This window comes from Nicotiana tabacum, chromosome 10, assembly GCF_000715075.1.
Source record: "Nicotiana tabacum cultivar K326 chromosome 10, ASM71507v2, whole genome shotgun sequence".
NCBI classification, from domain to species: Eukaryota; Viridiplantae; Streptophyta; class Magnoliopsida; order Solanales; family Solanaceae; genus Nicotiana; species Nicotiana tabacum.
Genome location: NC_134089.1, coordinates 71,969,844 through 72,041,932, shown reverse-complemented (window position 1 = coordinate 72,041,932; position 72,089 = coordinate 71,969,844). Strand labels below are relative to the sequence as shown.

The following is a 72,089-nucleotide window of genomic DNA, read 5'->3' as shown; positions in this document are numbered from 1 at the left end:
ACAAGAATGGTTGACTAAAATCAAATCAGCATAGATCAATTTTTTCAATTAGTACAAGTAAATCAGAATGTATTTTTCAGCTTGTATATTTAGATGTTTGGGATCCCTATAAGAAATCTACATATGATAGGAAGTACTACTTTATCACTATTGTTGATGACTTTAGTAGGTATACTTGGGTCTGTTTGATATAATCAAAGATTGAAGTCTATGTTGTTCTGAAGAATTTCATTTCTGTAATAAAAATGACCTTCGCCCTACCCCCCCCCCCCCCGTATTTGTTGCTAGGGATTTCTCTACTGGAGTGGTTGATTTTATGCTATATTTATTTTATCTATATTATTAATTATTCATAAACTCTATCTGGTTGGCATGACTTTGTAATTGTTCGATTGTTCACCAAATCCCATCACATTGGCATGACTTTGTGTATTTGTTTATTTTTAATTGTTAAATTTTCATAAATTCTACCTAATTGGTATGACTTTGTGCTTGTTCAACTGTTCATCAAACACTATCAGATTGACATGACTTTATCTGCAATCAACCTAGTTGTTAAATTGTTCGTCAAAGTCTGCCTGGTTGGCAATTTATATGTGTTGTTAAACAAAGTATTTTTCGAAATTGTAATTCCAACTCCAATAAAACTACTTTAAATTTGCTCCAAATGATATCAAATGTGGATTCAGGGGCGGCATCAAGTCGGAAGAGTGTCGAAGAAAGATAAAGATCTGCACTTTCCTTTTACGACATATGAGGGAGGGCGTCTTGTTCCTAAAAAGCCTTTCCAATTGCCTCCGCCCCTATCTCTTAAAGCTACAGCATCCCATCGATCCCCGAATCGGCTCCACTTTTCACAGTCAAAGTCAAATATTTGTTGGTGGAAAGATCGGCATGCCTTCTAGTTGTAGTTGACTTTAAGTGCACCTGAACTACCCATAGTCGTCTATTTACGGGCTTGCACTCAATAGTCAATCTAAATCTAAGCGATGGAAGCCTCACTATCTTGTATGATTTTGCCATACGTTATCACTAAAATTATGGTTAGGATTTTTAGATTTGGAGTGTTAACACCGAGTGTCGCGCGGACCTTCATTCTTGAAAAATTTAAAACAAAACCTCCAAATCCTAACACAAATGATCTCCAATCACCAATTTAGTTAAATATCATCAAATCAAGAAGATCCATTTTATCTTCTTCAACATTTTCTAAGGACCACATGAAGTTTTAAGATTTCTAAAGCAAATCATTAAATTAGTGTTTGAACGAAATTTTTTAGTACTAATTATCAACATTCAAATAATTTTGACAATAGTCAATCATTAAACTTCCAGTTTTCACTCTCAAACATGAATTTCAAGCTTCCAATATTGAAGAACTATAGTATTTTTGGTAAGCAAAAACCTATTTTTACAACAAAGTAAAAGAATATGAGCAATATTTAAAGACCAGTCCCTTAGGGGACAACCGGTGCAATTTTGCCATTTTTTCAAGCCAAACAGAGAAGAAATGGATTCATTTGTTTTAGGAGAGTTTTCATAAATGACTATTGTTTGGAGGCTTATTGCAAGGTGTAGTTATAGTTTAGCTAATTACATTTCGTAGCTACTAATTGCTTGCCATAGGAGGTATATCACTGAATTAAATTTGAATGTATTCGTTCGTATATATTTTATATTGTATTTAATTTTACTATATTGAATTCAGTTGTATTCAAACAACAAAAAATCAAGAAAAAGGGTGTATGCCATTATATTCAATTCGACTTTATACACTGTATTCAATTCAGCTATATTCATTCTTAACTATTTTACATTATATTCAAATTCGACTATATTCAAATAACAAAAAATACAAAAATACAGTGTTATTCGGTTGTATTCAATTCACTGTATTCATTCGAAGCTACTTTTACATTGTATTCAATTCACTTTATTTAATTCAACTGTATTCAACAACCAAAATTCAAAAAATACAGGGATCCGACAAAAAAATCACCTTCGGATTACATAAATACATGCAAAAATATATAAAAATAAACTGTATTTGCATTCAGAAATACAAAATACACTCAAATTTGAGTGTATCTGTACAGAATACAATGTATTTATATCATTATATGTGACTCAATAGCAAAGAAAAAAAAGAAAGTTAGCAGAAGATAATGCCTTTCGACCAAGTAAAATACTGTATACATTGTACTAACACTAAAAAGGGAGACGAACAAAAATTCGGCCAGATCTGAGAAAGAGGCTTCGAGGCTTTTCATCACCAGAGACAAACAAAAATCCGGCCAGATCTAATAGTACACTTATTCGAAAATTTGACTAGGTTTGAGAGACCCTTCAATGTAGCCAAACATAGGCCAATGATGGCTGTTCACCGGAGAGGATGAAGCTTTGCTGGTGAAGCAGCAGCGACGAACAAGACCGGCGGATCAGTAGCGATAATTGTGTGTAAATCTTAACATTAGAATAATGAGTATTTTTTGCAAATTGATTATGAACTTCACTAAGTTTTCAATCAGCGATAGTGTAACCCGAAAATAAAAAATACTTTATTCATAAAGTTAACAACTCATTGTCTAGTGATTTTTAAACTACTGAAAGCCTACCCCATTCACAATGTTAAAATTGTGATCGGTAATAACCTATTATTACATGTAATTTCTTAATTAATTAGATTACATTATATGTTAACTTAAAGTTATCTACAAATTGTCAATGTCATAGATTAATGCCAAGTGAATTAAAAGTTTGAATTTTTTGGCACAACCTTCATATATACAAAACCTATTTGAAGAAAATTTAAGGAGTTTTAGAAGAGAAACAACTTCAGAAAAGGAAAAACAATTCAAAAAATTCATTGAAGAAAAGAAATAGAGGCAAAAGGAATTAAGAACATATAGAAAAATATATTTATAAGAATGATAAATCTATATATAAAAGGAAAAGTCCCAAAAATGTTATAACAAATCTTCTCAACCTCAAAATATGAAAACAAATAACACGTCACTAAATACAAATTACACTAAAATCAACAAAGAGAATGATTACTCTCTTTAGGGTTAGGAGTCTTTGGCCTTTGTTAAAGAAATATAACGATTAATGTTAGCAATATAATTAACTCAAAAGTGAGAAACTAATATTACAGAAAATGCAATTTCAACTATTCGAGGTACATATCAATCGTACAGGTTTGTTTTCAATAATTAAAAAATACTATTATTTCAATCATCTTATCCATGAAATAATATGAATAAATAAAGATGAGAATGAAGCTAGGCAAAAAAACTTAGAGCAAATAGAGTTACAAATGGATACTCCTATCTCAATAGATTAAAGAATTCTAAAAGGTCGTATATATATTATATTGAAATATTGTGTCTAAGCTATAAAATAAAAGTTTATATTCCTGAAAATGATAAATGTTGATCCTATGTACTTAACTCAATAAAAGAAGAAACTGCTGCATAAAAATTCTCAATAATTCGTCAATGTATTCAGTTAAAAAGTTGTTCTAATTTTATAATTTCATCACTTAAAATTCAAAAATTATCATTCTTCCTTAGCAATTTCAGCGGATAACATTCTTAAAATCCTAATTTAATAAGTTCATTAAAAATCAAATTAAGTTGATGAATGCATTAACCAACAAGGGAACTAATTAAACCTTAGTGCCCTTGGAGAGCAAATTAAAAATTGAGATATCAACTGACGGTTTTTTATAAAGATATTTTATAAATATATTGCACTTAAGTTTTCTTCTTGTTCTCTTATTCTTTATTCCTTTTAAACCTAAGACAATTTTTACTTTCCCTAATAGGGATATTAACTAATTTCTTTTTTCCTTTTTAAACAACGACAATCGCTCTTTGTTAGGAATATAGTTATTGAAGGAGTTTCCACTTATTCTCTTCTTTTTCATTTTTTTGTCATATGGCAATTTTGTTTTTTGTTCTTTTGTTGTAAAAATTAAACTGTCTTTATATTTACAATTTTATCCAACCAAAAATGTAGTTATGAACTTCTCTATGAGAGAGAGATAAATATAAAAATAAATATAGATATATATAGATTTATATAGGATTTGCATAATTCTAGAAAAAAAGTTCTTAAAAAACATTGAGTAAGAATATAATTGAGTAGGAATACTTTCGGATGATGTATGTCCTTCTAGATTTCGTATGACTTTTGTGGACTTTAATTTGTGCTCTAGAATACTGTATGTCAAGATATTATTTTGTTAAGAAATATAATTGTACTCCGAATATTGAAAAATATAGATATACGATAAAAAAAAGTTTGTATGACTTTTGTGGACTTTAATTTGTGCTCTAGAATACTGTATGTCAAGATATTATTTTGTTAAGAAATATAATTGTACTCCGAATATTGAAAAATATAGATATACGATAAAAAAAGTTTTTTTGAATAAATATCTTAATTGACTTCATAGTCTTAATATGAGGATTTGTAAATATAGTTTGTGGTAACATACTTTAAATAAGGAAAGAATATTTATGAATTAAAATTTTAATTGATTTAAAAGTCCTAAATTATAGGACCTTTTTTTACATAGTTCAAATAAGGTAGGATTTAGTAATCACGATTTTAGTTGTTTTCAATGTCTTAAATATTTGAAAAAATTATTAAATGACTATTTTGTCCGGTGAAAACTCTATGTTTAAAGGGTAAAAAATAATATTTAGTTAAAGGCGTTCGTGCTTTAATATAGTACTAGTCTTATGTTGCGCGTGTATCTCATCTCGATGAGTAAGTTTTTAAAAACAATCACATAAATATTATATTAAAAAATTATGTTAGAGTTGTAAAATAAAAGTAATGATTTTTTTTAATCCATTTCAAAGTTCTAAATATTAGTGAAAGTATATACATGAAGTAAAAATCATAACTAATTTTAAACTCGAAAATATTAGGAATTTCTAATAATTTAAAAAAAACAAATAAGAAACAATATTTTAATTGTATCAAATTTGACAATTTTATTAATTTCTTTGATACTCGATATTGAAACGGTCTAAAAGTGTAACGACTCGACCGGTCGTTTTGAGCTTTTGCACTTTGCTCGCCACTTCTCGGGCATGACTTGCACCGTGTGATGTATTATGACCTATGTAAATCGTTGGTTTTGGTTTTCAGGATAATCGGAATGAATTTGGAAGAACAGTTCTCAGTTTGAAGCTTGAAATTTGAAATTTGAAAAAAAAAAAAAGTTTGACCAAGATTTGACTTGTTGGTATATGATCTCGGATCGGAATTTTTATGATTTGGTTAGCTCAGTTAGGTGATTTGGGACTTAGGAGCGTGATCGGAATACATTTTGGAAGTCCGTGAAAGGTTTATGCTTGAATTGACGAAATTGAGATTTTGGCGTTTTCCGGTTGATAGGTGAGATTTTGATATAGGGGCCGGAATGGAATTCCGGAAGTTGCAGTAGCTTCGTTGTGTCATTTGTGACGTGTGCAAAATTTTAGGTCATTCGGACGTGGTTTGATCGGGTTTTTTATCAAAAGCGTAACTTGGAAGATTTTGGAATTCTTAGGCTTGAATTCGATGTAAATTTGGTGTTTTAATGTTGTTTTGAGCGTTCCGAAGGTTAGAACAAGTTTCAATAATGTTAGGGGATGTGTTGGCATATTTGGTTAAGGTCCCGAGGGCCTCAGGTAAGTTTCGGGTGGTCAATCGGGCCATTTCATGTTTCTAAAAGTTGTAGAAAACTGCTGAAGGATTTCAGGAAATTTGACCTTCGCGTTCGCGAGTAGGTCCTCGCGTTCGCGAAGGGTTAGCTGGTGAGGCTGAGGAATTAGCCTTCGCGTTCACGATGAAGGCTTCGTGTTCACGAAGGGCTAGAGTCTTGTTCATCGCGTTCGCGAGGTCTATGCCACGTTCGCGTAGAGTAATTTGATCAGCTGGGCTTGAGGCATTTTATTCATCACGTTCGCGAGTGGTGTAACGCGATCGCGAAGGTTTAGTCCAAAGAAGCATCGTGTTCGCGATGGGCAGGTCGCAATCGCGAAGCAGAAATTCTAGTCAAGGTTATTTTGTGCTTCGCTAACGCTAAGCTTTGACCGCGTTCGCGAAGAAGGAAATTTTACCTAGGGCAGAATGTTTAAAAATGAGCTTCGCGAGCTTTGGTCTATTTTCTCCATTGTTGAACTATTTTTGGAGCTTTTGAGAAAGATTGAAGAGGGAATCGAAGGGTAACACTTGGAGGTAAGATTTTTGAACTCTATACTCGATCCTATGTTGATTCATACTTGTTTAATCATAAAATATGTGGAAATTAAAGCCTAAAATTGGGGAATTAGGGCTTGCAATTGGAGACCTAGAAATGGGATTTGAGGGGTCATTTGAGGTCCGATTTTGATGTTCTTGGTATGTATAGACTCGTGAGAGGATGATGATTCTATTGATGTAATTTTTATCGGATTCCAAGATGTGGGCCCGGGGGCCGAGTTTGAGCAATTTCGAGATTTTTAATGTAAATTGGATATTTTCGAGTGGGCTTTGTTCCCTTAGCATATTTTAATAGTTATGTACTGATTGTGGCTAGATTTGGAACATCCGGAGGTCGATTCGTGAGGCCGAAGGCATTGCGGGCTAGAGTTTGGGACGGATCGAGGTAAGTAATGATTGTAAATACTGTCCTGAGGGTTTGAAACCCCGGACTTCACATCGTTATGCTATTTTGAGGTGACACACACGCTAGATGACAAGCGCGGAGTCGTGTACCGTTGGGGATTGTGATTTGGTCCGTCTTGTACGACTGTTAAGTCACGTATTTGATTTGAAATCTTATGATATTCCATATTTTAGAGATTGATATTATATTTTGGGTTGTATGCCATGTTTGAGGCCTTGTGTCGACCTGTTGAGACCCTTAGGGGCATTTTTACTATTATTCCTCACTCTATTTGTTTTGAAAACATATTCTCAGTCATGTTTTACCTGTTTATTGTTTAAATTTGGTTTTATCACTTTACTTCTGAAAATGTGAAAACTGTTTGGGCTGAGTTCCCTGTTTTACTGATGGTCCTAGTGATTGTGAGGTTGATGACTGAGATAGACTGAGGGTCTAATTGTGAGGTTAATGACTGAGAGAGCCCGAGGTCCTGGTTGTGAGGATTATATATTTATGGATCGGGCTGCGCTTGGGCTGTAGGAGCCCCTCCGGAGTCTGAATACCCCCAGTGAGCATAGTCGACTATATATATGGATCGGGCTGCACGCCGTAGTGATATATGGATCGGGTTGCGCACCGCAGCGGTTACTATATGGTACCTATTGAGTGTGAGTGCTGAGTGTGAGCGTTGATTGGTAAGAGTTGAGTCACGAGCGACTGAGAGGCTTTCCCGAGGGGCGATAGATATATACATGTACATGAGTGATGCTTTGTCTGATGGACATATTTATGAACTTATTGATTTTCACTCCTCTTTAAAGTGAGTTTCTATCAACTATGTTGATTTATTTACTGCTTTCACTCAACTTTATACTGAGCCTCTGTCGAAAATGTTGAACAAATGTTTTTAAATGACTTTTATTTAAGCTGGGGTTTATAAGATATTCAGAATTTAATCACCGATTTGGCTTTGTTATTTCCACGATTTTCATGTTTAAGGTGTTTATGATTCTTTTTTTGCCCGAGGGGCTGTTTACGAACTATATTTTGCCCGAGGGGCCGATTATGATTTTCATCTCTTTTATTATAAATGGTATTTAACCCCCCTCCCCTACTGAAACTGTTGGAAGGTATCTTCAAATGATTTTTACCAAAAGCTGGATTTTAAATGAGACGATTGACTCGTATTCTGATTTGAAAGCCTGTTATGCTTATGGAGTTTATCATAAATATGGATTCATCATTTTCTACTGCTCAATCTTTATTTACTCTTATTACTTACTGGGTTGGAGTACTCACATTACACCCTACACCTCGTATGCAGATTCAGGTATTTTAGAACCCGATAGGGGGTGTTGATTGCTCAGACGCGGAGTTATCAGAGTTAGCAAGGTGGCTGCACGACATTCGCAGCACTGCTTCTTTCCTCTCATTTTCATTACTGTACTTAGTACATTTTTGACTATTTTTTTGTATTCAGATCTTGGTAGATGCTCATGGCTAGTGACACCCCGATGCCGGGCTTGTATGTTATTTTCGCACTATTCATTCAGACTTATATTATGTAACATTTATTAAATTAAAGGCTTAAAATGACTCTTAATGATTAAAGGGTTAAAATGGGTGTTGTGTCGGTTGGCCTTGTCTTCACGAGAGGCGCCATCACGACCAGGTCTGAGTTTTGGGTCGTGATAAGTTGGTATCAGAGCCTAGGTTACATAGGTCTCACAAGTCATGAACATGTTTAGTAGAGTCTCGCGGATCGGTACGGAGACATCTGTACTTATCCTCGGGAGGCTGCAGAACCTTTAGGAAAAACTTCACATTCTTGAATTCTTATCGTGCATCCTTGATTCAGCTTTAAAAGTAACTCTTGGAATTCCTTCTACGCATTCGTATTCGCACATGAGCACTTGGTATCAGATATGCATCGATGGTTTGTGATTCCCTAATCGAGGGGCGAGATGTGATCTTTGTCTGTTGATGTTGGGACAGTCTGAAGGACTCGAGGCCGGATTTTGCCTATAGCTTGAGCACCGAGGTGCTGATTGTGTGAGCAAGTGTTTTTAAACTTATACGTTCAATAGTGCCCTATTGGTAGAAATAATGATTGGATAGTTACGTGATGAGTGTGAAGTGACTGCGAGATGTATTCATATGATTTGGAAGCAACGAGAAGGGTCTGCTAGAGGATAGAAGAACCATAAGGTGCTTGATTTCCATCTTGATTCGAGGTTTAGCCCCGAGTTATGGGCGAGTGAAGAATCTTTTCATGTTTCCTAGTTGGGAGTGAAGTAAATTACATGTTGCGGTATGAGTTCAGACTCAGGAGAACTAAGTGACTGTGTAATGTTTATGACGGTGGAAGGTATACAGAAATGTTAGTTGGAGGCAAAGCAGGTGGGTTATCTCCTGCGGAGTGTTCTGAGGTTGTGTGATCCTTATGTTGTCTGCTAGGAGATCTCATTTACAAGTGTAATATATGTGTTGCAATTTAAATTTGGGTCGCTTAAGAGAGTGGGGTTCAACTGTTACGAGAGTGAATGCGAGATTTGCATAAAATTTAAAGTACCAGGTGGTCAGTGTTCCACGAGTGTATGAAGGGTTGAGTTTAATCTCCCTATGGTATTATGGCAAGAATAGAGTATATGTATTATGAGTTCTTGAGTGTGTTTTGATCTATGGCTTCGAGCCAAGTGGGGGAGTCTACTATTGATTAGTTGATTGCATGGTTATGTGCTATGTTGATTCCAGTTTGAAGCGTACTGGTGAATCAGTTATGGCCTACGGAGATTGAGACCGAGGATGGCATGAGTAAAGAAATTTTTTTTACAAAGGTTATGTCATGCTTCATAGGTGTATGAGAATCACATAATGTCTTGAGTTGTTGTTGGTAACGGATGCTCAGTGCATAAAGCAGGAAGTGGCTTGGTTGTTCTAGGATGAGGTTACGCTCTGCTGTGTCGGAATGCTATTGAGGCACGGGTGGTTCTATCAGTTTGATCAGGCTAATTGCAGTTTGAATAGAGTAAATGACTCTCAAGAATGGTTCTAATGTGTTCAAGATTCTACATGTAACAATTGCGTATTTTAAAGTTGTATATGTGGTTAGAAACTGAATTTTCAATGGAAGATTCAAGACTTGTGGTAATTTCTATATTAACTATGGGATTCTATGTATCAGTAGCAGGAAGGTAAAGGTAACGGATTTAGATTCGCAAGAAGTCTCTTCAGAGTAAAGCATTTTGAACGTGGTGCTCATGGGAATATCTGAGAAAGTATTCAGCGGCTTATGAGCCTTAGACGGTGTGGCTTTATGCTTGGGTCCCGTGTGGTAAGTTTGGGTTGAGGAATTATGATGTTATAGCAAGAAGGAGTATCAAGTTGAAGGTAAATCAGAAGAAAACTCGGATAGATGGGATAGCTTGGTAGTAGGCCGAGTCAGTATGGTAAGGATATGATTAGTTCTTTGGATGCTTACGAGATAATGAGTTTCTACAAGTGTTTCGCGGCAATTCTCTTGGGTTTTAGTGACCTGCATAACTCAGTTGAGTTAGAAGGATTTAGTCCTGACGATTTAGTATTGTGCAAATGGAACTCGGAGAGTTCTAGATGGTTTCCACCACAGTTAGAGAGGTATATTTTTCCTATTGGCATGAAGAGCATGGGATGTATAGTGATTTTCTCCCAGCTGAGGTCCAATAGAAAAGTTCTTGGTTAGTTGAGTACGTAGTTATGTGTGGCTCGGAATGAATATGAAGTTCTCATGTTTACCTTAGGACGGTATAGTATATGCGGTGTGTTGTGTAAGACTTAGATTTGCATGTGTAAGGTCACAAATCAGTTCTGAAAGGAAGGTGACAATTCTTAGGTAGCACGGACAGTTTCAGATAATTAGAGAAATGAGCTTCAGATGATTTGGGAAATGATCTTCAGATGATTAAGGAAATGGTAATGCTAATTGAGTTTAGTTGACGATGGTATATATTTCAGGAAAAAAAAAAGCAATGTTATTAAGTTGATGGTACTTTGGTAGTATTGCAGCACTTCTTGTTAGATCTGCTGTTGATATTTGAGTTTGCCTGGCGGCACAAAAGATTTTGGAGTATCTCTCGTGGAATGATTAAGTACTAGAGGTGTGTTATATATGCGAGCGGCGGAATTGGGATCAGATATAGTAATTCGTGTGCTTTATGGACTTGGAGACTGGAAGTTCTCACATACAGGTTAGCTCGTAGGTGTGGACGGCAAGGATATGGGTAAGTTAATCAGATGATAGTATGTGCTGTGATTCAGCCATTGTGAACCTTCGGAGGATTATTTATTTGTTGTGTGTGACTAGAGTTGTTTTGTAGTTCATTGGTAGGCCTATATAGATGTATGTTTTGCATCGAGGCGACTTTGTTGACTTCGAGTTGCTATTGGTGAGGGATGTGTTGATTCGGTTATTATTGAGCTATTAGTAATCAGGGGGATCTATGAGTTAACTTTCCGTATTGCGAGACGTTAAGGTTTGTTGGTTATAGGCACATGTGGTGCGGTGTTATTGGGTCCTCTCAGTGGAATTCGAGCAGGTAGAGTATCGAATATTGCTCGGCGGGTAGCGTATCAGTTGTGTTCCTTCGGAAATGTGTAACGTTGTATCAATTTCCTCGCGGTGGTTATGATGATTGCTTTGGTTTTAGACATTACATTGCGCATGGTTGTCGATTTTGAGCACAGTAACTTAAGGTGTCTCATGTGGACCAGTGTTTGGATGAGGTCACGCATTAGAGCGAAGTTATGTGGAAGTATGATCCTACGGGTTAGGTTCATGTGTTCTGTTTCTACAATGTATGGCGTGTTCTCAGCCTTGTGTTGTGGTGGTACTAGTGAGCTTGCGGTACATCTCTTTCATTTGAGTCATTTTCATGATTTGTGTAAGTTCGGATTGTGGCTTATTGGTGCACGGATTGCACAAGTTGTGGCTTTAGTCTGTATTGATGTACCAATGTCACCGGAGTAGTTCTGTTGGATTAATGAGATCATCGGGATCTTTAATGACTGTAAACGGATTTGATTTCAGCATGTTGGAAGGATAATATCGACTTTCGGCGCAAAAATTTGTTATGGTCTTTGACAAAGGAGAAGTAGTTTCATGAATGGTTGATCTAAGGAAACGGTTATGGCTTACTACGTGTTTCATTTATCATTGGCGGTATATGGAAGTGTTGGAATGAAATTCTCGTTGATAAGAGTTTCCTATCGATATTCGGTTGTTGTGTGCAGCTGCTGTGATTAAAAGTTATCGCTGTAAGTGTTTGAGCTATGTGGTGTATCACGTAATTGCACCGAGGTTGCGGGTATGGGTTATTACAGCTTGTTCGATCTTAGTCAGAGTATAGATGTAAGATTTTGATCTTGTGGATGATTTCGGAAGTGGAAATGTGGTTCAAGGTTCATGGGCTAGGTTGGACTGTGGAATTTCAGTTACATTGTGTTATCGGACCTATACGAGATAGGGTGATGTAGGATCACCCCCGGGTATGTTCATGGTAAGGTCATTCAGTGATTGGTTGGCTTTTGGAACAACTATGGGCACGTTCGAAGACGAACATATGTTTAAGTGGGGGAGGATGTAACGACCCGATCGGTCATTTTGAGCTATTGCACTTTGCTTTCCATTTCTCGGGCATGACTTGCCCTGTGTGATGTATTATGACCTATGTAAATCGTTGGTTTTGATTTTCAGAGTAATCGGAATGAAGAACAGTTCTCAGTTTGAAGCTTGAAATTTGAAGAAAAAAAAAAGTTTGACCAAGATTTGACTTGTTGGTATATGATATCAGATCGAAATTTTTATGATTTTATTAGCTCCGTTAGGTGACTTGGGACTTAGGAGCGTGATCGGAATGCATTTTGAAAGTTTGTGGAAGTTTTAGGCTTGAATTGGAGAAATTGAGATTTTGGCGTTTTTCGGTTGATAGGCGAGATTTTGATATAGGGGTCGGAATGGAATTCCGAAAGTTGAAGTAGCTTCGTTGTGTCATTTGTGATGTATGTGCAAAATTTCAGGTCATTCAGACGTGGTTTGGTCGGGTTTTTGATCAAAAGCGTAACTCGAAAGATTTTGGAATTCTTCGGCTTGAATTCGATGCAAATTTGGTGTTTTTATGTTGTTTTGAGCGTTCTTAAGGTTGGAACAAGTTTCAATGATTTAGGGGATGTGTTGGCATGTTTGGTTGAGGTCTCGAGGGCCTCGGGTGAGTTTCGGGTGGTCAATCGGGCCATTTCATGTTTTTTAAAGTTGCAGAAAACTGCTGAAGGATTTCAGGATATTTGACTTTCGCGTTAGCAAAGGGTTAGCTGGTGAGGCTGAGGAATTAGCCTTCGCGTTCGCGAAGGGCCAAAGTCTTGTGCATCGCATTCGCAAGGTCCATGCCGTGTTCGCGTAGAGTAATTTGATCAGCTGGGCTTGAGGCATTTTATTCATCGCGTTAGCGATGGGCAGGTCGCGATGGCGAAGAAGAAATTCTAGTCAAGGCTATTTTGTGCTTCGCGAATGCGAGGCTTTGACCGCGTTCGTGAAGAAGGAAATTTTACCTGGGGCAGAATGTTTAAAAATGAGTTTCGCGAGCTTTGGTCTATTTTCTCCATTGTTGAACAATTTTTGGAGCTTTTGAGAAAGATTGAAGAGGGAATCGAAGGGTAACACTTGGAGGTAAGAATTTTGAACTCTATACTCGATCATATGTTGATTCCTACTTGTTTAATCATGAAATATGTGGAAATTAAAGCCTAAAATTGGGGAATTAGGGCTTGTAATTGGAGACCCGAAAATTGGGATTTGAGGAGCCATTTGAGGTCCGATTTTGATGTTCTTGGTATGTATAGACTCGTGAGAGGATGAGGATTCTATTGATGTGATTTTTATCTGATTCCGAGACATGGGACCGGGGCCGGGTTTGAGCAATTTCGAGATTTTTTATGTAAATTGGGTATTTTCGAGTGGGTTTTGTTCCCTTAGCATATTTTAATAGTTATGTACTTATTGTGGCTAGATTTGGAGCATCCGGAGGTCGATTCGTAAGGGCGAAGGCATCGCGGGCTAGAGTTTGGACCGGATCGAGGTAAGTAATGATTGTAAATACTGTCCTGAGGGTTTGAAACCCCGAATTTCACATCGTTGTGCTATTTTGAGGTGATACACACGCTAGATGACAAGCGCGGAGTCGTGCACCATTGGGGATTGTGACTTAGTCCGTCCCGTACGACTGTTAAGTCGCGTATTTGATTTGAAATCTTATGATATTCCATATTTTAGAGATTGATATTATATTTTGGGTTGTATGTCAGGTTTGGGGCCTTGCGCCGACCTGTTGAGACCCTTAGGGGTATTTTTACTATTATTCCTCACTCTATTTGTTTTGAAAACATATTCTCAGTCATGTTTTACCTGTTTATTGTTTAAATTTGGTTTTATCACTTTACTTCTGAAAATGTGAAAACTGTTTGGGTTGAGTTCCCTGTTTTACTGATGGTCCGAGTGATTGTGAGGTTAATGACTGAGATAGACCGAGGGTGTAATTGTGATGTTAATGACTGAGAGAGGTCGACGGCCTGGTTGTGAGGATTATATATTTATGGATCGGGCTGCACGCCTCAACGATATAACGCTTGGGCTGTAGGAGCCCCTCCGGAGTTAGCACACCCCAGTGAGCGCAGTCGACTATATATATGGATCGGGCTACACGCCGCAGCGATATATGAATCGGGTTGCGTGCCACAACGGTTACTATATGGTGCCTATTGAGTGTGAGTGCTGAGTGTGAGCACTGATTGGTAAGAGTTGAGTCACGAGTGACTGAGAGGCTTTCCCGAGGGGCGATAGATATATACATGTACATGAGCGATGCTTTGCCTGAGGGTCCTGTTTATGAACTTATTGATTTTCACTCCTCTTTAAAATGAGTTTCTATCGAATATGTTGATTTATTTACTGCTTTCACTCACCTTTATACTGAGCCTCTGTCGAAAATGTTGAACAAACGTTTTTAAACGACTTTCATTTAAGCTGGGGTTTATGATATGTTCAGAATTTAAACACTAATTTGGCTTTGTTATTTCCACTGAAATTTTCACATTATGAGGTGTTTATGATTCCTGTTTTGTCCGAGGGGCTGATTACGGTTTTTATCTCTTTTATTATAAATGGTATTTAACCCCCCTCCCCTACTGAAACTGTTGGAAGGTATCTTCAAATGATTTTTACCAAAAGCTGGATTTTAAATGAGACAATTGACTCGTATTCTGATTTGAAAGCATGTTGTGCTTATGGAGTTTATCATAAATGTGGATTCATCGTTTCCTACTGCTCAGTCTTTATTTAATCTTATTACTTACTGGGTTGGAGTACTCACATTACTCCCTGCACCTCGTGTGCGGATTTAGGTATTTCAGAACCCGATAGCAGGTGTTGATTGCTCAGACGCGAAGTCATCAGAGTTAGCAAGGTGACTGCACAACGTTCGTAGCACTGCTTCTTTCCTCTCATTTTCATTACTGTACTTCGTACATTTTTGACTGTTTTTATTGTATTCAGACCTTGGTAGATGCTCATGGCTAGTGACACCCTAATGTTGCTTGTATGTTATTTTCGCACTGTTCATTCAGACTTATATTATGAAACATTTGTTAAATTGAAGGCTTAAAAATGACTCTTAATTATTAAAGGGTTAAAATGGGTGTTGTGTCGGCTGGCCTTGTCTTCACGTGAGGCGCCATCACGACCAAGTCTGAGTTTTGGGTCGTAACAAAAAGCTTCTTAGTTTTGCATACTTATATGAAGGATTAAAATAAAATAACTCAATAGGCATTAGTCCAATGTTAATCAACGAAAGGATTGATATTAATGATCATAGAATAAAAAATAATACTCATGGCTAGACCTGTCAAATGGGTCGGGTCAACTCACGAATCGGCCCACATAACCCATTAAAATTGACCCGTTAATCGGCCCATGGCCCATAAAACCCTAACTGTACCAATTCATTAATATAATGTGTCTGGGCCGGGCTATAATATTTTGACCCACTGAATCGGACCGGAACCGGAACCGGTAGCTGACCCACAGGCCAACCGGCCTAGATCTCTCTCTCTCTCTCTCTCTCTCTCTCTCTCTCTCTCTCTCTCTCTCTCACACACACACACACACACACACACATATATATATATATATATTCAGACAAGTGGTTAAAAAAGAATCTAAACATTGAAGAAAGAATATAGTACCAAACACTATGAGGCATCTTGTCGAAATAGTTGAATTCCATATGGTTTAGACTATTAGTTATAGAAATAATCGAATTCCATATGTTTCTCAAGTCTTCATGTTAACAAAGTATGATTTTTCTTTCATTTTATTCTAATGGGTTTCAAGGACATGTAGTAATTTCAAGTTCGTATATATGTATAAAGTTTGAAATTTTTATTGTTTATTAGTTTTTAACTTTTTTTAATTAAATTGGATTCGGCCCATAAGGGCTCGAGTTAAGGGATTATGGGTTACGGGTCTGGGTCGGGTCAACATATTTTGATTAATCGGTCAAATCCAGACCGGCCCCTATAAGAAAGTGAATCGAACCGGCCCGGTTGAGAACTCATGGGCCAAGAGTCAACGGGTTCAGATCCGAGTCAGGTCGGCCCATTTAACAGGTCTACTCATGGCTCAAAATAATAAAGGAGTTAATAGTGCTCCTAAATCTAAATGGAGTCGAAAGTTTGACAAAATTTTATAAACAAAAGAAAAACCTCCTAAACCTAAAAGGAGTTAAGCGATCGAAACTTTCCTTGCGTTGAAATTTAATAGTCCTAATTCCTCGATTCAAATGGAGTTGAAAGTGAATATTTTATTAACAAAAAAGAAATCCTCCTAAACCTAAAGGAGTACAACGTGGTCAAAACGTTCCAAATGGTAATTGAAAGTGCCTAATTAAAAGCATTCGAATTAAATAATATAATTTTAAATTAAAGTCCTAAATATTAGAAAAATAATTATATAATTATTCCTAAATATTAGGGAAATAATTAAATTACTTGTTTAAATATTAGAAAAATAATCAAATGACTATTTTGTCCAATATGAATTTTATTTTAAAAGGGTAAAAAAGGCGAACGACATTTCGCTAAAGGCCTTCGTGCTTTTAATATAGTATTAGTTTCTATAGACGTGCATTGCCGTGTCGTCTATAGAGTTATTATCATTTAGTAGAAACTTTGTGTAAAAAGTAGTAATATTTTTAACCGCATTATATTCAAAACATATTTAGTTGAACTATAAAATAGATACTAAAGTTCTAATTGCATAAGTTTTAATTTGCTTTCATTCATCAAAACAAGAGATGAACTAATATTAAGATCTGAATCAACATAGAATAAATTATTTTTTATATTAAAATCAAATAATTAAATTATTTAGTTAACTATTTAGCAAGAGAATCCAATTCAATTATTTTTTAAATTCATCATATGAGTAAAAATTTTATTCAAGTTAAAAAAATCTTAGGATACGTAAATTTATTCCATAAAAAGAGCATTAAAACACAAAGCAAAAAATGTTAGTTTATTATTAAGAATCAAAATGCTATACAAGTATCTGAGGAAGTACGACCAAAGCTAAATCCTAATCAAGAACAAGCTTTCAAGACTATATTATAAAGAGTCGACTCTGGTATAACGAGATTATTATTTATAGATGCCTCCAGTGGAATCAAAATAATATTTCTATGTCATACATTACTTGCAAATATCAAACACGGGGCATGATATTGTTAGCAATAATAGCAAGTGGTGTACCAAATATAATTTTATTATGAGGCCAACCACTTTAGATTTGATATACCTATTCAAACAACTTAAATAACCATCACAAATATATCAAAGCAGAGTAATGGTGCTAAATTTATAAGAAAAATAAAATTGATAATATGGGATAAAGCACTTATAGCAAAGTGTCAAACGATCGAAATAATTGCCCAGAGATCTTATTAATGAATCATTTGGTGGAAAAATTAATGGTTTGGGAGGTGATTTCTGTCAAGTACTACCAGTAGTTCTAAAATTGATAAAAGTAGAGATTGTAAAAGCTAGCTTGCCAAAATTATACTTCTGGCTTCAAATGAAAAAGATTCTATTGACAAGAAATATAAAGTAAGAACAGATCCAGTATTCAGTGTCTTCTTGCTTCGTGTCGGAAACGAATAAGAGTATCCAATAAAAGATGATTTAGTTTTTCCTGAATACTTGGTTATCAATCTCAATGGTAATAGTAGCGCATTTAATAAGAGAAATATTTCTATCATTAGATTAAAACGCAATTTGTGCAAATCGCATGATATAATTAAAAAGATATCTTAGCTAGCAGAAATGAATATGTGATAAACTAAATAAAAGATTGATTGCAAAATTTTATAATAAAAATAAAATAGTTTTTCAAATTTTGACTCAGCAGAAATGATACCAATAATTACTACCAAGAAGAATACTTAAATATTTTAATACCAAATGACCTTCTACCATACATGTTTGTTGTCAAGTTTAATATTTTTTATATATGTTAGTGTCACCGTATATATAACAGATTGAGTTAAAGTTGATCTTCCATTGTATATAAGTTAATTTTGAAAAAAAAAAGTTGTCCGTCATGCTACTAGAAAATTTAGATAGCTGAATAGCTTATGTAATAGCGCACATATGGTATATAGAAGTTTTGACAATAATGTCATACGTGCAAAAATTATGATACTGGTCAATATGCTTCTAAGCATATTTTTATCCCTTAATTCAACTTCCGTCTTCCGAAACTAAGGAATATCCTTTTAAATTTGTTTGAAAATAATTTTTAGTATGTTTATGTTTTGCAAATATGACAAATAAAGCACAAGAACAAATATCCTAAATATCAGACTATATTTATCGCAATATATTTTTTTTGTACGAACAACTGTGTGTTGCACTTTCAAAAGGGATATCGAGATCGACAACAAGAATTTTGGTTAAGGTAGAGTAACTAAAGCATTAGGAGGAAACATACACAAAAAATATTGTAACACGACAAAATTGATCATTTGTGTAAGTTTTGATGATGTCCTTTTATTTTAAATTCATGTATTAATGTGGAATAATATTTTTCGGCAAATAGATGATTGTTGTATTATTGTACATAAAATTTATCTCTTTAATTAAATTTTATTGTTCCTTCATATAAATAAATGTTTAAATCATCACGTGTCATTATTAACGTGCAACGCACGTTCATAGATACTAGTATTATATTAAAAACATGAACCCCTAAAATTAAAAGTTGAATTACTAATATGCCCTTCTTATTTACGAGATATTCTACTTCTAAAAATATTTAAGAATAATATATTATCAATACCATTTAAATAAAAAAAACGTTTTGATTTAAGTGGCTTTTCTAAATAGTTGTGTTTATTCTTACTAACAACTAAGTGTTCTTTCAAAAATAGTTTTAACTGTTGTCTTTCAATAAGTCTATTGTTAAGGTGTAGAAAACTAAACAATGCAATTATTAGATTTTTTTTGAAAAACAAATTTTATTCCGACTTTGCCAATTTGTTATTCTTCTCAAATCACTTTATTAATTCTTCAATTCACTTCTTACTATTTGCTTGAGTTTTTGTCGTGAAGAAACTAAAATAGGTATTCTATCCTAAGGATTGATTTTTTAAAACCATTTCTAATGCATGAGAAAATACTATACTAAAGATTGCATCCTTAAAACACCTTGCCTATATACATTTCTTCATACTTTTATTACAATTCTCTAGCATAAGTTACTCAATTGAAGAGATTGTAATCCTTCATATTAGTTACTAATGTTCAAAATAGTTTCTAACTACATGTTCCTTTTTTCGTATTCTGTTCTCAACTGTGGCTGCCTTTTCAAATAAGAACAAAGAAACTATTAGTTGGCTTTTAAAAATGAGAGCAAAGCCTCGATGATCAGTATATACAAAACATGATTGTCCCGCATCACAGAGCCATAGAGTTCTTTGGTGAAGGTAAGCATACAAATTTATATCTTCTTGCCATTTATTTGGGTCTAAAATAACTCATTTGCCTCTTTAGAGATGATACTACGTAAAATTCTGATAATATTGTAGATGTGCCTCTACATATATAATGTGAGACCTCCATATATAAAGGTAAATTTATAGTTATTTTTTCAGATATATATATATATATATATATATATATATATATATAATGTGTTTTTATTATAATAAAAAATACTTCTCTTTGTCATTCATTGCTACAAACCTCTTTGTTCTTCGACATAACAAATGTGCATCCTTTCTCTACTGCATACATATCAACATGGAGTTTAGAGTCCTTCCTTACCTCACAATTAATAGGATTAAGGCTGTTCATATCATATGATAAATAAAGTATATGGCCAAACAATTCCAGTATTGGATCTTATTTATTACAATATTGTCACGATCCAAAAATCCACTAAGGGTCGTGATGGCACCGGACACCACTGTTAGGCAAGCTAACAATAATTTAATAGCATTTTCTCATTTTTATTTATTTTGAAATCATTTTCTTTAAACAAATAAATAGTGAATACTAAACTCTACTGAATAAATGAGGATGTCTTTACAAAATTTAACTACTGAAAATTTCCGTGATCATCCCAGAACCCGGTGTCACAAGTGCATGAGCATTTACTAGTGAATGAAACAAAATACAGTGACTGTCCGGAATACAAGTGAACAGAAATGAAAATACAATACAATACTCTGAAGGAGACTCTGCTGACTGCGGGGCATCTTGATAATACAGCTTACCTATGTAACGACCCGACCGGTCGTTTTGAGCTTTAGCGCATCGTTCAGTAGTCTGAGGCCATGAGCAGCTTTATTTCAGGTATTATGACTTGTACGCATGGTCGGAATTGAATTTCGGGACGTTCAGAGTTGATTTGGAAAGAGAATTCTCATTTCGGAAGCTTAAAATTGAAAGAATTAACTAGGATAGAATTTTTGAGTAAACGACCTCAGAATCGGGATCTGAAGGTTCCAGTAGGTTCGTATGATGATTTCGGACTTGGGCGTATGCCCGGATCGGGTTTTGGATGACCCGGAAGCGTTTTGGTGCATATTGTGGAAGTTAGCAATTTGGAAGAAATTTCATAAGTTTGGCTTGAAGTGCATTTTAGCGTTATCGATGTCCGTTTGGGATTTCGAGTCCGGGAGTAGCTCCGTATGGTGATTCTGGAGTTAGGAGCGCGATCGAAAGTGAATTTGGAAGTCCGTAGGTCATTTTGAAGTATTTGGCTAAAGATAGACATTTGAAGGTTTTTGAGAAGTTTGATCGGAAGTGGACTTTTTGATATCGGGGTTGGAATCCGATTCCGGAAGTTGGAGTAGGTCTGTAATGCCAAATGTGACTTGTGTGCAAAATTTGGGGTCAATCGGACGTGATTTGAAAGGTTTAAACATCGAAGAGTAGAAGTTTGAAATTCTAAAGTTCATAAAGCTTGGATTAGAGGTTGATTCGTGATTTTAGCGTTGTTTGATATGATTTGAGGCCTCGAGCGAGTCCGTAATGTATTTTGGAACTGGTTGGTGTGATTGGTTGCGGTCTCGAGGGCCTCGGGTGGATTCCGAATGTTTAACGGATCGAAAATGGAATTTTTGGAAGGCTGAACTTGCTGGTTGTTGTCATAACCACACCTGCGAGAATTGGGCCGCAGGTGCGGAGCCGCAGAAGCGGCCAGAGGAGCCGCAGGTGCGGAGCCGTAGAAGCGGCTAGAGGAGTCGCAGATGCGGTGTGGACCAGAAGTGAAAGGGACCGCAGATGCGGTCGAGCAGCCGCAGAAGCGGAACCGCATCTGCGGAGCAGAGGGTGCAGAAGCGGAAAATGGGAGCCTGGAGGAAACCGTGGAAGCGGTGGTGTGTCTCGCACCTACGGAACCGCAAAAGCGCTCAAGGGACCGCAGGTGCGGATATGCTGGAGGTAGTGAGGTTCTTTTAAATTGGGGGTTGTGTTCATTTCAACCCTATTTTCTTCCATTGGAGCCGATTTTGGAGCAACTATGAGGTGCCATTTTCACCACCAAACATGAGGTAAGCAAATTATTCTAGTTTTGAGTTAAATACATGATTATATACGTATTTTAGCATGTAAATTGGTAGAAACTTGGGGTTTGAAGGAAAACCTAGAAAATTGATATTCTTGGAATTTGGCCTCGATTTTGGGTATGGAATTAGGAGAAAATAATATATATGAGTTCGTGAGTTCATGGATAAACTTTATCTTCGAAAAATTTCAGAATTCGGGCACGTGGGCCCGAGGGAAATTTTGTCAACTTTTCGATCGGGGTTAGGAATTGTTATAAATTAGATTGTAATGAGTAATTGAGCATATACTAATGGACTTGCATAATTATTGGCTAGTTTTGGGAGCGTTGTGCATCAATTCGAGTCTTCGGAAGGGCGTGAAATGCCGGTTACGGATCTTCGGAGCGAGGCGAGTCTCTTTTCTAACCTTGTAAGAGGAAATTATACCTATAGGTAAAATAATTGGTTATGTGCTCCTATTTGTGGGAGCTACGTACGCACGAGGTGACGAGAGTCCGTGCATAGCTACTATTATGCTATTGTCCGGGTAGTCTAGGACCCAAAAGCATGCTATACTTGAAATATTTGTAACCTTATTGACAGTTGATTGCTTAAATCCTATAGAATTGGTAAATGGATTTCTAAAAAGAATTAAACTTCATTTTTTTCTAAATTGTTAAAAGAGAATTGGTTTTTATTTGGGTAATTATTTCCTAATGACTTCTTGATTGGTTGTCTGTGCGTGTTTAAATTATGGAACGGGCCGAACGCCTCGGCAGATTAAATAGATGCATATATGATTCGTGTTGTTCGACCCTCGGTAGTGCACATTTTAGATATTATTGGATCGGGCCGTACGACCTCGGCAGGATTTGCCCATGCTTGTATTGGTTGCCTTGAGAATGTTATGTGATAATATTTGCCTTCCCTGGCCAGACATAGTTGATAAGCATAATGAAAAGTAAACCTTGGAAATCCGTATTTATTTGAGATGTTGTTTACCTGCTATCTGGTTTTATGAGTTTATAATGTCTTTATAATAAATCCATGATTACTCGCATTAATAATATATTATCATTGGACCACTAGTAAGTGTCGAAGTCGACCTCTAGTCTCTACTTCTTCGAGATTAGACGAGATACTCATTGGGTACACGTTGTTTTCGTAATCATACTACACTTGCTATGCATTTTTGTTGCACAGGCACATGCATCTCTAGTGGCCTAGTGGGCGTAGTAGCATGGTTGATACGGAGACTTAGGTGAGCTACACTTCTCGAGTCGTCCCGCAGCCAGTAGAGTCTCTTTCAGATTACTGTACTTACTTTTTGTTCAATTTGTGTTTCGGACAGCTGTTGTATTATATTGTTTCCTAGATATAGCTCATGCATTTATGACACCGGGTTCTGGGATGGTTTTTGGATTATTCAGTATTAAATTTGTTAAAGACTTCATGGTTATTTCAGTAAATTTCATTATTTATTATTTAAAGTATTAAGAAAATGATTTCAACAAATGCTAAAAATTGGAACTTAATTGAGTATTTATGGTTGGCTTGCCTGACAGCGGTGTCTGGCGCCATCACGATCCTTAGTGGATTTTGGGTCGTGATAACATGGTATCAGAGCACTAGGTTCCCTTAGGTCTCACGAGTCATGAGCAAGTCTAGTAGATTCTCGCGGATCGATACGGAGATGTCTGTACTTATCTTCGGGAGGCTACAGTGCTATTAGGAGTACTTCCCTTCTTGATTCCTCATCGTGCGGTTTGATACCTTTAAGTCCTATGCCTTTATTTCCTTCCTACTCAATCTTACGCAAACCGGTTGTTATAAATCAAGAATTGAAGAATTGTAATGGTACTACGAATGTGATGCAGGGTGTTTCTCTCTGCGGGGTTGTTTGAGCTATTATCGTCACCTTGTGGAGGGATATTCTATTGTTTCAGCCTAGTAGCGGTACTTCTGAGGGCTATGAGGCTAGGCACAAGTTGCCATGATGCTTATGAACGATTGTTCCGCCGTATTGATATGATGGTAGGATGTTTGCCTACTTGTTGGGGTAGTGAATGACTTGAAGGGAGGTTTACTCAGAGCATGATCTAGAGATTCGGTATTTTATTCCCCGCAGGGGAAAGGCGATCGGGCTAAGAATGTTCATATTTGGGTTGATGGGGTAACGAGACTTGGTATTTTCGAGCATGGTGGAATTTTCATCTGCGATGTAGTGTCGTCGTCCTCAATTGTATGTGTTAAGTTCGTCAGTGTTATGGTCTTCTGCAATTCGCCTTGGGGTATGATATTGTAAAATAATATTGGAGAAACGATTGTTAGATATCGTAGGGTGCGGTGGCGCAGGATTGAATCGGTGTTCCTAATATTGACGGCTCGAGAAAGATGATCTTCGGAAAGGTTTAAAGTTACTTGCGATTTATGGGTTCAAGTGCTACAAAGATGGATTTATTTAAGGCAACAACTGAGCAGCAAAGGATGAGGAAGGACATGTGGGAGGTATCAGGCGGTGGCTAAAACATCTAGGAGGCCAAGTATGAGAAGCAAGGGTCGAGTAGTTGATTAGAGGGATGAGTTCCGCCAGAGTGGGAAAGTGGCGGAGTTGCATATGGGCATCGCGATAGGATGACTATACACATTAAGGAGAGCTTGGAATGACTTGGGAATTTTAGTGATTGGTGATTGGGGTCTATGGATTTAATTTGGGGTATGGGCCATTATGCGGCAGGAGATTTGATATAACAGGAAGGAGCTGCTTGAAATGAAGAAGGATACAACATAACTTTGAATTGGAAGAATGTTGCCGCACATTTAATTGATGTCCAAGAGGGATGAATGAACTTGTGCAGTTGGAGAGTGAGCTCGGACTCAGGATGGGTTATTAATGACGTAGTGATTGTACCCCGTGCAGTAACGTTGGAAGATATCGGGAAGTGATTTCCACAGGTGGGTTGTTCCCTGTGAGCAGGTGAGTGGTCGCGTGGTTGGCGACGCTTCTGTGAAGAGTTCTATTAGTTGTACAGCAAAGAAATCGGTCGTGCGAATGTGGTTGGTGATTCAGAATATAAAAAGGGGTTTTACAAGAAGATTTCGAGAATTTTGGCAGTTGATTGTGCAAGGCTATGCCAATAAGAGATAAAGAATCCTGGTGAATTCCATAGTTGTGTAATAGTGGCTTCGAGCTAAGTGAGAGAGTCCCACATCCTATGATTGGGTTGCATCGTTAACTACTTGCGAGGTTTCTGGTCATTAGCATATTGATGGGTTATTTTAGCTACGGGAAAAGGACATAAGTGGTAATTTGAGAAAAGGAATTGTTAAAGGTGTGATATGGTTGGCCTTATTGGCTCATGTTCAGACTTGGGGAAGGATTCAGGATTTATGCCTTGTATAGATGCGGGTTTCAAGGGAGGTGATTCTACCGGGTGCTTCGTCGAGAGGATATTCATGTGCTAGGAGATTCATGGAGATTGGTTATATTCGGGGCCAAGTCAGAGCGGGTGGCTCTCAACAACGGTCCTAGTGGATTCAAAGGGTAAAGTGTGGTGCCTAATAATTTCGAGTATGTAGGTACGGTTAAGAATCAAGTTTTTGTAGCAACCTATGAGAAGAGGCCCAGAATGTTCTATGATGTTTTGATTTGCGATGTAGCATGTGGGAGGTATGAAATGGTTTGTGGGATTTGAGACAACATGATCTTGTGATTCAAGGTCACTCGGGGAGAGAGTGCTGAGGGAGTGTGTTATGTGAGGAATGGAGTTATTATCATTTCTAAGGCAATTAGGGTAAATTAAAAGAGGATAGATTGGTTAGCCATAGTTGAATTGATCTATTGCTGGCAGTGATTAGTTCCTTCAGCGTGATCAAGTTATGAAAATGATTTGTGACGATACGTGTGAGGATTGTCGGCCGTTGTAATTGATGTTATTCAGAAGCATTCTACTATTATGGCATGTTGTGTGTAGGCGGATCCCGGAAGGGCTATGGTGGCTTAGTCCACTACTTAGAGATTTGTATATTTTACAGTTATAAGAATTACCTGTGTATTGCTATGGTTTTCCTGAAGTGAGTAAATTAAAAAGGTTTTATATGACAAAGTGTTAATCTATTAGTGGTCCCGGAGTTATGATGAAAAATGTGTTCTATCGTATATTGGCATGTTGGGTGCAGTGAGTAGTATGGAATTCGAAGTGAAGATCAAGGTTGTAGTTCGGTGTTTAAGGTAAGTTGGTAATTGTCTCCAGCGTCACCTGAGATCGGTGATTTGTGAAAAAGGCTTTGCATCCTGGTTAAGGATTCTTGATCGCTTTGTAGCGTTAGTGCGGCCGATGGTTTGGGTGTACAGACCTATTATCCGTTATGGAAGGTTGTGGGAGCGTGCCCTACGAGGAGGTGGTATAAGTGTGGCATGTAGTCACTTGATTGATTGAAAAGTTAAACCAAGTATGAAGATTTTAGTGATATCGTTGAATTGAGAATTGATGCCTAGAGGGCACGCAGTTTATTGAGTTACGGACTATGGAGGATTACTCCGGTTATGATGGTTGTTCTTATGTGTTATGAGAAAAAAGGGAGTTATCATGGACCTTTGAAATGTTATTATCCTAGTTCAGTGCGATCGGAATCAGCTTGAGGTTTGTGGATGGATTTCAATACGAATATGGGCCTTATATCGGGCCGAATGTGTTCATTTCAGCATAGCGCTCCTTATGGAGGAGTATTCAGACATGGGATGTTATTTCGTTGTCAGTTATTTCATGTAACAATGTATTACACCGTGTGAGTCGTGAGTTGGCTTGGTAAATTTCTTATGTATTGAGGTTCTGCGTAGAGATGATGTTATATGAGCAAGATGGCTCTCAAGATTCAGATCGTATATCGCACCTCAATTGTGCTTGAGTTTTGTAGCCTATGGCGCTATATGTCTCCCCAGGGATGGTATTATACACTTGGTCTCGTGACCGATATTCGGTATTTTGTTTTAATGAGCAATCTGGCTCGGTGTGTAACTCCTTTGTAAATTTCATGTGTGGATCAGATGGCATGCCGCCATGGGTATGTTGGTGGATCGGGTGGCATGTCACCATGGGTATGTTGCGTGGATCGGGTGGCACGCCGCAATGGGTATGTTGTGTGGATCGGATGGCATGCCTCCATGGGTATGTTGTGTGGATCGGGTGGCACGCCGCTATGGGTATGTTGTTTGGATCGGGTTGTGCGCCACAATAGTGTGATGTTGGGTACAGTTCCCCGTATCTGTTTTTATTTGTTTTGTTTCCTACTTATCTTCTGAGGAAAGCTCATATTAGCTATGTGTATGCGTCGCATGTATGATTCGCGAGCGGGGTGCTTGTTCAATTATGTTGACCGCATCGCATGTATGATTTGCGAGCGGGGTAACTGGATTTCCTTTTCAGAGTTCATTTCCTTTATGTATCATGTTCGAATTGGTAGTTCATTGGTACATTGGGGTAGCATATGAGACTTTTTGATCATGTTCGGGGTGGCTTATTGCCTGAGCAATTCGTACTGGGTGAGACGAGATCGTGGATTTAGGATCATTGCAATTTGATTATATGAAGTATATTAAGGAGCTAAGGCCATTGCTTGGTTCAGAATGAGGTGATAGTTCTTGCCAGGAGTATAGGCCCAATAAATTATTGTTTTGGCAGTGGTTATGAATTTCTACACATCTCTTTCATCGTGGCGGTATTGTAAGAGTTAGATCAAGACCTATGTATGTCATGAGGTGCAATGGGAGCATCAGAGTCATGGAATTTCGACTAAATTGATCAGAGAATGTTATTGTGGTCTTATGAGTAAAATGGTGCAAGGTCTGAATTCAGCTAAGGTATGCAGCCATGTCTTGGTACTGCGTGTGGTTAACGATTCGGTGAGCGTATGTTGGAATAGGTCTGACATAGAATTCCGGATGTTGGAATTGGGCTCTAAGGCTTATTTGCTTGAATAAAACGGAATATCTTCAGAGTTGATCGAGTTAATGTGCCCAACTGAGTTGTGGTAGCACGGGAAGGTGCATGAGACATTAAATAGTGATTTCTGACTACTTCAGTGTAGTTCTCAGCACATTCGAGGACAAACGTATGTTTAAGTGGGAGAGGATGTAACGACCCGACTGGTCGTTTTGAGCTTTAGCGCGTCGTTCAGTAGTCTGAGGCTATGAGCAGCTTCACTTCAGGTATTATGACTTGTACGCGTGGTCAGAATTGAATTTCGGGACGTTCAGAGTTGATTTGGAAAGAGAATTCTCATTTCGGAAGCTTAAAGTTGAAAGAATTAACTAGGATTGAATTTTTGAGTAAACGACCTCAGAATCGGGATCTGAAGGTTCCAGCAGGTTTGTATGATGATTTCGGACTTGGGTGTATGCCCGGATCGTGTTTTGGATGACCGGGAGCATTTTGGCACATATTGTGGAAGTTAGCAATTTGAAAGAAATTTTATAAGTTTGGCTTGAAGTGCATTTCAGTGTTATCGATGTCCGTTTGGGATTCCGAGTCCGAGAGTAGCTCCGTATGGTGATTCTGGAGTTAGGAGCGCAATCGGAAGTGAATTTGGAGGTCCATAGGTCATTTTGAAGTTACTTGGCTAAAGATAGAAATTTGAAGGTTTTTGAGAAGTTTGACCGAAAGTGGGCTTTTTTTATATCGGGGTCGGAATGCGATTTCGAAAGTTGGAGTAGGTCTGTAATGCCAAATGTGACTTGTGTGCAAAATTTGGGATCAATCGGACGTAATTTGATAGGTTTAAACATTAAAGAGTAGAAGTTTGAAATTCTAAAGTTCATAAAGCTTGGATTGGAGGTCGATTCGTGATTTTAGTATTATTTGATATGATTTGAGGCCTCGAGCAAGTCCGTAATGTGTTTTGGGACTGGTTAGTGTGATTGGGTTGGGTCTCGAGGGCCTCGGGTGGATTCCGGATGGTTAACGGATCGAAAATGGAGTTTTTGGAAGGCTGAACTTGCTGGTTGTTGTCATAACCGCACCTGCGAGAATTGGGCCGCAGGTGCGGAGCCACAGAAGCGGCCAGAGGAGCCACAGATGCGTTGTGGACCAGAAGTGAAAGGGACTGCAGATGCAGTCAAGCAGCCGCAGAAGCGGAAAAGGGGAGCCTGGAGGAAACCATAGAAGCGGTGGTGTGGCTCGCACCTGCGGAACCGCAGAAGCGGTCAAGGGACCGCAGGTGCGGATATGCTGGAGGCAAGGAGGTTCTTTTAAATCAGGGGTTGGGTTCATTTCAACCCCATTTTCTTCCATTGGAGCCGATTTTGGAGCAACTTTGAGGTGCCATTTTCACCACCAAACATGAGGTAAGTTGGTAGAAACTTGGGGTTTGAGGGAAAACCTAGAAAATTGATATTCTTGGAATTTGGCCACGATTTTGGGTATGGAATTAGGATAAAATCATATATTTGAGTTTGTGAGTTCATAGTCTTCGAAAAATTTCGGAATCCGGGCATGTGGGCCTGAGGGCAATTTTGTCAACTTTTCGATCGGGGTTAGAAATTGTTATAAATTGGATTGTAATGAGTAATTGAGCATATATTAATGGACTTGCATAATTATTGGCTAGTTTTGGGAGCGTTGTGCATCAATTCGAGTCTTCGGAAGGGCGTGGAATGTCGGTTACGGATCTTCGGAGCGAGGTGAGTCATTTCTAACCTTGTAAGAGAGAATTGTCCCCATAGGTGAAATAATTGGTTATGTGCTCCTATTTGTGGGGGCTACGTACGCACGAGGTGACGAGAGTCCGTGCGTAGCTACTATTATGCTATTTTCTGGGTAGTCTAGGACCCAAAAACATGCTATACTTGGAATATCTGTAACCTTATTGACAGTTGATTGCTTAAATCCTATTGAATTGGTAAATGGATTTCTAAAAAGAATTAAACTTCATTATTTTCTAAATTGTTAAAAGAGAATTGGTTTTTCTTTGGATAATTGTTTCCTGATGACTTCTTGATTGGTTGTCTGTGCGTGTTTAAATTATGGAACGGGTCGAACACCTCGGTAGATTAAATAGATGCATCTATGGTTCGTGTCGTTCGACCCTCGGCAGTGCACAATTTAAATATTGTTGGATCGGGCCGTACGACCTCGGCAAGATTTGTGCATGCTTGTATTGCTTGCCTTGAGAATGTTATGTGATAATATTTGCCTTCCCTGGCCAGACATAGTTGATAAGCATAATGAAAAGTAAACCTTGGAAATTCGTATTTATTTGAGATGTTGTTTACCTGCTATATGGTTTTATGAGTTTATAATTGCTTAATAATAAATCCATGATTACTCGCATCAATAATATATTATCATTGGACCACTAGTAAGTGTCGAAGTTGACCTCTAGTCTCTACTTCTTCGAGATTAGATGGGATACTCATTGGGTACACGTTGTTTTCGTACTCATACTACACTTGCTGTATATTTTTGTTGCACATGCACATGCATCTCTAGTGGCCTAGTGGGCGTAGCAGCATGGTTGATACGGAGACTTAGGTGAGCTGCACTTCTCGAGCCGTCCCGCAGCCAGCACAGTCTCTTTCAGATTACTGTACTTAATTTCTGCCCAATTTGTGTTTCGGACAGCTGTTGTATTATATTGTTTCCTAGAGATAGCTCATGCACTTGTGACACCAGGTTCTGGGATGGTTTTTGGATTATGCAGTATTAAGTTTGTTAAAGATTTCATGGTTATTTCGGTAAATTTCATTATTTATTATTTAAAGTATAAAGAAAATGATTTCAACAAATGCTAAAAATTGGAACTTAATTGAATATTTATGGTTGTCTTGCCTGACAGCGGTGTCAGGCGCCATCCCGACCCTTAGTGAATTTTGGGTCATGAACACCTAAGTCTCCGTACCAACAATGCCACTATGCCACTATCCACACATGAACCTGCGCAACAAAAATGCACAGCAAGTGTAATATGAGTACAAAAACAACGTGTACCCAGTGAGTATCTTGTCTAATCTCGAAGAAGTAGAGACGAGAGGTCGACTTCGACACTTACTAGTGGTCCAATAATAATATGTGTAAAAATGGGAGGAGATCATGGATTCTATAAAGCAATTATAAACTCATAAAGCCAGGTAGCAGGTAGACAACTTCCCAAATAATAATGAATTTCCAAAGATTTACTTTTCATCATCTTTATCAATTTATCTCCGGCCAGGAAAGGCAAATATCAGCATTTATAAATCTCCGGTAACAATACAAGCATGCGCATATCATGCCGAGGTCGTACGGCCCGATTCAATATAAATGTAAAATGTGCACTGCCGAGGGTCGAACGACGCGAACCATAGATGCATATATTACCCCGCTCGAGAATCATACATGCGACACGGTCAATATAAAGAAACAAATACCCCGCTCGCGAATCATACATGCGACGCAGGCACGCATAGATACACATATTCAAATAGCCAATTAAGAATTTATCGGGGAATGTTTATCCAAATAAAAGTCAATTCTCTTTTAGTGATTTAAGAAAAATGAAGTTTAATCCTTTTAGAAATTCATTTACCAATTCGATAGGATTTAAGCAATTCAACTATCAATAAAATTATAATTTATTCCAAATATAACATGCTTTTGGGTCCTAGACTACATCGACTTAAACATGATAGTAGCTACGCACGGACTCTTGTCACCTCGTGCGTACGCAGCCCCCACAAATAGGAGCACATAACCAATTATTTCACCTATGGGGACAATTCCCTCTTACAAGGTTAGAAAGGAGACTCACCTCGCTCCGAAGACCCATAACCGGCATTCCACGCCCTTCCGAAGACTCGAATTGATGCTAAATGCTCCAAAACTAGCCAATAATTATGCAAATCTATTAGTATATGTTCAACTACCCATTACAATCCAATTTATAATAATTTCTAACCCCGATAGAAAAGTTAACAAAATTGCCCTCGAGCCCACGTGCTCGGATTCCGAAATTTCTCCAACATAAAGTTTACCCACAACCTCACGAACTCAAATATATAATCTACTCTCAATTTCATACCCAAAATCGTGGTCAAAAGCCAAGAATATCAATTTTCTAGATTTTCCTTAAACCCACAAATTTCTACCAAATTACATGCTTAAATCCGAAACAAAATCATGTATTTAACTTATAATGAGTGGGAACAACTTACCTTGACATAGATGAAGAAAATATCTCTTCCAAAAGCTCCAAAATCGTTCAACTCGAAGTGAAAATGGGTGGAAATGAACCAAACTCGATTTTTAAAAGGAATTCACTTACACCAGTCCTTTCGCACCTGCGGTCTCTTGACCGCTTCTGCGGTCCCGCAGGTGCGGACCAAATGTCGCTTCTACGGTCCAGGGCTCCCAGCCCATTTTCACTTCTGCGCTCCTTCTTCCGCAGGGACGGTCCCACTTCTGCGGTGACCTGACCGCATCTGCGGTCCCAACCTTCACCCTTCACCACCGCATATGTGCCCCTTTGGCCGCTTCTGCGGCTCCGCACCTGCGAGACTTAGGCCGCAGGTGCGGTTACACCAGCAACCAGCAACTTCAGCTCTTCCTCCAAGTTCCAATTCGATCCGTTAACCACCCAGAATCCACTCGAGGCCCTCGGTACCCCAACCAGTCCCAAAACATATTACGGACTTGCTCGAGGCCTCAAATCATATCAAACAATGCTAAAATCATGAATCGACCTCCAATCTAAGCTTAATGAACTTTAGAATTTCAAACTCCTACATTCGATGCTGAAACATATCAAATCACATCCGATTGACTTCCAATTTTGCACACATGTCACATTTAACATTACGGACCTACTCCAAATTCCGGAATCAGATTCCGACCCCGATATCAAAAAGTCCACTTCCGGTCAAACTTCTCAAAAACCTTCAAATTTCTATCTTTAGTCAAACGACTTCAAAATGACCCATGGACCTCCGAATTCACTTCCGATCGCGCTCCCAACACCAGAATCACTATACGGAGCTATTCCCAGACTCGGAATCCCAAACGAACATTGATAACACTGAGATGCACTTCAACCCAAACCTATGAAAATTCCTCCAAAATGCTAACTTCCACAACTGGTGCCAAAACATTCTCGGGTCTTTCAAAACCCGATCCGGACATGTGCCCAAATCCAAAATCATCACACGAACCTGTTGGAACCTTCAAATCCCAATTTCAAGGGCATTTGCTCAAAAATTCAATCTTAGTCAATTCTTCTAACTTAAAGCTTCCGAAATGAGAATTCTCTTTCCAATTCAACCCCGAACTTTCCGAAATTCCATTCCGACCATGTGCACAAGTCATAATACCTGAAGTGAAGCTACTCATGACCTCAAACTGCTGAACAACGTGCTAGATCTCAAAACGACCGGTCAGGTCGTTACATTCTCTCACACTTAAACATACGTTCGTCCTCGAACGTGCTAAGAACTGTGCTGGAGTTTTCCGAAATTACTGTTTAACACCTTGAGCACTTACCCGTGCTACCACAACTCAGCTGGTCACCCTAGCTCGATCAATATGGAAATATCCTTTTTCACTTAAGCAAATAAGTCGTAGAGCCCAATTCCAACATCCGGAATCTTTTGCCATGCTTGTTTCCAACATACGCTCACCGTATCAATCACTACACGCTGCACCAAGACATGACTGCATACTTTTGCTGAATTCGCACCTTGCACCACTTTACTCACAGAACCACAATAACATTCACTGGTCAAATTAGTCAAAATTCCACGAATCTAATGCTCACATTGCACCTCATGACATACATAGGTCTTGCTCTAACTCTTATAATACCGCCACGATGGAATAGATGTGTAGAAATTCATAACCAACTGCCGAATCAACAAATCATTGGGTCTATACTCCTGAAAAGAACCATCACCTCATTCTGAACCCAAATAAGGGTCTTTACTCCTTAATATGCTTCACATAATCAGATTGCACTGATTATAAATCCAATAATCTCATCTCACCCAGTATGAACTGCTCAGGCAATAAGCCACCCCGAACAGGATCAAAAGTCTCATATGATGCCACAATGTACCAATAGGCTACTAATTCGAACGCGATACAAAAGGGAAACGAACTCTAAAAAGGAAATCCAATTACCCCACTCGCGAATCATACATGCAACTTGGGCACATAACTAATATGAGTTTTCCTTAGAAAAATAAGAAACAAAACACATAAAACAGATATAAGGAACTATACACAACATCACACTGTTGCGGCATGCGACCCGATCCAAACAACATACACATGGCAGCGTGCTATCCGATCCACATATAAAACTCATATAAGGAGATACACACCGAGCTAGATTTCTCATAACAACAAAATACCGAATACCGGTCACAAGCACGCTAAGTGCATAATACTATCCCTGAGTAGACATATAGCGCTATAAGCTACAACACTCGAGCACAACTGAGGTACGATATACGATCTGAATATCAAGAGCCATTCTGCTCATATAACATCATCGCTACGTGAAACTGCAACACATAAGAAATTCACCAAGCCATCTCACAACTCACACGGTGCAATATATCATTACATGAAATAGCTGACAACGAAATAACACCCCGACTACTCTTCCATAAGGAGCGCATTGCTAAAATGAACACATTTGGCCTGATATAGAGCCCATATTCACATTTAAATCCATCCACATGCCTCAAGCTGATTCTGATCACACTGAACTAAGCTAATAACCTTTCAAAGGTCCATAATAACTCCCCGCTTTTTTCTCTCATAATACACAAGAACAACCATCATAACCGGAGTAATCTTCCCCAATCTACAACCCATTAAATTGAGTGCCTTTCAGGCATCAATTCTCAATTTAACAATATCACTACAATCTTCATACTTGGTTTAACTCTTCAATCAATCAAGTGGCTACATGCCACACTTATACAACCTTCCCGTGGGAGTGATGACCCGGCCGATCGTCTTAATAATTAATGCCTTGATCCCCTATTAACTGCTTTCCGTAAGTTTATTTGTGCTAATGTGATTTGACGGGATACTCGGTTTTGAGTTTCGAGGAGTTTTGGGACACTTAGTACCTAAATGAGAGCTTAACTGTTGGAAAGTTGATCATAGTCGGAACAGTGCAAAGATGGCCTCGGAATGAAAATTCGATGATTCCGTTAGCTCCGTTGGGTGATTTTGGGGTTAGGAGCGTGTTCGCATTGTGTTTTGGAGGTCCATAGCTAATTTAGGCTTGAAATGCCGAAAGTTGAATTTTGGAAGTTTCCGGTTCGATAGTGAAATTTTGATACAAGGTTTGGAATGGAATTTCGAGAGTTGCAGTGGTTCCGTTATGTCATTTGGGATGTGTGTGCAAAATTTTAGGTCAGTCGAACGTGGTTTGGTAGACTTTTTGATCGAAAGCGTATTTTGAGGAAATTTGAAGTTCTTATTAAATCCTTGGTTAATTCGAGGTTTCGATGTTGTTTTAGGTGTTTTCAGGATTGGTACAAGTTTGAATAAGGTATTAGGTGATGTTTATGCTTTTGGTTGAGGTTCCGGGGCCTCGGGGTGATTTTGGATGGTTAACAAAAAGTTTGAGGAAATGTTGCAGCAACTGTATCTTTTGCTGCTTCTGGTATTTTCGCATCTGCGGTTTGGGGACCGCAGATGTGGCACCGCAGAAGCAGCTAAGCGGGCCGCAGAAGTGGCTTTGGGTCAAGTCCTCAGGAACCGCAGATGCGGTGAATGTGTCACAGAAGCGAAACCGCTCCTGCAGTAAATGCTCCACAGATGCAAAAAATTGGGTTTTAAGTGAATGTCGCAGATGCGACGTAGTTTCCGTAGAAGCGGGACCGCAGATATGGTCTCAGGGTCGCAAATGCGGGAATCGTTGGGTAGAACATATAAATAGTTGCCTTCACAAATTTGAGGGATCCTTTCACCATTTTCATCCGGGTTTGAAGCTTTTAAGAGAGATTTTTAAGGAAAACAAAGGGGATTCACTTGGAGGTAACATCGTTGACTTCATAACTCGTTTTTATGAGATTAAAGACCTAATTAGTGGTAAAACATTTGGGAAAAATGGGTAATTAGGGCTTGAGTTTAAGAGGCCTTTAAATGAGGATTTGAGGTGTCATTTGGACTCCGACTTCAGTGTTCTTGTTATATATAGACTCGTGAGAGTACGAGGTTTCTGAAAATATTAATTTCACCCAATTCCGAGATGTGAGCCCAAGGGGTATTTTGGTCATTTTACATAATTTCACGTATTAGCTTAGAATTTAATTGTAGAATTAGATACTTGAAGTGTTATTTATATTATACAATTAAATTGAATAGATTTGGGCCATTTGGAGTCGAGTACTCATGGCAAAGACGTGGTGTTGGGTTGATTTTGAGTCGGTTCGAGGTAAGTGGCTTGTCTAACCTTGTGTGGGGGACCTTCCACTTAGGATTGGTATATTTGGTAATTGAAATGCCTTGTACGTGAGGTGATAAATGCGTACTTGTGCTAATTGTTAGAAATCTGGTTTACTTTAAGTACTTACTAGTATGTTTCCTTTCATGTTTCTATTACCTGCACTATTAAGCATGTTGTTAGCTTAGGAAAGCATGTCTAAGTGACTTAATTGCTTCATTTGATTTAACTGCCTTACTTGAATTCCTTGCAGCATGCTAGGCTAGAATCACTTATTGCCTTAATATGAATTTTACTATTTCTATTTATCTTCCTGTTGCTGTTGTGTATTTATTTTGGGACTACAGATATGGGATTTCGGTAGCTCCCCCTTGTCTATTTACTTTGGGACTACGAGTTAGATTCCTAGTAGATCTCCCTGCACATTTACTTTGGGACTACGGGTTAGATTCTCGGTAGATCCCCCTGCACATTTACTTTGGGACTACAGGTTAGATTCCCGGTAGATCCCCCCTCACAGTTATATGGAACTATGGGAATGCACCCGGTAGATTCCCCCAGTACTAGGTATTTGTATTTGGGACTATGGAACGGGATTCCGGTAGATCCCCACGCACTATGAGTTGGACTACGGGACGGTATCTCGGGAAATTCACTGGATATGTAAAGATGGGACTACAGGACGGTATCCTAGGAGATCCCCGATTGTTACTATTGGTGTTGAGCTGTATTTCCTTTCCATGTTTACCTTGTTCTGTATAGTTGTTGATGTTCTGTTCACTCTGTGTTATTTTACTGTTGTACTTATTTATACTATTTCGTTCTATACTATTGATATTTATATTTTATTTAACCTCAGTAGGGCCCTGACCTTCCTCGTCACTACCCAACCGAGGTTAGGCTTGACACTTACTGAGTATCGCTGTGATGTACTCATGCCTCTTCTGTGCATGTTTTTCATGTGCAGATCTAGGTACCATTGATCAGGTCTGCTATCCTTGAGGGAGGCGACCGCTCTAGAGACTTTGAGGTATATCTGCCGCGTCCTCAGACTGAGAAGTCCCTTTTTATTCCTGCTTTTAGTATTTAGCCCTTCTGTACTTTCCTATTCTTATTAGACATTCCAGAGTTAGAGCTATGTAGTATTGATCTTAGCTTGTGATTCATGGGTTTCTGGGTCTTGAATTTATGTTTTGTATTGAGAGTTAAACATGGTGTATGCCGAACGGCACATTTAAACACTATTACTGCTTTATTTCTATTTAAAATTGTTTACTTCCGCAAATTTTGGTTTTTCTTCCGCAAATTAGGCTTACCTAGTCGTAGAGACTAGGTGCCGTCACGATGGTTCACGAAAGGCGAACCGGGGTTGTGACAAGTTGGTATCAGAGCTCTAGGTTCATAGGAGTCATGGATCACAAACCGATTTATTAGAGTCTCGCTAATCGGTACAGAGACGTTTGTACTTATCTACGAGAGGCTATGTAACTGTTAGGAAAATTCCACTTCATTTGATTTCCTTGTCATGCAATATTTTGCCATCACCATTCTAAACTTCTGTCTTCTATTCTCTCACAGATGGTGAGGACACGTGCTACCCGAGATGATCAGGCACCCGCGCCCCCTACTGCAACCGTTAGAGGCCAGAGCCAGGGTAGAGGCCGAGGACGCACACGTGGTGCAGTTAGAGCACCTGCGCGAGCTACCGCCGAGGCACCACCAGCAGATCCAGCTGGAGTTCAGGCACCTGACACGCCTACTACTACTACTACTCCAGCTCTTCAGGAGACTCTAGCACCGTTTATGAGCATGTACACCACTTTGGCTCAGGCAAGGTTCCTTCCCACCGCCCGCACTCCTGAGTAGTGAGTGCATGTTGAGCAGGTCCCTGAGATTATTCCAGTACTGCCTATAGTGCCAGTTCAGCCCGAGGACAGGGTAGCGACTTCCGAGGATGAGCAGTTGAGGCTTGAGAGATTCAAAAAGTAAAGCCCCCTGTATTTAGTGGTCTAGCATCGGAAGATGCTCTAGATTTCTTGATGAGTGTTACTGCATTCTCTGTACCATGGGTATTTCAGGATCGAGCGGGGTTTCTTTCACTACCTTCCAGCTTCGAGAAGCCGCTTATGAGTGCTGGCATACCTATGAGCTAGACAGTCAAAATGAGGCTGCTTCATTGACTTGGGCTCAGTTTTCTGATCTGTTCCTGAGGGAGTATGTTCCTTAGAGCCTTAGGGACGTATGGCGCCCACAGTTTGAGCATTTGCGCCAGAGTGCTATGACTGTTTCAGAGTATGTTGTCCGTTACACCAGTCTGGCCAGGCATGCACCAGCTTTGGTTTCTACTGTCTACGAGAGAGTTCGCTGATTTATTGAGGACCTTATTCCCAACATCAGATCTAGCATGGCTCGTGAGTTGGAGATGGATATTTCGTATCAGCAGGTGGCGAGCATTGCTAGGAGGATTGAGGGTATGCATGCTAGGGAGAAAGAGGAGAGGGAGGCCAAGAGGTCTCGAGAGTCGGGCCATTATTCTGTTGCCCGTACCCCAGCTGCAGGTCGTCATGATAGGGGTTATATGAGTCACCCTGTTCATTCAGCTCTTCTAGAAGCCAGTAGTTCTCCAGCTCCTCTAGGCCTCAAGAGCCTTATTATGCACCTCCGGTTTCTAGCGCACCTCCGGCGCGGGGTATTTTTAGAGGTCAGTCCAGCAGACTTGGCCCTAACTTGTCATAGCCACCACGTCCTCCTAGAGCTTGTTTTGAGTGTGGTGACACACGTCATATGGTGAGGGATTGTCCCAGACTTGGGAGGGGTGCACCTCTACAGACTTCTCAGCCACAGCGTGCCCCGCAGAGTTCTCAAACTATGGTTACAGCTCCAGTTGCTACCCCACCTGCTCAGCCAGCTAGAGGTGGAGGTCGGGGAGGTAGAAGTTGCCCTAGAGGGGGAGGCTAGGCCAGATACTATGCCCTTCCTGCCCGTACCGAGGTTGTTGCCTCTGATTCTATCATCACAGGTATTATATTGGTTTGCCACAGAGATGCATCGGTTCTATTCGATCTAGGCTCTACTTACTCTTATGTGTCTTCTTATTTTGCTCCGCATTTGGGTATACCTCGGGATTCTTTGAGTTCCCCTGTTTATATTTCTACTCTTGTGGGAGATTCTCTTGTTATGGACCGCATTTATCAGTCGTGTTTAGTTGCTCTTAGTAGTTTTGAGACCAGAGCCGATCTATTATTACTCAGCATGGTTGATTTTGATATTATCTAAGGCATGGACTGGTTGTCTCCTCATTTTGCTATTCTTGATTGTCACGCCAAAACTATGATGTTGGCTATGCTAGGTGTACCGCGTGTTGAGTGGAGGGGTACTTTAGATCACACTCCTAGTGGAGTTATTTCTTTTCTTAAAGCTCAGTGTATGGTTGAGAAGGGGTGTGACGTGTATTTAGCTTATGTGAGAGATGTCAGTATTGATACCCCTTTAGTTGATTCAGTTCCAGTAGTACGGGATTTTCCCGATGTGTTTCCAACTGACCTTCCAGGCATGCCGCCTAATAGAGATACTGATTTTGTCATTGATCTGTTGTCGGGCACTCAGCCCATTTCTATCCCTCCGTATTGTATGGCTCCTCCTGAGTTGAAGGAGTTGAAGGATCAGTTACAGGAATTGTTTGATAAGGGTTTTATTTGGCCCAGTGTATCACCTTGGGTGCTCCTGTCTTGTTTGTGAAGAAAAAGGATGGTTTTATGCGTATGTGTATTGATTATCGCCAGTTGAACAAGGTTACAGTGAAGATCCGTTATCTTTTGCCTCGTATTGATGTTCTGTTTGACCAGCTTCAAGGTGCACGGGTATTTTCTAAGATTGACTTGCGCTTAGGGTACCATAAGTTGAAAATTCGGGAGCTAGATATCCCGAAAACAGCTTTTAGGACTCGGTATGGCCATTACGAGTTCTTTGTTATGTCATTTGGGCTGACCAATGCCCCAGCATCCTTTATGCATTTGATGCATAGTGTGTTTCGGTCGTATCTGGACTCATTTATCATTGTCTTTATTGATGATATTCTGGTGTATTCCCGGAGTCGGGAAGATCATGAGCAGCACCTGAGGACTATGCTTCAGACTCTGAGAGAGAAGAAGTTATATGCTAAATTCTCGAAATATGAGTTTTGGTTGGATTCAGTGGCATTCCTAGGCCACGTGGTATCAAGTGAGGGTATTCAGGTGGATCCGAAGAAGATAGAGCCGTGCAGAGTTGGCCCAGACCATCCTCAGCTACAGAGATCCGCAGTTTCCTTGGGTTGGGGGGTTACTACCGTCATTTTGTGGAGGGGTTTTCATCAATTGCAGCCCCTATGACCAGGTTGACCCAAAAGGGTTCTCCGTTTCAATGGACGAAGGAGTGTGAGGCGAGCTTTTAAAAGCTCAAGACAACTTTGATCATAACCCCAATTTTGATACTGCCGACAGGTTCAGGGTCTTATACGATCTATTGTGATGCCTCGAGGGTTGGCCTCGGAGCGGTGTTGATGCAGGACGGTAGGGTGATTGTCTACGCGTCCAGACAGTTAAAGATACATGAGAAGAACTACCCTGTTCATGACCTTGAATTAGCTGCCATTATTCACGCCCTGAAGATTTGGCGCCATTATTTATATGGGGTTCCCTGTGAGATTTATACTGACCATCGGAGCTTGCAGCACTTGTTCAAGCAAAAGGATCTAAATTTGCGCCAGAGGAGGTGGTTAGAGTTGCTGAAGGACTATGACATCACTATTTTGTATCACCCGAGCAAGGCCAATGTGGTGGCCGATGCTTTGAGTCGCCGGGCAGAGAGTTTGGGGAGAGGATCACCATGGACTTTGTAGTTGGGCTCCCACGGACTTTGAGAAAGTTTGATACTATTTCGGTGATTGTGGATCGGCTGACCAAGTCCGCTCATTTTATTTCTGTGTGCACTACTTATTCCTCAAAGAGGCTGGCGGAGATCTATATCTGGGAGATTGTTCGTTTGCATGGTATTCCGGTTTCCATCATTTCAGATAGAGGTACCCAGTTTACATCACGGTTCTGGAGATCCATTCAGCATGAGTTAGGTACTCGGGTAGAGTTGAGTACAGCATTTCACCCACAGATGGACGGACAGTCCGAGCGCACTATTCAGATTCTTGAGAATATGCTCTGTGCGTGTGTGATTGAGTTCGGTGGGTTTTGGGATCAGTTTTTGCCGTTGGCGGAGTTTGCTTACAATAAAAACTATCAGTCTAGCATTCAGATGGCACCGTATGAAGCTTTATATGGTAGGCGGTGCAGATCTCCGGTAGGTTGGTTTGAGCCGGGTGAGGCCAGATTGTTGGGTACAGACCTGGTTCAGGATGCTTTGGAGAAGGTTAAGGTGATTTAGGATAGACTCCGCACAACCCAGTCCAGATAGAAGAGTTATGCGGACTAGAAGGTTCGCGATGTGTACTATATGGTTGGAGAGCGGGTTCTGCTTCGAGTTTCACCTATGAAGGGTGTTATGAGATTCGGGAAGAAAGGGAAGTTGAGTCTGAGATTTATTGGCCCTTTTGAGATATTGAGATGTGTTGGGGAGGTTGCTTATGAGCGTGCCTTACCTCCCAGCTTGGTAGGAGTTCATCCGGCATTTTATGTTTCGATGCTCCGGAGGTATCACGGCGATCCATCGCACGTGTTGGATTTCAGTTCAGTCCAGTTAGACAATGATCTATCTTATGTTGAGGAGCCAGTGGCAATATTGGACAGGCAGGTCAAAAAACTGAGGTCAAAGAACATTGCATTGATGAAGGTTTAATGGCGGGGCCAGCCAGTCGAGGAGGCAACCTGGGAGACCGAGCAGGATATGCACAGCCATTACCCTCATCTTTTAACTACTTTAGGTATGTCTCTATGCTCGTTCGAGGACGAATGCATGTTTAAGGGTAGGAGGATGTGATTACCCGGCCGGTCGTCTTAAGAATTAATGCCCTGATCCCCTATTAACTATTTTCCCCAAGTTTATTTCTGCTAATGTGATTTGACGGGATGCTCGGTTTTGAGTTTCGGGGAGTTTTGGGACACTTAGTCCCTAAATGAGAGCTTAAGTCTTGGAAAGTTGACCGTAGTCAGAAAAGTGCGAAGACGGCCTCGGAATGGAAATCTAATAGCTCTGTTAGCTCTGTTGGGTGATTTTGGGGTTAGGAGCGTGTTCGGATTGTGTTTTGGAGGTCCGTAGCTAATTTAGGTTTGAAATGCCGAAAGTTGAATTTTGAAAGTTTTCGGTTTGATAGTGAGATTTTGATCCAAGGGTCGGAATGGAATTCCGAGAGTTGCAGTAGTTCCGTTATGTCATTTGGGATGCGTGTGCAAAATTTCAGGTCATTCAGACGTGTTTTGGTAGACTTTTTGATTGAAAGCGTATTTTGAGGAAATTTGGAGTTCTTAGGCTTAAATCCTTGGTTAATTCGAGGTTTCGATGTTGTTTTAGGTGTTTTTAGGATTGATACAAGTTTTAATAAAGTATTAGGTGATGTTTGTGCTTTTGGTTGAGGTCCTGGGGGCCTCGGGGTGATTTCGGATGGTTAACGAGAAGTTTGAGGAAATGTTGCAACAGCTGTATCTTTTGCTACTTCTGGTATTTTTGCATCTGCGATTTGGGGACCGCAGATGCGGCACCACAGAAGCGGCTAAGCGGGCCGCAGAAGCGGCTTTGGGTCAAGTCCTCAGGAACCGCAGATGCGGTGAATGTCTCGCAGAAGCGAAACCGCTCTTGCGGTAAATGCTCCACGGATGCGAAAAATTGGGTTTTAAGTGAATGTCGCAGATGCGACGTAGTTTCTGCAGAAGCGGGACCGCAGCCGCAAATGCGGGAATCGCTGGGCAGAACATATAAATAGTTGCCTTCGCGAATTTGAGGGATCCTTTCACCATTTTCATCCAGTTTTGAAGCTTTTAAGAGAGATTTTTGAGGAAAACAAAGGGGAATCACTTGGAAGTAACATCCTTGACTTCATAACTCATTTATATGTGATTAAAGACCTAATTAGTGGTGAGAAATTTGGGAAAAATGGGTAATTAGGGCTTGAGTTTAAGAGGCCTTTAAATGAAGATTTGAGGGGTCATTTGGACTCTGATTTCAGTGTTCTTGTTATGTATAGACACGTGAGAGTACGAGGTTTATGAAAATGTTAATTTCACCCGATTCCGAGACGTGGTCCTGAGGGGAATTTTGGTCATTTTACATAATTTCAGATATTAGCTTAGAATTTAATTGTAGAATCAGTTACTTGAAGTGTTATTTACATTATGCAATTGAATTTAATAGATTTGGGCCATTTGGAGTCGAGTACTCGTGGCAAATATGTGGTATTGGGTTGATTTTGAGCTGGTTCGAGGTAAGTGGCTTGTCTAACTTTGTGTGGGGGACCTTCCCCTTAGGATTGGTATATTTGGTTATTGAAATGCCTTGTATGTGAGGTGATGAGTGCGTACTTGTGCTAATTGTTAGAAATCCGGTTTTCTTTAAGTACTTACTAGTTTGTTTCCTTTCCTATTTCTATTACCTGCACTATTAAGCATGTTGTTAGCTTAGGAAAGCATGTCTAAGTGACCTAATTGCTTCATTTGATTTAACCGCCTTATTTGTATTCCGTGCAGCATGCTAGGCTAGAATCACGTATTGCCTTAATATAAATTTTGCTATTTCTGTTTATCTTCCTACTACTGCTGTGTATTTATTTTGGGACTAAGGATGGAGGATTCCGGTAGCTCCCTCTTGTCTGTTTACTTTGGGCCTACGGGTTAGATTTCCGGTAGACCCCCCTACATATTTACTTTGGGACTATGGGTTAGATTCCCGGTAAATCCCCCTGCACATTTACTGTGGGACTACGGGTTAGATTCCCGGTAGATCCCCCTACACAGTTATATGGAACTACGGGAATGCACCCGGTAGATTCTCCAGTATTGGGTATTTACATTTGGGACTACAGAACGAGATTCTGGTAGATCCCCACGCACTATAAGTTGGACTACGGACGGTATCCCGGGAGATTCACTGGATATGTAAAGATGGGACTACAGGATGGTATCCTGGGAGATCCTCGGTTGTTACTATTAGTGCTGAGTTGTATTTCCTTTCCATGTTTACCTTGTTCTGTATAGTTGTTGTTGTTATGTTCACCCTGTGTTGTTTTACTGCTGTACTTATTGATACTGTTCCGTTCTATGCTGTTGATCTTTATATTTTATTTCATCTCAGTAGGGCCCTGACCTTCCTCGTCACTACCCAACCGAGGTTAGGCTTGGCACTTACTGAGTACCGCTGTGGTGTACTCATGCCTCTTTTGCGCATGTTTTTCATATGCAGATCCAGGTACCGTTGATCAGGTCTACTATCCTTGAGGGAGGAGACCGCTCTAAAGACTTCGAGGTACATCTGCCACGTCCGCAGACCGAGAAGTCCCTTTCTATTCCTCCTTTTAGTATTTAGCTCTTCTGTACCTTCCTGTTCTTATTAGACATTCCCGGAGTTAGAGCTATGTAGTATTGATCTTAGCTTGTAATTCATGGGTTTCCGGGTCTTGGATTTATGTTTGGTATTGAGAGTTAAAGATGGTGTATGCCAAGCGGCACATTTAAACACTGTTACTGCTTTATTTCTGTTTTAAATTGTTTAGTTCTGCAAATTTTGGTTTTTCTTCCGCAAATTAGGCTTACTTAGTCGTAGAGACTAGGTGCCGTCACGATGGTTCACGGAGGGCGAACCGGGGTCGTGACAGTAGGGCATGCTCCCACAACCTTCCGTAATAGATAACAGGTCTGTACATCCAAACCACTGGCCGCACTAATGCTGAAAAGCGATCAAGAATCCTTAACCAGGATGCAAAGCCTTTTTCACAAAACACCGATCTCAGGTGACGCTGAGGACAATACCAACTCACTTTAAACATCCAAACTCCTTTCCTGCTCATCCGAGCTCATGACATCCTTGTCAACACCGGATCGCAACCTTGATCCTCACTTCAAATTCCACACCACTCACTGCACCCAACATGCTAATATACGATAGAACATGATTTTCATCATAATTCCGGAACCACTAATAGATTAACACTTCATCATATAAAAACTTTTCACTTAACTCACTTCAGGAGAATCATAGCAACACATAGGTGAATTCTCATAATCGCAGAATAAGCAAATCTCTAAGTAGTGGTCTAAGCCACCATAGCCCTTCTGGGATCTGCCTACACATAACATGTCCATAATAGTAGAATACTTCTGAACAACATCAATTACGGCGGCCGACAAGCCTCACACGTACCGTTACAAATCACTTGCATAACTTGATCACGCTAAAGGAACTGATCACTACCACCAATATGCCAATTCAACTATGGCTAACCAATCTATTTTCTTCTAATTTATCCTTGATTGCCTTAGAAATAATAATTATTCCATTCAACACATAACACACTCCATCCGCACTCATCCCAAGTGACCTTGAATCACGAGACCATGCCGTCTCAAATCCCACGAACCATTTCATACCTCTCTTGTGCGCATATACATATTCGCATCCTCAACTGGTATGTTCCTTCTGAAAATCCCTCTACGAATCCGAAATCTCTTCTCATTTTCCTCCCAAATGCGACACTACAAGTCAAAACATCATAGGACATTCTGGGCCTCTTCTCATAAGCTGCTACAAAAGCTTGATTATTAACCGTACCTATAGGCTCGGAATTATCAGGCACCACACTTTAACCTTTGCATCCACTAGGACCGTTGTTGAGAGCCACCCGCTCTGACTTGGCCCCGAATATAATCAACTCCATGAATCTTCTAGCACATGAATACCCTCTCGATGAAGCACCCGACAGAATCACATCCCTTGAAACCCGCATTTATACAAGGCACAAATCCTGAATCCTTTCCCAAGTCTGAACATGAGCCGACAAGGTCAACCATAGCACACAATTAACAATCCCTTTGCTCGAATTACCACTTATGTTATTTTCCCGTAGCTGAAATAACCCATCAATATGCTAATAACCAGAAACCCCGCAAGTAGTTAACCATGCAACCCAATCATAGGCGGTGAGACTCTCCCACTTAGCTTGAAGCCATTATTACACCACTCTGGAATTCACCAGGATTCTTTATCTCTTATTGACATAACCTTGCGCAATCAACCGCCAAAATTTTCGGAATCTTTCAGTAAAACCCCGTTTTATACTCTGAATCATCAACCACATTCGCATGACCGTTCTCTTTGCTGTATAACCAATAGAATTTTTCGCAGAAGCTTCGCCAACCATGGGACCGCCGATCTGCTCACTGGAGATAACCCACCTGTGGAAATTACGTGCCGACATTTTCCAACACTGCTGCACGGGGTACAATCACTACGACATCAATAACCTATCCTGAGTTTGAGCTCACTCTCTAGATGCACAAGTCCATCCACCCCCTCGTGGACATCAATTAAATGTGCGGCAACATCCTTCCAATCCAAAGTTATGTTGTATCCTTCTTCATTTCAAGAAGCTCATTTCCGTTATATCAAATCTCCTGCCGCATAGTAGCACATACTTCAAATTAATCCGTAGCCCCCAATCACCAATCACTAAAATTCCCAATCATTTCAAACTCTCCTTAAGGTGTGTATTCATCCTACCACAAAGCCCATATGCAACTCCGTCACTCTCCCACTTTGGCAGAACTCACCCCTTTAATCGACTACTCGACCTTTGCTTCTTATACTTGGCCTTCTAGAAATTTTAACCACCGCCTGACATACCCCACATGTACTTCCTCATACCTTGCTGCTCAGTTGTTTCCTTAAATAAAATCTATCTTCGTAGCACTTGAACCCACAAATCGCTACTAACTTTAACCGTTTCGAAGATCATCTTTCTCGAGCCGTCAACATTAGAAACACCGATTCAATCCTGAACCACTGCACCCCGCGATATCTAATAGTTGTTTCTCCAATATTATTTCACAATATCTTACCCCAAAGGCAAATTGCAGAAGACCATAACACCTGCGAACTTAACACATACAATCGAGGACGACGACACCACGTCGCAGATGAAAATCCCATCACACTTGAAATCACCAAGTCTTGTTACTCCATCACTCCAAATCTGGACATCCCTAGGCCAATTGTTTTTCCTCCGCCGGAAATAAAATATCAGATCTCTGAATCGTGCACCGAGTAGACTTCCTTTCAAATCGTTCACCGCCCAAACACACAAGCAAGTATCCTACCATCAAGTCAATACTGTGCGATAACCAATCGTGAGCATCATAGTAATATATGCATAGCCTCCAAGCTCTTAGAAGCACAACTACCGAGCCGAAAAGATAGAAAAATCCTTTCGCAAGGCGATGACAATAGCCCAACCAACTACACCGGGAGGAACGTCCCGCACCACATCTGTAGTACCATTACAATTCTTCAATTCTCGATTTATAACAAGCGGTTTGCGTCGCATAAGATTGAGTAGGAAGGAAACAAGGGCATAAGCCTCAAGGAATCAAACCGCATGATGAGGAATCAAGAAGGGAAATGCTCCTAACAGTCCTGTAGCCTCTCGAAGATAAGTACAGACGTCTCCGTACCGATCCGCAAGACTCTACTAGACTCGCTCATGACTCATGAGACCTAAGGGAAACTAGTGCTCTGATACTATGTTGTCACGACCCAAAATCCACTAAGGGTCGTGATGGCGCCGGACACCACTATCAGGCAAGCCAACAATAATTTACTAGCAATTTTTCATTTTTATTTATTTTGAAATCATTTCCTTTAAACAAATAAACAATGAATACTAAACTCCACTGAATAAATTAGGATGTATTTACAAAATTTAACTACTGGAAATTCCCGTGATCATCCCAGAACCCGATGTCACAAGTGCATGAGCATTTACTAGTGAATGAAACAAAATACAGTGACTGTCCGGAATACAAGTGAACAGAAATGAAAATACAATACAATACTCTGAAGGAGACTCTGCTGAATGCGGGGCGTCTCGATAATGCAACTCACCTAAGTCTCTGTACCAATAATGCCACTATGCCACTATCCACACATGAACCTGTGCAACAAAAATGCACAGCAAGTGTAGTATGAGTACAAAAACAACGTGTACCCAATGAGTATCCCGTCTAATCTCGAAGAAGTAGAGACGAGAGGTCGACTTCGACACTTACTAGTGGTCCAATAATAATATTTATAAAAATGGGAGGTGATAATGGATTCTATAAAGCAATTATAAACTCATAAAGCTAGGTAGTAGGTAGACAACTTCCCAAATAATAATGGATTTCCAAAGATTTACTTTTCATCATCTTTATCAATTTATCTCCGGCCAGGAAAGGCAAATATCAACATTTATAAATCTTAGGTAACAATACAAGCATGCGCATATCATGCCGAGGTCGTACGACCCGATCCAACATAAATGTAAAATATGCACTGCCGAGGGTCAAACGACGTGAACCATAGATGCATCTATTACCCCGCTCGCGAATCATACATGCGACGCGGTCAACATAAATAAACAAATACTCCGCTCGCGAATCATACATGCGACGCGGGCACACATAGATACATGCATTCAAACAGCCAATTAAGAATTTATCGGGGAATGTTTATCCAAATAAAAGCCAATTCTCTTTTAATGATTTAAGAAAAATGAAGTTTAATCCTCATAGAAATTTATTTACCAATTCGATAGGATTTAAGCAATTCAACTATCAATAAGATTATAATTTATTCCAAGTATAACATGTTTTTGGGTCCTAGACTACCCGAACTTAAACATGATAGTAGCTACGCACGGACTCTCGTCACCTCGTGCATACACAGCCCCCACAAATAGGAGCACATAACCAATTATTTCACCTATGGGGACAATTCCCTCTTACAATGTTAGAAAGGAGACTCACCTCGCTCCGAAGACCCATAACCGGCATTCCACGCCCTTCCGAAGACTCGAATCGATGCTAAATGCTCCAAAACTAGCCAATGATTATGCAAATCTATTAGTATATGTTCAACTACCCATTACAATCCAATTTATAACAATTTCTAACCCCGATCGAAAAGTTAACAAAATTGCCCTCGGGCCCACGTGCTCGGATTCCGAAATTTCTCCAAGATAAAGTTTACCCACAACCTCACGAACTCAAATATATAATCTACTCTCAATTTCATACCCAAAATCGTGGTCAAAAACCAAGAATATCAATTTTCTAGGTTTTCCTTAAACCCCCAAATTTCTACCAATTTACATGCTTAAATCCGAAATAAAATCATGTATTTAACTTCTAACGAGTGGGAACAACTTACCTTGACATAGATGAAGAAAATCTCTCTTCCAAAAGCTCCAAAATCGTCCAACTCGAAGTGAAAATGGGTGGAAATGAACCAAACTAGATTTTTAAAAGGAGTTCACTTACTCCAGTCCTTTCGCACCTGCAGTCTCTTGACCGCTTTTGCGGTCCCGCAGGTGCGGACCAAATGTCGTTTCTGCGGTCCGGGGCTCCCAGCCCATTTCCGCTTCTACGCTCCTTCTTCCGCAGGTGCGGTCCCGCTCATGCGGTGACCTGACCGCATCTGCGGTCCTGGCCTTCAACCTTTATCACCGCATCTGCGCCCCTTTAGCCGCTTCTGCGGCTCCGCACCTGCGAGACTTGGGCCGCAGGTGCGGTTACACTAGCAACCAACAACTTCAGCTCTTCCTCCAAGTTCCAATTCGATCTGTTAACCACCCGGAATCCACCCGAGGCCCCCAATACCCTAACCAATCATACCAACCAGTCCCAAATACATTACGGACTTGCTCGAGGCCTCAAATCATATCAAACAACGCTAAAATCATGAATCGACCTCCAATCCAAGCTTAATGAACTTTGGAATTTCAAACTCCTACATTTGGTGCCGAAACATATCAAATCACATCCGATTGACTTCCAATTTTGCACACAGGTCACATTTGACATTATGGACCTACTTTAACTTTCGGAATCGGATTCCGACCCCGATATCAAAAAGTCCACTTCCGGTCAAACTTCTCAAAAACCTTCAAATTTCTATCTTTAGCCAAACGACTCCAAAATGACCCACGGACCTTTGAATTCACTTTCGATCGCGCTCCCAACACCAGAATCACTATATAGAGCTATTCCCAAACTCGGAATCCCAAATGAACATTGATAACACTGAGATGCACTTCAACCCAAACCTATGAAAATTCTTCCAAAATGCTAACTTCCACAATAGGTGCCAAAACATTCTCGGGTCTTCCAAAACCCGATCCGGACATGTGCCCAAGTCCGAAATCATCACATGAACCTGTTGGAACCTTCAAATCCCGATTCTGAGGTCGTTTACTCAAAAATTCAATCTTAGTCAATTCTTCTAACTTAAAGCTTCCGAAATGAGAATTCTCTTTCCAATTAAACTCCAAACTTACCGAAATTCAATTCCGACCATGTGCATAAGTCATAATACCTGAAGTGAAGGTGCTCATGGCCTCAAACTGCTGAACGACGCGCTAGAGCTCAAAACGACCGGTCCGGTCGTTACAAATATATTTTCTAACTTGGCCAACTTTAAAATGAAAAAAAAAAATTATGTTGCACTTGCAAAAGGAATATTAATATCGACAACTAAAGTCTTGATCATGATCGAGCAACCGAAACGAATGAAAGAAACGTACACCAAGAATATCAGTCTATCAGAAAGTATTAGGTAAAATACACTTCATACAATGTTTTTGCTTCATGAAATGAAAATAGTAAACTATCACATTTACTTTATTAATTTTTTGTTTTTATTTTTGTAGGTTCAGTCGATATCGAAGCATTTTTACCTCGACAAAATAAGTCACCATATATGACGATCCACATTGAACATACAAATAAACTTCTACTTCATTCTTCATATATAATTGTTTATTTAAAATTTTATTTTAATAACATTGATATTATTTTACAAATTATTTATTACATGACTAGATATATACACGTGTAACGCACGTGTTGAGAACTAGTATATATATATTTAAAAAAAACCAACCGACCCTTTTTAGCTTCTTGAGTTAGTTTTGGGTTTTAAATCTTCTTTTTTTCACTTTTAATTTTGACTTGGACAAAAGATGTGCACTATTTGCAAACATTAAGGACCTGTTATGATTATTCAGAGATACATAAGACTAAAATTTAACCCTTACTATTTTCATCTTTTTTTCTTTCTCTAAATCACTCTCACACGTTTCTTCTTCGGTTGTACTACTATAATATTTGCTTTCTTTCCCAGAAAATCTCCGCGATTCTGCCACCGCCGGACGCCGGCGACCTGGTTTGGCTTTTTTCTTCAAAAATTATTTCAGGCCCATTCCAGCTTTGCACTATTTTGCTTGTATCTGTTATTTCAACCATACTTACTGTTTATACCTAATATTTAGGGGTTCCTTGCTAGATTTTTCTGGCCGTAATTTCACCTAGTAACTAGAAAAGAGGATGATTGACCTCTTAAGTAGAGGCTTTAAAGTTATTTAATAATAATTATATTTATTTCAATTTGAAACTTATTCTCTAGCTTCTTGAGCTACAAAGTTATTCATCATTTTATAATAAAGTTTTCCTAATATGTATGCTGAGTTTTGACTAACCAGGCCCATATCTTAGTTGACATATTTAATTTTTATCGGCACAGGCAATCCATGAAAGAGCTTTTTTATTTCAAGTTTTTGCTTCAGTATTTGTCAACACTCAATTCCAAAATAGTTTAAAATTTGAATCAATGTATAATCAGATAAAAGAAACTTCTAAGCTTGAAAAATTGTAGGCGGACTACAGAACTATTTCATATGGTATAACAAGATTCTTGGGGCCTAAATCTTTTGGACGCCTGGGGGGGGGGGGGGGGGTCAGTTCATTTTATCCTGAAGCCGGCCTCGTCAAGGATTAATTGGCAAATAATAAAGTCTCTCAAACTTTCCTGCCAATCCCTCTGCTTTGCCCATTCATTCTATTTTACCAAGGATTTTGCCATATCAAGACTGGCCAACATGGTACATGCGTTGTGCTGTAAACTATTTTTTCTTTTTCAGGTTAAATTTTGAAAACAATATATTGTTTTGCTATTTTTTTTAAACTCTAAAAAAAAGAATTACGGAAAACTAAATTGGTGCGAAACTGATGGAGCATCGTTCGCTCTTCTTACCTAGGTCTTCAGCTTATTTTATGGTGCCAACCAATAATTACCTGACTCTATGCAACTTTCCACCCCTTCTACTGCTGGAAAGATTGAGGGCTCTCTAAAAACACTATGCAAATTTGGTTTCTAAATTGTCAAGATGTGAAGGGGAAGTCCTAATTTAATGTTTAGAGTTGACAGTATACATATTTTTTCAACTTTCAAAAACAGTATACATATTTTTTCATATGGTCAATAGCTAAGAGACGACAATTTTAACTATAATATAAAAAAGGGTAGTCCGGCGCACTAAGCTCCCGCTATGCACAGAGTCCGTGGAAGGGCCAGACCATAAGGGTCTATTGTACGCAGCCTTACCCTGCATTTCTGCAGCAGCTGTTTCCACAGCTCGAACCCGTAACCTTCTGGTCACATGGCAATAACTTTACTAGTTACGCCAAGGCTCCCCTTTTAACTATAATATAACAACTTCAAATTACAGAAATATCTAGTTAGACATTTTCTACTACCATGTTGTCCATGTGAAAGAAAAAATCATATTTCTCCTTCCCGTTCAATTTTTTACCCCCGTTTCTCCTATTAAACTTCACATCCTTACAGTCTCAAGCACAATTCAATAGCAAAAGATGTCACAATTCAAATTAGTTCGTTTGTTCAAATACACGAGCCCGAAGCCCAATAGAAAAACTTCCTGCATAATATATGTTCCTTGTCAAGGATTTATCATTATGATATGTGTTCATACTTCTATTTATCATTAATCAGGGAAACTAGTCGCTTTGATATATGCACCCACCTGAATGGAGCAAATTTTGTCCTTAGCCAATTGCCACACAAGTGGGCTTTGCAGACCCATGAAATAGAAACTATATAAATAAATTAAAAACCCTTACACCCTCAAAATAATGCTCTAACAGGTCGTTTGGTTGTGAATAAGTTATCCCATAATTAATTATTCCAAAATTAATTATCCCACTCTCCCATAGAATAAAAAAATACTACTTTCCCGGAATTAGTTATACTATGATTTTAGCCCAACCAAACGTGGTATAAACTCATGTCTAATTTAATTCCGGAATTAATTATCTCTTATCCTTTGTACTAAACGAGCCCTAAAAGGTTTTACCTCTCCGCATCAGGTGCCCGTCAACTGCGCTGCCAGAGAAAGATGAAAGACCTGAGGGATAGGATTGAAGATGTTAGATGGCTTTGTTCCTTAACAGAGTCTGAGATTGTAAGTTTCTCTCCTTTCCTTTATCCTTTTTTTTTTAACGAGGACCAATGTCTTAGGTGTGGTTTGGTTGAATTTTTAGGATTTATTGATAGGTCTGAAAGTGTTGATACAACAACGTGCCAAAAAGATTGGTCATGAGTCTTTAGCAAACAAGTTTGATTTGAAGACCCTCCGAGCCCTTAGTGAGTTCTTTCTTCTTCCTTTCCAGAAATATGTAACATTTATTTGACTTTATTTATAGGTTGCACCATCTATAAATATTTATTTGACTTTATTTATAGGTTGCACCATCTATAAATTAGTGAATAAATTGGTATTTGCTGTAGATTTGTGAATTCTTTATCTGTTAGTATTTTCTTTCAGATTGATGGTAACTTCTTTCTCAAAAAAAAAGAAAAAAAAAAGAAGGGGTTTTTATGTTATCCTTGAGCTTGATATGTAAAATTTGCAAAGCTAGAGTAAGTAAATAACAGAAGGAGAGGAAAGAAGAATGAGGAGTAGATAAGAAGAAGGAATTAGAGAGGAGGGAATTCAGTTTTTTATTCATCAAAACAATTGTGAGATGACATATTCAAAGGGTTCTAATACGGCTTAGGACGTAATGGAGATGGCTTGAAAGAGGTTTATTTGTGAAGAGCTTTAATGGACTCGTTATATCATTGGGCTACTTCATAAGCATCCATGAAGTTGGTAGGATTGGCTATCCTCACTACAGACTTAAGCTCTTGTTTCTACCGATTGACAAAGCAAATGACAACATAGAGTTCAAGATGGAGGTAAATCATCATCATCATAACAATTGCAACTCCTGCTATTGATCCTGATAACAATCTACATCTCAACATTTCTGAAGTTTATTGAACTTATCTATAATATTGCTAATCCTTCTACGTAAATGTGCATAGAACACTGGCCTACGATCCTCCGTGATCCATTAGATACCTATTAAATCACTAATTAACTGCTTGCATTACATGCTTAATAGTTAAATTCAATTTCATTTATTGGGGAACTTGATAACTTTCGAAATATTTTATGCACCTTCTAATTTAGCCCTTGGATTGATGGTATCAAACTCAGCAAAGTTAAGCTTTGCTTTTAGGAGCTTCTGTGGGGAAGGGGCGTGACTTGGTAGGGCTGATATAGGAGGGGGTGAAATTAGATAAAAGGTGGATTGGGTGTTTCAAAGTGAGGGACAAGGGGATAGATAACTCTCAATTGTCATAGTAAGAGATGTATACAGGAGGAGTTACCTTTGCAACACCTGAGCTGGAGGATTACCCAATATCTGCTCCCACTAGTTGTCCTTGAGCCACAAATGGTAGGACCTTACTAATGAAGATATTCCGCGTTTCTGTTGGAGGTCAGTTGAGTGATAATCTTTCGAAACATCTCCTTATTAACTGGTATGAGTGATATTCTTTCCAACTTCAGATTAATGCCATTATTCTCTTGCATGAGAGTAGCAAGTTGACTTTGGGTCAAAATGATCATCTGAAACCTCCTAGAGCTCTGTGTTGCAAAGGATTAAATTTGGGGTTTCAAATTTATTCATGGTATCTTTAATTCCCTTAGAGTTTATGATTATCTGCGAGGGTTGTTAATGGATCAATCCTTTGATACCAACTTGTAACACTTGGCTTGATCGCAAAAAACTTGCACAATTAAAGTAAGTAAAGAACTGAAGGAAGAATAAGAAGAGTAGAGAAGAAGCGGGAATTAGAGAAGAGAGCAATAGTTTTTTTTGTCTTGCATCTGCATAATACCTTTTAACATATTTAGCAGAACAAATGAAGAATCTGGAATGGTCAAAACAAGTGTGAGCTGACATATGGGCGAGGGGAAGTTCTATTTAATTTTGTAGAAATTCGTTTCTTTTATAAGTAAGGTAAAGTTGTATATATATGAGTCAGCAACAACAGTATGCTGCTCTAGACAATTGAGTACATCAAAAGTTGCTCTCGCAGATTGTGAAGAGAGCTAATAAAATCAACTGTGGCTTCTACTTTGTCACCCTCATGTACATTAGCCATGTTACTCAAAAAAGAAAGGAAAAAGAAAATTGAAATTAAGACTAGATATATTTCCCTTTTTGTTTTCAAATATTATTGAAATTGCATCCCAGATGCTTGAGCGAACATCCCTTAGACCTGCTTTGCCAACCTTGTAAAAGTTCCAGTATGTCTCTTGGCATAGTCCCACTTTAAACCCAAAAAATTTAAAAACATGTCTCACAATTGTGTAGTAACCTTGCAATGCAAATAAAAAGGTGGTTTGTCAATATACCTACTCAATCTACTACAAATGTTCAGTCCTCTTTTTTGTATATTTGATTTTGTCAAGCATGCATTTTTTTTTCTATCCAAGTGAAGGACTGTACCTTGTGAGGGGCTTTATTTTGGCAAATCTGTTTCTAAGGCCACTTGAGAGTAGTAGTATGTAAATTCTGCTAGAGTGAGTAACAAGATCTGACTGTGAACATACCATTCTTCTTGCCCTTCCAACAAATGGTATCCTGATTTTACAAGCATATACGTTAGGTTCCTAGTTGTTGTAGTCGAGCACATGTTCTTTCTACTTCCCAGTTTCTGCAAAGTCTTCTGAAAGTGATATTCCAACTATTGTTTGAGTGATAATCTGCAACTGAGGCTTTCTGGTGGGCTGCCAATGTATATAGAACAGGGTAACTTTGTTTTGAAGGTGTGTAACCCAACCAAGAATCATACCAAAAACTTCCATCAAAAAACAAAAAAGAATCATGCCAAAAGCATCCCAAAGAGTCCTGATATTTTTCCAAACTGAATGTCCATACAAAAATTAGGCATCTTTGTTATCCAGTGATTGCACATGCCACCATCCTCCTTTGTTAACCTCCGTAGCCATTTGGTAGACTAACATTGCGCTTTTTCAAGTCCCTACCTCTAGGCCTCACACCTTTTTATCTTTCAAAACTGAATCCTAATTGACTAGATTGACTGGTTTATTGTCTCTGTTTTTTTTTGTCGATAAAGTAATAATTTCATTGAATGAGTTTGTGCATAACAGAGCCCGTATACAAGAGGTATACCAAAAAGTAGATGATTTATTGTTTATGTTTCCTTCCCATAGGAAATTTCGTCGCATCTTGTAAATCTTCTTTGCAACTGAGGAAGGAAGAGGAAAAAGTGACATGTTGTAATTAGGAAGTGAATCCAAAACACTGTTTATGAGGATTAATCTACCACCACGGAGCGATACTGCCTTTTACAATTTGACAACTTTCTTTCACATTTTTCCAGAAAATCATTCCATAATTGACTTATGGTTATGCCCCAAAGGAAGCCCCAAATAGGTGGTAGGAAGAGTCCCAATATTACACCCCAAAATGTCTGCTAAGAGCTGGATAATCTGGATCTCGTTTAATGGAAAGAGCCTGTCTCTTATGCAGATTTATATGGAGTCCAGTGACTGCCTCAAAGAGTAACTAAATAAGTGTGACTGTGTGAGGTAGTGCATCCATTCAGTCGCCGATTCACAAAGTAATTTATAGAAATTCTAAAAGATATTTTCGGTTCGGAGTTGCCCAAAGGCTAGGTGTGATCCTTTGAGCTCTGATTGCTACTCCTGCCAACGAGTGCCTTAATTCTCTCGTAACAGATAAGTAGATGGTTATTATTTCATTCTAGCTAAAATTGGGTGTCTGACAGTGATGTGAAGCAACACATGTTTTGAAATTGAGAATACCTGTTTATTTGTTTAATGTGATAACACTGGAATATGCTATTACACTTCTTTCATATGAACAAATGGTTACAGCTTAAATCCAACTGTAAAAAGAATAGCTATCTGTCTCATTTGCACTTATGAAATTAAAAAGAATTTCTTTCTACACTATTTCCCTTTGAACCATAAGAAGGTGCTGACATAGGACCCTTTATTTTTTTTTTTTTTTATACCCTCTTAAGAGGAAGATGCCAAAAAATCACAAGAACTTGAAAGCAAAACCACGTTTTTGTAGAAATTGAAAGTGACAAATCAAATTGGAAATGAGGGCTTTTATTGTGTGTAAACGGGAAATGTTATAGACTGATTTTAAAAGCTTGATAGACTGAAAACATCAGTATTATTATGGTTCATTTGAGGCACGCTTAAGCCCTAAAGCTAGGTGAAGCTCAAGGGGGGCGCTTTGTCTCGCTCCGGTAGCGTACAAATGCAGGTATCAAGGTGTTAAGGCATGTGCCTCATCATCCATGCGCTCTATCTTTAAGAGAACTGTCCTAAATAATAAATATAACCAACAAAGAGATTTATAAATTAAGGAGGAAATATTATTAATGAATTTGTTACTTATTAAGGAAAAGAATTTAATATAAGACAACTAGTCAGTAAACCTGAATGAGAAATTTAAAACTGCATTTTTTCATCTAATTCAAAATTTCAAATTTTACGCACTTTATTTACATGTTCTTTTACTTACTTAGCTGTAGTATTTTCAATTGCTTTGCTCATATAAATGTTTTTTGCTTTTAGTTATTTTTTCTAGCTTTCCATTTGAAGATTGTTTATCATTGCGCCTTTAGTTACTGATGTCCATTTGAATGTGTTGTTCATCTAAAGCCGCATCAGGCCTTGAGCTATTTTCTATGCTTTTCGCTTTTGACAATAGTGCAAAACATATAGGTATACTGATGTGAGTAGAATCAGATCCTCCTTTTTAACTTGAGATTGAAATGTTTGGTATGCAGTCTCATGAATTAAAAGAAGGGGAATGCTAATATTAGATGAATGTTCTCTGCTCTCCATGGGCTTTTACATTTAAGAGATAAGACATGTTACTGTAACAGATAGTCAAGAGTAACTCTCAGTTAAATTTTGGTGCGACATCAATTTTGCGAGTGAGCGGACTTTCAAGGAAAGATTTGATGAGGAGCTGCTGAAAGAAACCTGTAGAATAAAGAAATAAGGTTTTGGCACTCAGTTGGTATAGCTTATCTTCGGTTTTGTTGCTCTTCTACGAAAGCAGTTTCCAACTTTTGCGGTACTATTGCAAGCTAAGAAGCCAGTAGAATAAAGAAAGAAGATTCTAGCTTCCGACTGGTATAGTGGTATTTAGGTTCTGGTTCCCTTTTGCCTAAAGGCAGTTTCATCTTTTAGAGCTGCTGCTTTTGGAGAAAGGGAGTGTGTGTGGTCAGATGCTCCTAAAAATAGTAATGTTTCTGTTTCTTTTTTCCCCCCTTTTTGGGTATACTTATCTGTTGCACTAGAATAGAAGTTGTTTAACTGTTAAGTCTACAGGAAAGACCATCATGAGAGAGTAAATGTTTTGTAGGAATTGTAGAGGAAATGATAAATTCTTAGCATTTTAATGAATCTATGAACATAGTAATACTCAAAGGTAAGTTCTATAAAGCGGTGGTTAGATCGGCCATGATGTATGGGGCTGAGTGTTGGCCTGTTAAGAACTCACACATCCAAAAGATGAAAGTAGTAGAAATGAGGATGTTGAGGTGGATGTGCGGGCACACTAAGATGGACAAGATTAGAAATGATGATATTCGGGAGAAGGTGCACGTGGCTCCCATTGATGACAAGATGCGGGAAGCGAGGCTCAAATGGTTCGGGCATGTACCGAGGAGAAGGCCAGATGCTCCAGTAAGGAGGTGCGAGCGGCTGGTTGTGGAGAGTTCGAGAAGAGGTAGAGGGCGGCCTAAGAAGTATTGGGGAGAAGTGATCAGGCAGGATATGGCGAGGCTTCATATTTCCGAGGACATGACACTTGATAGGAAGTTGTGGAGGTCGAGTATTACGGTTGTAGGCTAGGAGGTAGTTGAGTCTTGCGTTACTTTGTACCGTTGTGAGCCTAGTCTGGTAAGGTTTTTGTCTAAAATAGATAGGGGCATTGTCGTGTCTTAATATTTTCTCTTTTCGGTGCAGGACCTATTTACTAGCCATCATTTCTGCCTTGTATTTTTCTTCTGCATTTTATGTTCCTATTTTTCCTATGATCTCTATGGTGAAACTAATATTCTCTCCTTTTGTTTTTTCTTATTATCTTGAGCCGAGGGTCTTTCGGAAACAGCCTCTCTACTCCTTCGAGGTAGGGATAAGGTCTGCGTACATACTACCCTCCCCAGACCCCACTTGTGGAATTTTACTGGGTGGTTGTTGTTGTATGAACATAGTAATACTATTAACATAATTTTCATAACCTTTTGTTGTTTCCAAGTCATTTATACCATAATATTAGGAGAACCTAGAAGTTAGACACTTGGAACTAGGACTCTTTTACCACTCTTCTCAAAAACACATTCCAACAGTATTGCTCTATTTGGATCGTGGAGGAACCTCCTTTTGGATCTCTCATCCTTGATTTGATGGAGGATTCTTTGTTGATGCGTGCAATGATTTCTCAGCTTTACCTTATCTGCTTTGACAATTATGCAATTTGTTAGTACGTTATTGAAGCATGATAGCTTACAAGATTTGTAATATGAGGTCAATGGGTTTAGTTGCATTCAACTAACTTGGCTATGGGAAAGTGGAAGTCTGAAGAAGTCCTCACTGCATCACTGCAGCTGTCCAAACCAACATAGGCAAAAAATTCTAGGCGATTTCTTCCTATTTGCCTAAGTTTTGGTGGCAGAGTTACCTGATACCTATGCAAGTTGGATGTAGCAGGTACCCACTGAATTAATCGAGGTGCGCCCAAACTGATAGGGACACCACCATCAGTCAAAAAAAAAAAAAAAAAACAATGTAGTTTTGTCATTTCCTTAAAGTTGAACCTTTGAAGAATTATTAACTTATTGTGGGTTTTCTACCCCTAATGGGGTTCCCTCTTAGCTTATTTCTTTTTGTGTTGTGTAATTTATCCTGCATGAATATCTTTCCTTGTTTTATCATCCTGTCCCTTCTTCTCTGGTCACCTATTTAACCTAAGAACTTTTATCCATTTCTAGCATTATTGTAACTTCAAAAAGCTTTACCATATATGCCTTAATGGCATCAGCTTTTAATTCCCTCGATATTTTGTAAAAAACTCACACCTGTTATTTCAGTTGCCTGTTCTTTCTGCCAATGATTTTAACCTACTAAAGTCTTTTTCAGTATAATTATTACTAGTTATAACTTGCCGAAAGAATCTATGTAAATGACATGAATCACACATCTTTTGGGTGAAGTTTTGATCACTTCATTATTAGAGTATCTTATAATGTCTATTCTGCAGGTTTCATTTTGATGGAGAATCTTAAAGGAAAACTTAAAGATCTCTCCTGTATACCTGGTACAGACGAGTCCTCAGCAAATTTAGGTGCATGTAATCTGTTGAATTATGATCTAGACAAGACTTTTGCCAATATGGAGATTGAACAACTGAGCTCCTACATTTGCAGTGATAAGAGGAAGAGAATTATGGAGATGTAAGTTATCCAAAATTCATTTGGTCATTAGTCATTACCCCGTAAATTAATTGTCTGAATCACATCACATGATATTTCTGAAATCGTTGTTCTGGTCAATCCTTGTTTTCCATTCCCAATTTGTTTTTAGCTTCCAAAGCATGGCTGCATAATATGTAAATTATTTTAAGCAATCTCATTTCTGCACACATTTTATCAGAATGTGCACAAAACATGAAGTTGTGTTTACCAACTTTCGGCTTCATTAATATGAAAGTGCATAAAACATGAAGTTCTGTTTTCCGACTTTCAGCTTCATCAATATGGTAGTCGCATTCTTTCTCTTAGGCTATAACTTTAAGAGGCCACGTAATTGAACTCTAGATATCATTTGTTTCAACTTCTTTTCTTTCCTTTTCTTTTAATCTCTTTTGAAAGATGAACGATTTCAGACCCTCGCACTATTTGTGTCCTGAGTTCTTATGGTCTGCTGTAGGTTTTCTGAAGACACATCTCCAAATAGAAAGCAGAGAGCTAACAGTGACAGCAGTAGAGATTGATATAAAGTAGATTATGAGCTCTCCTATGACCTATCTATCTTGCTTGAGAAAGCCTGTTGTATGTATAATCAAATTTTGATGTGTGCTTCTTGAAGAGGGGAGGTACTTATTTCCATTTTTCCTGTCATTTTTGAGCTGTTAAAGATGGCTTTACTTTTGTAATTTTAGTCTAAGAAAGTTGGTTTGGAGAAGAATACAGGGGATTTTCATTTGTTTGCTTGATGTTAACATGATTCTTAGACTATTTATGTAGCAATGGATAGTTATGTTACGCACGTAATTGTATGCGGAAATAATAATACAGGGCATCTTTATGAAAAGCTCGCGATATCAAAGTAATAATTGGTTTTATTCTAGTATTGCTAATATATTATCACATATAACTAATTAGATTTTTGCAAGAGTTATATAGATACGAATTATGTGAGGTCTTATGTCATAAACTAAATGATGTATTAATAATCGAAAGTGTTTTAGTGGAACTCGTATAATGTGATAATAGTCTACCTGAAATAGTCTATCTGCCTTCTTAAAGGTAGGGATAAGGTGTGCATGTACTCTATTCTTCCTAGATCCCTTGTGGGATTATATAGGTATGTTGTTGTTGTCGTCGTATACTGTGGTAACAATATTAGATACTAGTAATTGAAATTTCTGAATCAGTACTATTAAATTAGCTAATGGCGTTATAAACCTAAAGTCGTACGTACGTCTCAGCTATTATAACAAAAAATTTAATTAGAGAGCACTGAGTGATTATATATTTATTTACGTCGCACGAGACAATAGAGTCATCTGTAAGTTCATCAAAGAAATGATTATTTGTAAACAAATAAACTCTCTGCCCAACCCAAAAGAAAATTTATCTCCCGATGTACACGGATATCTTACCGTATATTCTTTGATTCAGTGAATGTAAAAGCCCGTTTGGACATAATTTTTTTTTTACTTTTTTTCGTAAAATCTTCATATTTTTCAAAAACAATGTTAGGCCATAACATTTTTAATTTTCACTTGAAGATGAATTTTGGAATTTTTTTTTTAAATTTTGGAAAACTCCAAAAATCTATTTTTCAAAATTTTTCACTCAGATCACTCACAAAACTTCAAAAACAACCCAAAATTATATTTATATCCAAACACAACTCTAATTTTCAAATACTATTTTCGCTTTGAATTTTTTTTTGTTGGAATTTTACAATTCTTATGTCCAAATGCCCACTAAGTGTGTTTTATATGGAGACGAGTTTAAATTTCAGCAAAAACAAAAAGAATGAAGTGATTTTTCCTCATCCAGGTGTTGATTGACAGATACTTATATTTGAGGAAAGTAATATGCACAAAAAAACTCACCTTCCGATGTGCACACATATCTTACAGTATATTCAATGAGTGGTTTATATATGCCTTTTTGTTTATAATAAATGTAGGAGGACTGTTACAAAGAGAAACAATCAAGCACAAGAACAAAGCAAGTGGCCATGCAAAGCTTAAAGAAAAGATAGAAAAGCTGCCAAAATGAACTGAATATTGTTTTCTTCCTCATTTCCTTTTTTATTTACTGAAACTGAATGACGGTGTGGCTTAACACTCACACTTACACCATACTTAATCATAATCTTATTAACGGCTTTATTATTGTTTCTTTAGAGGGTAATTCCACTGAACGTTATTATTACTGCACAATAAGTGACCAATTTACTTTTAACACGCCCATTAAGAAAATGCTAAATTCTATACAAAAATACCTAGTATAACTAAAATACCCTTAATTAAATATTTAATGTGAGGAGTAAGAAAACTTTTTAGGGATATATACATAAGGTTAATTTTATAAAAACAAATTGAATTCTTTCTTGGTTATATAAATTAATACTTATTTTGGATCAAAATAAAAAAATAAATTGATCACTTATTATGGACAGGAGGGAGTATACTTCTTAAACCTTCTTTACTTTTCTTTTAACCATACTGTAGTACTTAGTAAAGTAATTCTTTGCCAATCAGGAGTTGACACATTGATTGTGTGGTGTGGTTAGCAACTTTTTACAGTGTCTGACTAGACATACAGCTTAAGAAATAAAAAAGGATTTCTAGTCTTAAATATGTTATGATATTTTATAATTATAAAACATATCAATAAAAATTAAATGAGAAGTTTAAAGTTAAAAAAAATTTAAATTAAGAAAATATAATATTCTTATTATAACATATTAAAAACAAAAGATTGTCACATAATATGGAATAGATTGAGTATAATGGATTTATTTAAAGCTAATTGGCATTAGTAAAAGGCAAAAAAGAAAGGATAAATAAACAGAAGTCATTTCGTCTTGCATTTTCTTCAACTAATTAAATCTCATCGTTTGATTTTACTATTAGATTAATGTTGAACCATTAATAAAAAGTAAACTATAGTGTTAAATAATCAACTACTTTAGGAGAGACATCCACCTTTTGGAGGAGAGTGTTGGACTTTAAGCCATTGGGCTTTAAAGTAGAAGAAGTGTGAATTGGAAATGGAGGGAAATAAAATGGAGGGAAAATAAAAATTTGAAGAAGTGAACTTTTGTCTTGCACTTTATCCCTCATTGATGAGAGACAATCACATTTGTGTGCTTATATATAGATTCACTTCTTAAAGCTCTTAAAAGGAGTTGAAGAGAATGAACCCTCGCGCCGTCGTCGTCGTCGTCGCTCGGCTCGGCTTCGGTTTCGGCAAATGATCGATAAGATTATTTTTTGGACAAAATTTATTTAATTATTTAATAATTAATTAAATGCCAAATCACTGCTGAAACTACGCCAGAACCCTGCTGAAAGTTCAGAGGGCCTCGCTGACCGCGACCGAGGTAGAATCGCGGCAGCCAGATTCAGAGAGCCACACTAGTCGCGGTTCTGCCGCGATCGCGGTAAAACCGCGGCAGGCCGCGTATTTTCTGAAAAGGCACCTTTCCAGACACCTCTTCTGATATTTGCCTATAAATTCTGAGGCAAGGCTGCATCTTCTGAACACGAAAAACACTCCAGAACTTCTTTCTTTCTGAATATACTGCATCCTAATTCGCAGTCTCTCTCTCTCAAATTCGTAAGTGTGATTTTGCTCCGTTCTTTGAGTTCGTTGGTATTCTGCAGTTTGTATTGCCACTATTGCAGGAAGGTTTATTCCGTTTTATCCTGGGAGGATTTAATCCATTACCTTGGCAACGTGTGAGGGGGTTAAAATTCCTTAAGGACACACAAGAAAAATTGTGGACTCCGAATATTTCTGATTCTTTACTATTTTATACATTTCTTTATTCTTCTAACAGTTTTCTGATTTTTGTTTTAACACAGTTACGCTAACAAGCTTAAGGAATTTTATTTTACTAACGTTTCTGTGTTGATTATTAAACTGTTTTCTATATACTTTGTTGGAGACTAAAGCCTTGTTGCTTTCTACTCCTATAATTGTTTTTGTCCGGTTTAAAGTATATAAAAACTTTGCCGAAATAATAAACGTACGGATTTGAAGTATATAAAAACTTCACCATTGTTACGTATTCTATGTTTGGTTTGGTATTCAGTTTGAATATATGAAAACTTCACTAATTTAACAAGTTCTGTATTGTTTTCAACTTTACAGAAATATGACGAATGAAAACCAAACTAATGGAAGTGTTGCGGGAACGGGTGCTACTGTTACGAGTGTTGCTGCTTCGTCAAGCCGTTCTACTCGTGCTCATGCTATGGCACCGGCAGAAAAATCCGGAAAGTTTTCCAGTATTGACTTCAAACGCTGGCAAATGAAGATGCTCTTCTATCTTACTACGTTGAGTTTGCAACGTTTCATCAAGGAGGATCCTCCGATCATGGCTGAGAATACTCCGGATGATGAACGACTTGTTGTAACTGAAGCATGGAAGCATTATGATTTCTTGTGCAAAAACTACATATTTAGTTGTTTGGAAGATGGCTTGTACAATGTCTATAGTGTCATGGAAACTTCAAAAGCGTTATGGAATGCACTTGAGAAAAAATACAAGACTGAGGATGCTGGACTTAAGAAGTTCGTGGCTGCAAGGTTTTTGGATTTCAAGATGATTGACACTAGGTCAGTCATAACCCAAGTCCAAGAATTACAAGTCATTGTGCATGACCTCCTTGCTGAAGGTATGACCCGAGTCAATAATTTTATTAATAAGATTTATCTTATTACTAATTATGAGATTGTTATTGAAGGTATGGTCATAAATGAGGCCTTTCAAGTCGCTGCTTTCATTGAAAAGTTACCTCCGTTGTGGAAGGATTTTAAGAACTATCTTAAACACAAGCGGAAGGAGATGACACTAGAAGACTTGATTGTTCGTTTGAGGATAGAAGAAGACAACAAAAATGCTGAAAAGAAGTCACGTGGAAACTCAACAATAATGGGGGCAAACGTTGTTGAGGAGGCCCCACAAAATAAGAAGAGGAAGAAGGCTTCCGAACCAAAGAATTACCCTAGCAAGAAAAAGTTCGAGGGTAATTGCCACAACTGTGGAAGATCTGGGCATAAGGCCGTGGATTGTCGTGCGCCCAAGAATGATAAGAAGAAAAAGAATCAAGCTAACATGGTTGAAGATGAAATGGAGGACTTTTGTGTCATGTTGTCTGAATGCAATTTGGTAGGAAATCCAAAAGAATGGTGGATAGATTCTGGAGCCACCCACCATGTTTGTGCTAACAAGGAGTTATTTTCTTCTTATGCCCCCGCAGGACCCAACGAGACAATCTTCATGGGAAATTCATCTATGGCCAAAATTGAAGGAGTTGGCAAGATTGCGTTGAAGATGACGTCGGGAAAAATAGTGACTCTAAATCAAGTCCTCCATGTTCCAGAAATTCGCAAGAATCTTGTGTCTACCTCACTTCTTGTCAAGAATGGATTCAAATGTATTTTTGTTTCTAATAGTGTTGTACTTAGTAAGAACGATGTATATGTAGAAAAGGTTACCTAAATGAGGGCCTTTTTAAGCTAAATGTAATAGCAGTTCCTATCAATAAAGTGAATGTTTCTTCTTACTTACTTGAGTTAAACACTTTATGGCATTCGCGTTTAGGTCACGTAAACTTCAAAACATTGCGGAAGATGATAAATCTAGAAGTATTGCCAAAATTTGATTGCATTAATTCCAAATGTCAAATATGTGTGGAATCAAAGTATGCTAAGCATCCTTATAAGTCTGTTGAAAGGAATTCAAGTCCTTTAGACTTAATTCACACAGATATTTGCGACATGAAGTCAACACCATCTCGCGGTGGGAAAAAGTATTTTATTACTTTTATTGACGATAGCACGAGATATTGCTATATTTATTTACTTAATAGTAAAGATGAGGCAATTGATGCTTTCAAGCAATACAAGAATGAAGTTGAAACGCAACTAAACAAAAAGATCAAAATGATAAGAAGTGATAGGGGTGGCGAATATGAATCTCCTTTTGAAGAAATTTGTTTGGAAAATGGCATTATTCACCAAACAACTGCCCTTTACTCTCCACAATCTAATGGAATTACGGAGAGGAAGAATCGAACATTGAAGGAGATGATGAATGCATTGCTAATAAGTTCTGGCTTACCACAGAACTTGTGGGGGGAAGCTATACTTACAGCTAACCGAATAATTAACCGTGTACCTCATAGTAAAACACAGTCCATTCCTTATGAAAAGTGGAAAGGAATGAAGCCTAGCTTGAAATACTTCAAAGTGTGGGGGTGTTTAGCTAAGGTACAAGTTCCTAAACCTAAAAGGGTTAAGATAGGTCCAAAAATGGTTGATTGTGTGTTTATTGGATATGTAACCAATAGCAAGGCATATCGTTTTCTGGTTCATAAATCAGAAAATCCTGAGATTCACATTAATACGATAATAGAATCAGATAATGCTGAATTCTTTGAAACTATTTATCCGTATAAAAAGGAAAGTGAAGTGACCTGCCAAAAGTTAAAACGACCTCGGGAGGAAATAACAGATAGTATGCCTAATGAAGAAAATCCAAGAAGAAGTAAACGTCAAAGGATATCTACTTCATTCGGTCCAGATTTTCTGACTTTTCTGTTAGAAAATGAGCCTCGTACCTTCAAGGAAGCAATGTCTTCCTCAGAAGCACAATATTGGAAAGAAGTTGTCAATAGTGAAATAGAATCTATATTGAGCAACCATACTTGGGAATTGGTTGATCTTCCTCCGGGTAACAAAATGTTGGGTTCTAAATGGATTTTCAAGAAGAAAATGAAAGACGATGGTACTATTGACAAATACAAGGCAAGACTTGTTGTCAAAGGATTTAGACAACGAGAAGGTCTTGACTATTTTGACACATACTCGCCGGTAACAAGAATTACATCTATTCGGATGCTAATAGCGTTAGCCACCTTGTATGGTCTTCAAATCCATCAAATAGATGTAAAAACAGCCTTCTTAAATGGTGATCTTGAGGAAGAAATTTACATGAACCAACCTGAAGGGTTTGTGGTTCCGGGAAAAGAAAAGAAGGTGTGTAGACTTGTTAAGTCTCTTTATGGACTAAAACAAGCACCCAAACAATGACATGCGAAATTTGACCAAACAATATTGTCAAATGGTTTTAAGATTAATGAATGTGATAAGTGTGTTTACATTAAGAACGTTCAAAATCATGTAATCATTGTCTACTTATATGTTGATGATATGCTAATAATGAGCAAAGACATTGCCGACATTCAAGCTACTATGCGTATGCTTGCTAGTAAGTTTGATATGAAAGACTTAGGAGTTGCCGATGTAATTCTAGGAATTAAAATCCAGAGGACTCCTCAAGGTCTAGCTTTGTCTCAATCACATTACGTGAAAATGGTACTTGAAAAATTTAAACACTTGGAATTTAGAAGTGCAAGGACTCCAATTGACTTAAACCATCATCTTATGAAGAATAAAGGCGAAAGTACTTCTCAATTGGAGTATGCTCGTGTGTTGGAAAGTCTAATGTACATCATGAACTGTACACGACCCGATATAGCTTGTGCAATAAGTAAACTTAGTCGATTCACAAGTAATCCCAACAAGCATCACTAGGTGGCTATGAAACGAGTTCTGGGATATTTGGAGTATACCCAAGACTACGCTTTGCACTACAATAAATATCATGCGGTTATTGAAGGATATAGTGATGCTAATTGGATAACCGGCTCATCAGAAACAAAGTCCACAAGTGGATATGTGTTTACTGTTGGTGGAGGAGCAGTACCTTGGAAGTCTTCCAAACAGACATGTATCGCTCGCTCTACAATGGAATCAGAGTTTATAGCATTAGATAAAGCCGGTGAAGAAGCTGAATGGCTTCGGAATTTTTTAGAAGACATTCCGTTCTGGCCAAAACCTTTGGCTCCTATTTGCATACATTGCGATAGTGAGGCTGCAATAGGACGGGCAGGGAGCGTTATGTATAACGGAAAGTCTCGTCATATACGACGAAGACATAATACCGTTAGACAACTACTTTCTAGTGGAATTATCACTATTGATTATGTAAGATCAAAGGATAATGTTGCGGATCCACTTACAAAAGTCTTAACTAGAGAGGGAATTGAGAAATCATCTAAGGGAATTGGACTATGGCCGAGGACAAGTCAACATGGCGGTAACTCTACCTAGAATTTTGGATGTTCCGAGATCTAGGTTCAAGGAGCTCAAACAAAGTTGTGATTGACCGGTTCAACATTGTCAAAACAAAATCTTTGGTCCATTCTCGTGATGAAGACAATGTTCAGTAACAAGGATAGAACTTTACACGTTCTTTAATGATTACCAAAGTTTGATGAGGTATCTATCAAATAGTGTCAATCTAAAGGATTACACGTTTAGGAATCACCTACGTAAGTGTGAAGTGTAAGCCGCTTCAAGGAGAATTCTGTAAGGCCAATTCTCTACGCACTTATGAGACCAGGCGGTGTTCATGGCTAAAACGAACACAACAATGAGAACCAAAAGACGGTTAAGGGTTGGTTGTGTGACATATGGTTGTCTAGATATACACTAAAGTTAGACGGTTCAAAGATATCAAATCTACCGATTGACCGAGTATATCCGACATATGTTCACTACGGAAAGTTCAAAGGGAAACCTACTTATCCAGATGCAATTAATCCTTACTTGCAAAATCACATAGCTTTCATCTATAATCTTTCTTGATACAACCATTCCCATTCATGTGGGGGATTGTTGGACTTTAAGCCATTGGGCTTTAAAGTAGAAGAAGTGTGAATTGGAAATGGAGGGAAATAAAATAGAGGGAAAATGAAAATTTGAAGAAGTGAACTTTTGTCTTGCACTTTGTCCCTCATTGGTGAGGGACAATCACATTTGTGTGCTTATATATAGATTCACTTCTTAAAGCTCTTAAAAGGAGTTGAAGAGAATGAACCCTCGCGCCATCGTCGTTGCTCGCTCGGCTCGGCTTCGGCTTCGGTTTCGGCTTCGGATTCGGATTCGGATTTGGATTTATCAAATGATCGATAAGATTATTTTTTGGACAAAATTTATTTAATTATTTAATAATTAATTAAATGCCAAATTACTGCTGAAACTACGCCAGAACCCTGCTGAAAGTTCAGAGGGCCTCGCTGGCCGCGGTTCTGTCGCGACCGCGGTAGAATCGCGGCAGTCAGATTCAGAGAGCCTCTCTAGCCGCGATTCTGCCGCGATCGCGGTAGAACCGCGGCAGGCCGCGTATTTTCTGAAAAGGCACCTTTCCAGACACCTCTTCTGATATTTGCCTATAAATTCTGAGGCATGGCTGCATCTTCTGAACACGAAAAACACTCCAGAACTTCTTTCTTTCTGAATATACTGCATCCTAATTCGCAGTCTCTCTCTCAAATTCGTAAGTGTGATTTTGCTCCGTTCTTTGAGTTCGTTGGTATCCTGCAGTTTGTATTGCCACTGTTGCAGGAAGGTTTATTCCGTTTTATCCTGGGAGGATTTAATCCATTACCTTGGCAACGTGTGAGGGGGTTAAAATTCCTTAAGGACGCACAAGAAAAATTGTGGACTCGGAATATTTCTGATTCTTTACTATTTTATACATTTCTTTATTCTTCTAACAGTTTTCTGATTTTTGTTTTAACTCAATTACGCTCACAGAGAGTAACTAGTACCTACACCAAAAGAATACTCACTTCGTCCCTATTTATGTGGCGGTTTGAATTTTTAGAGTTAAATGAATTATTGTTGAACGGAATTTTTTAATGTCTTTGGAATATTTTAAATTTTCAATTATTGTGACTTATAATATTTATTTACGTAAATTTTAAATCTGTAAATTTTATTTCGAAAAACTTAAGAATTTTATGTCTAAATATACGGTTAAAATTTTAAAAAAATTACCTCGAAAAGTAAAAAATATCACATAAATTGGGAAGGAGAAAATATTAAAATTTTACTTTTTACTTATGTAGCAAAATAATCATTATAGAAGAAATTAGTACTTTTTCTTTGATTCTACTTTTCTTTTCGTATTGCGTAAATTTGCATGTCCATTTCCATTTTCCATCTTTGCATGAGTTTATCATGACCAAGTACACAAAACTGGCAATCCACCAAATTTATCAACCTTGGTGTCATGATTTTCCACATGCAAATGTCATGAATTAACATTCCAAAATTTGCAATTAAACCAAAAATTATTTTAAATTAAATAATAAAAAAGAAAATAGAATAAGATAAATTCAACAGGAGGCAAGGTGGTCAGAATTGGCAGTAAGGATATATGTGAGCGTTGATTCCATCTGTCTACATCAAATCTCGCAACCCCATGCCTGCCACGTAGATTCTTTGTGTTTATGCCTACGTGTTTTCTTTTTTCTATGTTCTATTTTAGGATGATAATAATTAATGAAAACATCGTACATAAATCAACGGTTCCAAACATAATTAATTTCACAGTTTTTTCACCTATGAGTTATGACACATGAGCACATGTATTTTGACATTTTGCTAAAGAAGTCTTTAGGGACTCGTATTCTTTTTATTTTCTTAAAACCAACTATTCTACTTTTAAGAAAATGCTAAAACTAAGAGTGTGATGGAAGGGTAAAGATTTTTTCACTCACATTCGAATTTAATGAGTAATTTTCTATAGAAAGCGCTAAAATTCCCTTATAATAGATTTTTTACGATGTGAGTCGAATTCGTCAGGTCAATGAGTTGAAGACAATGGATGCTTTTGAAGCTAAAATTACTTGTTATCTGATAGAGTTCTTAAGCTTAATTGATATCAAGATATTTTTTATCTATCAAGAGTCACTTTAACTAATTAACTTTTAGATTAGGTTGGAAAAAAAAAACTACTTCTAATTAGCTTTTAGATTAATGTGAGACCGAAACCTTAAATACGTCTAAACTACTGTCATAGTAAGAGATAAATACGTTTGAATCTAAAAGGGCAAAATAAAACAGTT

General features: G+C 38.4%; 1 protein-coding gene across 5 annotated transcripts; it reads left to right on the top strand.

Annotated features, from left to right (window-relative positions):
- Positions 1 to 51,490: 51,490 nt before the first annotated feature.
- Positions 51,491 to 61,856, top strand: LOC107771357 (uncharacterized). Of its 5 annotated transcripts, none has more exons than XM_016590707.2 (6): positions 51,491 to 51,597; positions 53,598 to 53,692; positions 53,772 to 53,874; positions 59,730 to 59,768; positions 60,900 to 61,092; positions 61,568 to 61,856. In XM_016590707.2, the coding sequence occupies exons 2-6, from the start codon at positions 53,627 to 53,629 to the stop codon at positions 61,629 to 61,631; spliced, it is 465 nt and encodes a 154-aa protein (XP_016446193.1). In that variant the 5' UTR covers positions 51,491 to 51,597; positions 53,598 to 53,626; the 3' UTR covers positions 61,632 to 61,856. The 5 variants fall into 5 exon arrangements, 4 of the variants coding, with proteins under 4 accessions (XP_016446193.1, XP_075079076.1, XP_075079077.1 ...); XM_075222975.1 differs by lacking the exon at positions 51,491 to 51,597 and adding an exon at positions 53,308 to 53,505; XR_012695551.1 differs by lacking the exon at positions 51,491 to 51,597 and having other exon boundaries at positions 53,528 to 53,692; positions 59,730 to 59,779.
- Positions 61,857 to 72,089: the final 10,233 nt, after the last annotated feature.

Coding starts and splice junctions, on each gene's coding strand:
- LOC107771357 (XM_016590707.2), top strand. CDS start 53,627: ATGAAAGACCTGAGGGATAGGATTGAAGATGTTAGATGGCTTTGTTCC. Junction 53,693..53,771: donor CCTTAACAGAGTCTGAGATT/GTAAGTTTCTCT, acceptor TTGAATTTTTAG/GATTTATTGATAGGTCTGAA. Junction 61,093..61,567: donor AGGAAGAGAATTATGGAGAT/GTAAGTTATCCA, acceptor GGTCTGCTGTAG/GTTTTCTGAAGACACATCTC.